The 70,811-nt window shown below is 44.2% G+C and overlaps 2 protein-coding genes and 1 long non-coding RNA gene across 6 annotated transcripts; all 3 read left to right on the top strand.

Moving 5' to 3' along the window:
* The first annotated feature begins 31,687 nt into the window (after window positions 1-31,687).
* On the top strand, window positions 31,688-43,550 carry LOC132335859 (uncharacterized). The gene is made up of 3 exons (XR_009488751.1): window positions 31,688-31,769; window positions 31,865-32,836; window positions 40,706-43,550. It is a non-coding gene; the product is annotated as an uncharacterized LOC132335859 (long non-coding RNA).
* An 873-nt stretch (window positions 43,551-44,423) lies between these two features.
* STX16 (syntaxin 16) lies at window positions 44,424-54,907 on the top strand. Of its 4 annotated transcripts, XR_009488712.1 has the most exons (9): window positions 44,424-44,751; window positions 48,085-48,192; window positions 49,105-49,245; window positions 49,786-49,948; window positions 50,848-50,939; window positions 51,089-51,232; window positions 51,740-51,820; window positions 52,929-53,125; window positions 54,297-54,907. XR_009488712.1 is itself a non-coding variant. In XM_059862396.1 (8 exons), exons 1-8 carry the CDS (start codon window positions 44,617-44,619, stop codon window positions 53,031-53,033), a joined length of 969 nt encoding a protein of 322 aa, XP_059718379.1. In that variant the 5' UTR covers window positions 44,424-44,616; the 3' UTR covers window positions 53,034-54,907. The 4 variants fall into 4 exon arrangements, 3 of the variants coding, with proteins under 3 accessions (XP_059718379.1, XP_059718380.1, XP_059718382.1); XM_059862396.1 differs by having other exon boundaries at window positions 52,929-54,907; XM_059862397.1 differs by having other exon boundaries at window positions 44,426-44,697; window positions 52,929-54,907.
* Window positions 54,908-57,267: 2,360 nt separating this feature from the next.
* Window positions 57,268-70,002, top strand: NPEPL1 (aminopeptidase like 1). The gene is made up of 12 exons (XM_059862562.1): window positions 57,268-57,451; window positions 58,305-58,490; window positions 59,638-59,808; window positions 62,366-62,455; window positions 63,116-63,197; window positions 63,371-63,513; window positions 64,068-64,145; window positions 66,637-66,737; window positions 67,340-67,463; window positions 67,806-67,982; window positions 68,265-68,375; window positions 69,106-70,002. The coding sequence occupies exons 1-12, from the start codon at window positions 57,302-57,304 to the stop codon at window positions 69,262-69,264; spliced, it is 1,572 nt and encodes a 523-aa protein (XP_059718545.1). The 5' UTR covers window positions 57,268-57,301; the 3' UTR covers window positions 69,265-70,002.
* Window positions 70,003-70,811: the final 809 nt, after the last annotated feature.

The raw sequence follows: 70,811 nt of genomic DNA, 5'->3' as shown, positions 1-70,811 counted from the left end.
GCTGTCACCCTCTCTTTATAATTAGTGTTTTAGAATTTCTTTTTTTTTTTTTTTTTTTTTAACTCTGGGTTTGGAGTCAAACCCATACTCGGTGCCCTTTCAGGAAATGCATTGAAGGTATTTTGCTTATCCCTTTCTCCCTCTATCCCAGCACCCTGTGGGTGAGCAGGGTAGGTGGGTGGCCAGATGGCACAGGCCCACAGTGTATCTGTGCTAAGGCTTCCCATGTCCTCTTTGTTTTATTGTGTTTTGGTGCATTTAGTGTTTCACTTACTGTCCAAATCTTGCAGACAATTGTGAGAGGATCTCTGCTCTCAGCCATAAAAAACAGCCTCATAACCCATACAATTACACTAAAAATCTTCAATACGTAACTGAGATGAACCTTTGGGTCGTAATGAACCTCAAGCATGCATTTAAACATACAAACAGATAAAAATAAAACAACGTGATGAGCTCTAAGCCAATTTCACAATTATGCTGCCTGAGTCACAAAATTAAATTGCTTGGAGTTGGCAGTAACATATGAGCTTTTATTTGGGCCTGTGCTCTATTCCATTCCTGTATTAGCTCCTTAAATAGCAAAATGAAGTATGACTTAGCATTCAGCAGTAAATCCTCTCCTTTTTTTGTGCCCTGTGCTGCAGTAGCATGGTTTAAGGGAAAGCATTTTTTGACGGTGACAATAAGCGCAAGATATTGCCTGACTGCAAAAGTGACTTGGTGTTCCAGTTAACTGTTTCTTCCTCAATGCAGAGCATTAAATGTCAAGCAGAGGCATTGAAGGAGCCTGTTGATGATTTTAAATATTCAGCTGGTGTTTTTCTGCCGTGTTTGTACAGTGCTGGGCAGCTGACAAGGAGTCCTGCAGAGCATAACGGCTGCACTGTATCACCCCAGAGCCGAGAGGGAGCCAGGCCCTGCGATAGGAGGGACAGGGGCTTCCAGCAGGCCAGCACTTCTTGCTCCAAGTGTGGAGGCTGAGTATTTATCACTAATCCATGTGTATTCTGGATGTGGAGCCTCCCCCCATGTCCCTGGCTGGCCCATTCCCCCAGCGCCCCCGTGCACGCCGTGCCATTCCGCCTCCAATGCCGCCTTTATCTGCCGGCTTGCCGAGGCTCGCTGCCCACCTCACAGCGTCTCTTTAATCTCTGTAAACCCAATTCCCAGCCAGAACAAACTCTGCCTGCCAGAACACATTTGGGAGGGATGGCAGGGATGAGAGGCTGCCTGGCAGAACAACGGGCAAAGGGGATTCATGGGTTAATTTCTGCTCAGGCACCTACTTTTACCAGGCACACCAGGTGGTAGAGAATAGTTAAAACCCCTTGGAGGTTTTTCCATTGATTCCAGCACTGCTCCAGCCTGTATTCTCAGGCTTAAATCACACACAAACCACCTCTAAATGACCTGAATGTCAGCCCTGAAATGTCTTTTTGTGCAGAGTTCTCTGCCAAGGGCTGGGTTTGGGTGTTATTTCAGGCAGGAGGGCAGGTTGCTCCAAAAGCTTTGCCTGGATGCAGGGAAAAACAGGCTTTCATGAAAAGCTTATTCTGAAAAAACCACTGTATACTGTATTTGGAAGCACATAGGGGGTTATCCACACAAGCAAAGTGTTATGTTTTCCAATTGTCCAATAAAATAGATTTACATAGAAGCAAGGAAGAAATAAGGCATTTTATAGGACTGTTCCTAACCTCCATGAACTAAGACGTCTTGATTTAAAACTGCTCTGTGCCCAGCAAGAGGAAATAGTTTAGACTATATGTGAGAAGAGAATAATGGCTCCATCAGGTAGTCTGTCAGCTCATGTAAATAGGGCCAGACTGGAGATCAGGGAGAATGATCTACTCTCCCAGGAAAGGGCATCAGTGAGGCATTTAATGAAACTGGAACAGATGGATTATTCCATGGGACTTGTACAGCAATTCCACTGGGCCCCTTTGAAAACTACAGGAAACACAACAGGAAAAATAGAGACTGTATTTCCAGGGGAAAAGTTGAATGCCAAAGCATTTACAAACTCAGTCTAAAGTCTTTCAGAAGTACAGGCTGAATCTGTATTCCTTAAATCCTATCACCTTCTCTACAGGAACTTCTCCTCATTCAGTAGAAACAGCACAAAAAGTACCATTTGACAGTAATGCTGCTCCCTGTGCAAAACTGGGTATTTATATTTCAGGATGTCTCTTTCCTGCTTTATTTCAGGCAAAGCTTCACATTGCCAAAAGACTTCAATGCAGAACAAAGTTTTATGAACCTAAAGACCAAGGTCGATTGAAAATCAGGAATCATTCATGGAAAATTAGCAAATGTGACACACGCAGAGTGAAATCTGCATTAAGAACTGCCTCCAACTGGCAAGGCCCTAACCTGTGGGACAGTTTTATTGGATCTCCCAGGATTACAGCATAATTTTCTTTGACAACTCGTTCACGATCCAAACCGAGCAGAAACCCTTTCTGGGGGCAGCTCTCAGGCTGCCTGCTGTGTCGGGATCTGTGAAAAAGATCAAACCAGAACAAGCAGGAGGAATTTTTCTGCTTTGTAGTGCATGAGGAAGAGCCAGGTGTGAGATGGTGAGAGCACCATGGCTTTGCTTCAGGCTCTGCCACTCTTCTGTCCAGACACACATGGGACCCCTCTCAACATCAGCTGGAGCTGATGCCAGGCAGGAGGAGCAGACACTAACACAGGACCAGGCCCATGTGTTTCCAGACTCCGTCATGCCTCAGGTACATCCGAGGCACGGCGTCAAGGCTGAGCTCTTCCCACACCTCCACCATCTCTCCAGCACTCCTCACTTTGTCTGACTGTTTAACCAAAATCCTGGCCAGAATAGGTCAGCAGAGCTGGCTAAGGGCCGATGAAAAGCCTGGGAGATTTCATTCACACTGTGGAGAAAGTTTGGGCTCTTAGGTATCACCTCTAGACCTTTGTGATCCCCTTCCCACAGCTGCTGAGTGGAGAAGCTGATGGAGAGCACCAGCCACACAGTTTAACAAAATCTCTGTGGATATTGGTGGGGGTTGGAACAATTCCCAAGCGACTGAACATCCCCAGGGTGCTTCATCCCCACTGTGGGTGCCAGTGGGGCCATTCACGTTTTGGGTTACTGGGCAGGAGTGGTCGCCAGGTAAATGAGGGGTATTTTCTGGAAGGAAAACACAGACAGGCTTATTGCAGTACTGTGGCAGCAGGAGTGTGGAAGGGAGGGTCTGGAGCAGCTGCATGGTGTGCAGGACAGAGCCTGGAGAGGATGCTGAAGTTGTGAACCATGGGATGGGGATGGGATGTGACCTGGAACGTGGGCAGCGATGCGTGGAAGGTGTGGCATGGGAAGCAGCCGCAGCCTGCACGCCCCGCTGAGATCCGCATATGGATTCAATGCCAAGAGATGAAAGGCCACACGTCTGGGGACAACCAATAAAAATGCAAAATATATTTTGGATGGAAATGTTCAGGAGGAAACCAAAGGGGAAACAGTCCTGCTGGCAGCAGTAGCTGCAAAGCAGTCGGCCAGGGCTGGGGATGGTGAGAGCTGGGGTTCCAAAGCAAAGGAGATAACTGCTCCCCTCATCTGGACACATCAGCAATTCTGTAATCAATGTGATGCAGTTTGATTTAAAAATTATGTGGGGAAAGATATTCCAAAGGAAAAAACCTGGTATTTGCAGGGACTGCAGTCTCAGAAAGGACCATCTTCTGCCTTTTTTCCCTCACATAAGCAGCAAATGGGTCATGGAATGGAAGTGCCAAAAGTAATCTTTCAATCTCTTGTTTTGTTAATATGAAAAATGTATTGCATTTTTCTAAAAGGAAAAAAAAAGATAAAGAAAAATTACTTTGTCTGGAACCAAAAAGTAAAAACCCCAAAGCCTTCCTTGCGAAGTGAGCTAGGAGGGACTTGGATAAACATATCTATTGACTTTAAAATGTAATGCTTTTCTTCAGAAGGAATGAAGGACATGGAGGGTGTGTGTGTATCAGAAAGCTATTTACATTGCCTTAACCTAGATTCACCTTTCTTTTTCTCTATCGTATTTATTTTCTTTGCATAATGTTCTTCTTCATGTTAGCCTTTCTGCCATAATTGCAGAAAAGGGTTTGCAAGAATTCACATTTCATTGAGTGCAGTTCTACTTTAATCTTGATGCAACTTTTGTTTCTAGCAGACTCTTTCTAATTTTCCACATTATTTCTCATTTCATCTTCTTTTCTTGACGACTCCTCTGCCCTTGCTGAATCCTTTTTTCTGTTGTTTTTCTATAGATAAAACCACTAGGACTGATTAGCAAAGTAATGTTGGCTTTTGCTCAGTATGAGCCGAAGCTCATACTCCAGAAGACTAAATTTGTGTCTTTTCTGTTTGTAAAACTTTGGTAATACAGCTTCTCACCATATGAACAAAGATCCACTTTAAAGAACCACATGGTGTTAATGTTCATGCATTTGATTTATTGGTACACCCATTGGAGGAGGCTTTGCTGTTACCAGGAGGCTGCCAATACTCAGTAATAACGGCAGGGCTGTTCCTCTCCCTCCAGCCTCAGCATGAAGAGGGATTATTACTCCTTTACAGTGTTTTCCTTCACTTCCCCAGTGTAAGGAGATGTGTGGGATGTGGGAAATGGCCTCATCACTCTGCAGAATAACTTGCTGAAATACATGATGGAGAGGAGCTCAAAGTGTATGGGCTTAGTTTGTAACCCCAAAGATGGCTGCAAAGAGGCTTGAGCACAGCTCTGCAATCCAGGGGAGGCCTGAGGAGGATTGTAAGGACACAGGCAGGCTCAGAACCAGTGTTTTTAAACCAACATGAGCCACAGAGCTGAGGAGGTCTGTGTGTGATGTCTCATATTGGGAAAACAATGTCCCACTGCAACCAACCACAGCAAAAATGAAGTGCGGTCAGAACTGATCCAAGGATGGTTTTTCCCATGTGAAACCTGATTAAAAGTACCAGAGGAAGCCTTTGTGGTTGAGAATTAAGCTTGTTCAGCAACAATATAGGATAATAAACTTGTCCAGAGCTATAATGGTTACTATTAAACCCTAGAAGTATTTTTAAACCTAATGCTTCTGAGCTGAAACCAGCTTTCACTCGTTACAGATTAAGAAGTGTCTAAAGCAGGCAAAACTCCCACACCAGCATCATAGGCATTTCATACCAGCACAGGCTGGAGACTGCTCAGGGACCAGGATAGGTTTTATCAGTAATGAGCATCTTGAAATGAGGATGCTTACATGAGTGCTAAACTCCTTTAAAGAGCTTGGCCCAGCCCAGAGAGAAAAAGGAAGGGTTCTCCGAGGTACGGTTATTTCTTGGGGCTGTGTTGGGCAGCTGCCAGCTTTATTCACAAAACTGCTGTTTTCCTCCCTCCATAATTGCAGTGGCACAGAGCCACCTCACAGAAAAGAACTGGCACATTCTTAAGGTCCTTCCTCCCGCCTCAGCAGAGTTCTTAGGATGAGCTGGCAGGTGCAGCCACTGTCTTCCCACAAAAAAATACATGTGACCTCTCTTTGCTCCTTCAAGCTCAGTGCCCACTCTCAGAGTCGAATTTTCCAGAGCTATGAATGTCAGCATTTGATTGTTCAGGTGCTTTTTCACATCAAAAGCTTTCAGTTTTGCTCCTCCAGCATGTGAAAATTGATTATTTATCCTTCCAGTGCTGAGGCTGATGCTGCCTTGTGTCAGGAGCACCATCAAACCAGTGGCAGTTCTATCCAAGCCACCAGCAAGTTTTCAGTGAATTGGGGTTTGTGTTGTTGGAAAATGGCAGTTAATTAGAAAGAAGGTTTTCTGTGCAAATGTATTTGTTCTGCTAAATTTAACTCCAGACAAGGTGTGAAACTGCCGAGCGAGGAGGCAGAGCAGGAGTGTACCCCTTTCTGTCTCTCCTGCCTTCATCACCAGGAGAGTATCTGGTGTCCAGGCCTCTCACCTGCACCGTGGAAAGTTATTTCAAGTCTTTTATATGGAATGGCACAAAATCTTTCACCTGGTACACCAAACAATGGGTGAGGGATGAGAGAAATCTCTGGTTTCTGCACCGAGAGATGGATGCTCTACCCTGGTGCCTCAGGCATTCATCCAGAATAAAACAATTACCTTATTTTTTTCCGGGGGAACAAAAAAACAACATCAGAGGTTTTCTATTTCATTCCATTGCAAAACAAAGCAAATGTTGACACCTGCCTGTTTCACAAAAGATAACTGTTGGTGTTTCTGTTGTCCCTGGCATTTGAGTGGTTTGGTGACCCTTTGGTGACCCACATTCGTACCCACCACCTTCTGCAGGCCCCTGACATGAGCTCTGGCACATTTGAAGCACCCAAGGTCATTTGCAAGGACAAGGCAAAATTTTCTTTTTAATAAACAGTTTCTCATAGTTAATTAATACCAGTTCAGGTAATTGGGAGACCTGGGTGAGGAGTGAAGATCAGCCCTATATGTCTTATTCTGACTTCCCTGAGCTTTTACTCCTTCAAAGCCAAGTGTGGACCACAGAGGAAAAAGCAGAACAGTGAACTGCAAAATCACATTCTTTTCCCTAAAACACGAAGGGACTTGTTTGCTGCAGCACGTTGGGTTTGGTAGGGACAGAGTGGAAGCAGGTTGGGGAAATAAACCTGTGTGCCCGTGGTTATCAGCTGCCTTTGTCCCTGTATTACTGTAACTGCACCAGAGAGCTGCTGCCTGCTGTGAGCTGCCAGCAAAGAGCCTACAGGAGGCCAAAGTCTTTGCTCCCCACTCGCCTGGGCAGTGTGGCTCATTTGGACGTGTGGAAGAAAGTTTGACACCTTTTTGTTTCTCGAGGAGTGAATGTGGGAGCAAGGGGATAGGAAAGGTGAGGCAGGAAATCTGGCTCCTTTTAAAGGTGCTTTGATAATCTCCTGCACAAAAAGCAAAAGCCCTCAGGTTTCTCACATTGTAACATGGAACATGGGCTGCTTGAGACCTACAGTTATAGCTCAGTTACCAGGAGTGAAATGCTTTACTTGCCTCAGGGGACATGTGAAAGGAGAGCTGCCCCCAGTGCACTGCTAGAAGCCATGCCAGCAGTTCAAATAATTTTTTTCCAAAATTTTATGATCTGATGCTTGGATTACATTTGTTTAGCTGTAGAGGTGTGAGGTCTGAAAAATTTGTCAGAGGAAAGAATAGCCCCAGCTCCAGACATGTGTGCATTTGGAGTTCAGCTGCAACCAGGACACTGTGGAAATCCTTGAGGAGGGATGAAGTCACAGGATGCCTTGTCTGAGAGGAGAGACACATCTGGTAGCAGAGTGGGAGAAGTGGCTGTGAGCCAGCTGGGGTGAATCCAGAACCAGGTGAAGCCACCTAAGGCTCACCTGGACATGTCCCACTGTGCAGTGAATGTGTTCCACCCCAGCCAGACATCCTGAGGAGCAGTAGGGGCTGGACATGAAACATCACTGCCTCAGACACCTGTACTGCTATGAAAAGAAAGACCTTCACTTCCAAATATAATTTCATTAAGCTATTTTATTCCCACAACTTTCCCCTCAAATTTAAGACTTCAGACATTTATTCTGTTGTTGGAAGGTGACTGTGGCACTCACCCTGCCATGCAGGAGGGGCCTTGAAACAGGGAAGTTTGTGACATTTCCAAGACCACAAGTAGAACCACCCTCTACTCCAGCCCAGGCAGGCACTGGCAGCACACAGGGGCAGAGAAGTTGACATGAAGCTTAGACAAGTGTGTGGGAATCCACCCTCAAAGTCCCAATTAAGGGTTAAATGGCAAGGCGATGACCCCAGGACTCCCACCCTAAATCCTTCTTTGCATCACAGAGCCTCCTATTCCAAAGAAATATTTTCTTACTTGTCCCTCCCTGACTGCCTTTTTCCTTCCTCATTTCCTCACTCCAAAATCCCCTTTTTTCCCCATCATCAGCCTTCCCAGCACAGGTCCTTCTGCCAGCCCAGGATACCCTGACCCTTCATCATCTCCCCATTCATCCACTGACATCCAACATCTTCCCACTGTGACAAACCAAATCCACACCTACACACACACACACACACACACGTGCACTTCAGGGTTTGGACATACCTGGGTGTGAGCTGCACCTTTCAGAAACCCAGTGGAAAAGATCTTGGGGGCAGAAAAATAAGACAAATGTAAGAAAAAAAGTGGACATATGGTAGCCCTGATAGGGCTGGAATGACTCCCACTTAATTACCAGAGCTTTGGACCAGACTCCAAAGCAGCTCCCTCTCCAAAGCTGAGATAAATCCTGGCTCCTATTTCCTGCTCTTGTGCTCAGTCTGCTCAACAGGGCCCATCCTCCTGCTTTTATTTATATTAGGGAGTCACTCATTGGTAATTCATCGGGGACTGAAGCTCACTTCCCGTGTCAGGACACAGATCATTTATAAAGCTAAGATAAGAGTCTATATTAACATTGGAACCTCGTGTTTGGAGATGCCCACATTCTCTCTCGAGATGTTTATCACCAATAAACACAGCAGAAAATCTGACTTCATTGACCTTTGCTTCACAGATAATTGTCTTTCTCACTGTACATAAAATGTGACATTTATTTAATGTAGTGCTGTGCTGGGTCCAGTGGAGTTCAGCACATAACACTGCAAATAGAAGCTGTTGGCACTCAGAATGTTTGAAAATATTCCTCTTACAAAACCTAATTAGGGGTTTTAATTGTCACATGTGCCGTTAGTATATTTTTACTTGATCATCAGGAATTTCCCCTACCACCCCAAACCCAAATTCATTTGTTTCCATTTGAAGAACAACAAAACATATAATTAGCAGGCACATGACAGGACTTCATGATGGATTAATAGCATTTCACAGCTGAAAAGAGACTTGTAGACAAAAGGCCAATGTTAACAGATATTCACTCAGTGAGCTCAAAATTTCCACCCTATCTCTAATTGTGCTGACATCATTTTGCTCACTGCATTTGTGGAAAGGAGTAAGGAGCATTCATCTTTTATCTTTGAAATATGTTTAAATGCCTTGTCCCCTTCATGACCTGTAAAAAAAAAGCACCTTTATATACTAGGCAGGTAAATATCAAAACAGTTTTTCATGTAAGATTGAAAGAACTAGTACAGGTGCCAGCAGCAAAGACTGGGCAAGGATAGGAAGTGCCTTGGGGACACCATTTGGTTCCTATTTTTAGGAGTCTCATTTGCAGGTGACAAGTTTGACTCCACCAACTGACAGTGAAGGGTGGAGAGGAAATTCAAATGGCATTGGGTGCATTCATAGTGGGTCAGGGGCTCAGTGGTCAGGGGCTCAGTGGGGCAGCCCTGTGCACAGCAGCACTGGGGAGCTTCTCCTGTGCTGGGATAACAGAACAAGGCACAGGGGGGTGACTCCATCACAGCCCTGATGATGATGACCTGTTACTTTGGAAATAACAGAGCAAGACTTGGGTGCCCAGCTCTGCAAGCTTGAAGGAATGTGATTTCCAGTAAGTGGTCAGCACTCACCTCTAAAAATAGAGGCACTGAAAATCACTGATGACTTTTGATAGTCTTGGCCAAAATCAACTATTTTTAGCCCATCTGTTCCCTCTGAGCTCAGTGCTCTCAGGAAGAATGTATATTTTGGGGGAAGGGGAGGAGGCAGAGGTTCGTGTCACTTTCACAAGAGTGGAAGTTGAAACACTTTCATATCAAGAGTACTAGAAAATGACAGAACCACTTAATTTCTTTAAATGGATTTGAGAATGTTGCCAAGTTTTGTGAGCAATTAAATTTAATGCAGGATAAGATGGCAGGGATGAAGGATAATTATATGCTCTCAAAAGCTTGGTTTTTTTGTAAATGAAATGGCCTTAGGGAGTTTTCCAGAAAAGTTTGGGCTCAGCCTTTTAGTTCCAGCAAAGCCAATTGCCAATCGTGGCTCTGCACTAGGTGTATGTGACATGGTTTTTAATGAATTCCCTCTCAGATTCCCATTCAGTTGCCCAACAAACTTGACAATAGTTTGTTTTTTCTTTGGCAGTTTTGTGCAATCAAACTTTGCCTGGTGTGTTCACTTCCCCACAACCCTGCACTCTCAGCAAGCAAATAATTCAATATACTGGACACTGGGAAATTTATCTGGGAGGTAAACACTGGAAGGTTTTGAGGTGATAGTGTAACAAATGCATCAATGGGAGCACTAATTATAGGCCCTGCTAATGAGCCCAGACCTGTGAAAGGCTTGATAGCTCCTAAGAGGTATTTAGTGCCACCATTCCCTTTGCTGAAAGTCAAGAGAATTAATTAGTTCTGAAGAGACAGGAACTGATCTGTTGGGCACATCAGTGAGAGTGTGTCCAGACAGCGTCTCGTGGCAGTCTGAGAAAGGAATCTTTAAGAAGATTAGAGGCTCTGCCACAAGGCTCTATCCTTCAGAATTTGAGCACTGACTCATCTTCTTTTCAAGTTATTTGTGGGTGTTACATGAAATTATTAATTTATCACTCTTCAGACAATGTTAGATGATCTATTCATGAAAACTTTTTCACTTTTCGGAAATGCTGTAAACCCATTAGTACTGATTCTCCAAGATCAGTTGTTTAAGAACCTGGGGGAGACAATAGAATGTTCTCTGTGTGATGCTCATTACTGTCTTGATTGGAAAGCCTCACTTAGCCAGACACGTAACAGAGACAAGACAACATGATTTAGGCTCTTTATTCAATATATCTGAGAGTTAATCTGAACAAATTCCCAGCAATGGAAATTTTAGGAGGGGATGGATTATTATAAAGGTCATGAATTATTAAAACATCATAAGAATGAAGGATTAGCCATTAAAAAGGAGTAAATCCCTTGGATCACTCATCTGATGTTTGCTATTCACTCTTGCAGGTTAAAGTCTGACAGGTTACAAAACACAACCTTAGGCCAGAAACCAACTCCTCGATTCTAAGAGAAGGAAAGAATATTTATGAGCAACTTGTCCAAACACGTGAAAATATTTTTTCCATTTTTATTTTATCTTTTTTCCGTTTACATCTTTTATTTAATAAATCTGTTTTGTGTTATTTTGGCAACACTGTCTCCATGTAAAACATATTTGATTTGCAGCTAGCTACAAAAATATTTCCCAAGCACATTCCAACCAGCTGCAAGGATGATAATCTTACAGACATTTTTCTTTTTATGGGTTAATTATATTTATTTTTAGTTGAATTGCTAGGCTTATCCTTGGGAGCCTGTTGGATCCTGAAGATGCTTGCATTTGCTGTTGGGAATATGGCACAAACAGCAGCACTGGATAACATTTATCAAGGCTCTAATAGCTTTGTTGTTGGGGAAGAGCTGGGAATGCCATTTTCCCCACCCCACCTACAGATTTCAGGACCTAACAAGCTCTGGAACAAATTTTGCATTTCAGTTTTGTGAAAATGATTTTATCTATTGCTGGAAACCCCTCCAGCATTTTAGAACAAAAAGAAGGGGAAGAGATAAATATGGTTTTATCTGATACATGCATTTGCTTCTCCAAATATGGTTGAGTATAAATCATCCTGACTGGTCCATGGCATTGCCCAACACTATATCTGTGCCCTGCAGTGTCACAGAGCTGCTGTGGCCATGCCACCCTCAGCCAGTACAGCAGCAGCTTGTATAAGTCAGGGGTCCATGTGAGCCTGGCTGCTCCAGGGAGATGCTCCGGTGGCTCAGTCCAGCTGGAGAATCCTTTCCTCAAGGACATGGATGGTGCCAATGGATCCTGATCAATGCAGCTGGAAGTGTTTCCTGAGATGGCTGTGCTGGATGGGACCTTTGTGGCACTGTAACATGGGTGACAGAAAACAGTTAATGGGAATTTCATCTCTCATGATTAAAGGCACCACGTTCTTTTCCGTAGGAAACACTTAACTTCAGATTGTGTAATTGCAATTTCCTCTCTAGTTTTCTGCTCTCTTTGATCATTTCCTATCCTCCTTTCTTGAGAGGAGATTCTGAATGTTATTAAGCAGCTTTTGTTTCAGATATTTACATTCAGTAACTGATGCCCAGTGCAGAGTTTGCTAATGGCTCATTCAGGAAGGAATATGCTAAGTGTGAGGTACAGTGAGGCTTATATTAATCTTATGTCTTCACAGCTAAAATTGATTTGATATTTTCAAAGATTTTGATGAATGGTGCCACATTTGAGAAAACAAAACTAAAAAAAACTTGAGTAAAGATTTCCTGATTAAACATTTTTCACAGGAACTAAACCTGAAATCAAAGCTGGCTCCAGGGATGTGGTTAACATGCCAGTAGCATGTTGCAGGTGAGGCTTCCTGTTTCCCCATTGTTTGTGATTATGGTGCTTTGAAAACCTAGTAATAGCAACAGCTTGATGTTTTAATATTTCATAGATGCCCTGTCCCTGAGCCTACCCCTGCAGCCAGTCTCTGAGGCCGAGATGGTTCTCATCCCTTGTGCCTCAAGGGCAGCAAAGTGTGTGAATCAAAAGTGTTTGTACTCATTGCCTGGAGGGGTCCTGTGCATTTATATTGGCCTAAATCACACCGGAATCCTGTTCCCTAAACCTTGAAAACAAATACTTTGGCTTCAGGAAAGAAAATGGATCCACAACAAATGGTGTAGCATTGCTTAATGGTTTCCTCACAAACGCCTGTCTCTGCTTTGGAGCTGTGAAAACAGACTTGGAGACTGCTCTCATTTCAGTCTCAGGAGGAACCTGACAGGTGCAGAGAGAGAGCTGGTCTGGATAATAAACCCAGAGGTTCAGGCACTGCTAAAAAGGCTTTCTGCACACTGAGCTCAGCTGAGGGCTGTCTGAGTGTCTCACTGCCATGAGAGGAGAGTCCTGCACTGCTGGAGTGTGCAGGGCTCACGTGTGCTCAGCCCCCTGCAAAAGGTGGAGAACAGGGAAGGAAGGCAGGTTCTCCACCACCTGGGACTCCCCAAGATCTCAGGGACACAGAACAGGGGCAAGTGAGATCAGAAGATGATATTACTTGTTCATTGAAAAGTCTGACAGAACTAAACAGACTCGATCCAACGACTTTAAAAATCCATGCATCCCCTCTTGCTCCAGCAGAGTGGCAGAGGTGAAAGGAAGTGCATAAATAAACCTTCTTTTCCTCCTCAACAAGACCACCTAGGTCCCTCTCCACAATTTGTCTAGCCTGCTCCTGGAGACAGCAGCCTGCACAGTCTGCAGCTGTGCTTCCCAACTCTCACCCCTGGGAAGCCTTTTCTGATGTTTTGCCTAAAACTCTCCAGCTTTAGTTTAAGCCTCTTGCTTTTTCCAATGCACTTGGGTGCAGAGGAAGGCTTTATTTGTAAAATACTTCATAAATCGATAGGAGGTAAGATGGAGTTTTTCTGCTTCCATTGTTACTTATTTACTTTTAACCAGAAATTTGGAGGATTTATTAACTTCCTCAGAGTGATTCAAATAAACCACACAGAAGAGCAATAGGTTTCTATGGAATGCTTCAGGGGAAAGCAGTTTCATGCACTACTTAAACCTGGTGTGCTGAAGTCATGGGAAGTTTTGCCATGGAGTAAAACAGAGCCTGGATTTCAGCCAGTGAGTGGCAGATTTCATATTCATGTATTTGTGAGGCTCCACTGGCTCATCCATCCTGAGAGAGACTCAGTGTTTTCCAGGTAAATACACATTAAAACTGTGGAGCCTCCAATAGGTCTCACTGAGCTGTGGCCCCTTCACCTCCATCCAGGGGAGAAACAAGAGGTCTCCTCAAAGCAGGCTTATTTGGGCCTTGATTGATTTGCCTGATCTTCACTTTAAATAGAGAAGAAAGCTCAGAGGGTAACTCTCTTACAATGAGAACACAGGCTTGGAGGAAGAAATAGAGAAATACAGATTGTAGAAGAGGTGAAGACTCGTGGCAGAGCACCAAAAGCCTCAGCCCCATCCACCTTCACCCCAGGCACAGACCAAAAGCCCATCAGTCACAGCAGTTTATTCCTGTCAAATGATTCCTGCTCCCAGCAGGAACCACAGGACCAGCTCCAAGCAGAGGAGGTTTGAATCATCTGAGCTTATCACACAGAGGTTTCACAAAGTTCACATTACAGAGCCCCAATGCATTTTACAGCTTACTTGAAGGAAAAGGACTGAAACATCCAATATATCTCCACAGCCTGACAACCCAGTAAACACTCCAGCAGGATAACCATGATCCTTAGAACAATGGAAACATTTTAGTTAGAAACTGTAGAAGTTACAAGGCAACGATTTATGTGCTGTGGGGCAAATAAATATTCAGTTCCCATTAATGTTAATGGGAGTTAAGTGGCTAATTCCCCACACATTATGCTGAAGATTTACTTCTTTGTGTTTTATGGAATAAATGAATTTATAGTCTTCCTGGAGGTTAGACCTGAGGAAAACAAAGAGCTCAGAGTTTACTCCATTTTTATGAGGTCATTTTTTTTAAAGCAGGTTTATTCCCTGAACAGAAGGAAAGGTTAGAAGAGCACCAAGTTAAAGCAATCCCCTCCATGGGATGCCAGGGAGATTTGTGGCAGGCATTTAATCCAAACTCACAGATGGAGAGACATGCAAAGATTCATATAAAATGTCTTAATAACAGAAGCCGGAAATTTGTAACAATAATAAAGGCTGACATTTATACAGAGCCTTTCATCCACACATCTCCAGCCCGGATTTTGCATTCAAAGGCACTCACAAAATTCTGCTGCAAACCACATGTGATTTCACACTAAGAGGGCAAAACTCATCAAATAGGCTGACTTTGACATTGGTGACACAGACAACATTGGGGTGGCTCTTTAATGCCCCAGGAAGGTACTTCAGCATGTTTCCATTTTGAAGCTTAGAGTATTCTCATTAAAATAAATTGATTTTTTCATGTGGTATAGACAGAAATGAGCCCCTGTACCTCGATGAACTCGTACCTACGCCAGCACTTTACAGTCACTCCCTGCATCTCCTTGAAAAAATCCCTTAGTATTTGTTTGCTTTTTTTAATGCTCCAGTCTCTAAGATGACCCCATACATTTTCATTTCTGGCTAAAACCCATTTAAAGGCAGTGTTGTGAACAAGTTAAAAGTCACAAGGATCCATTGCCCAAGATGTGAACAGTATGTCACAGTGTCTGTGCTCAGAGACAACCAAACATTCATTCCAAACAAGCACATTTTTCTCTTCCTCTTTTAAGGGCTGCTCCACATTTGTGCCGAAACTGAGATTAGAGATTATGTATGAGACAATTACACATTTGTTTCCCTTTTGCCTGATCTGAAAAAGAACAGCTTCAGAAAGAGGGAGAGAAAAATTCAGGGCAGTGTTTTCAATAGGGCACAGTAATCTGCCACAGATAAGCAGCAGTCTTTTTTTCCTTATTCAAATGTTAAGCTTTCCCAGGAAAATAATATTTTCCCCTGACTGGTCATTCACTCATCTATAACTCCATGCAAACAATTTCTTTTCATTTGCAGGGTCACTCTCACAGCTTCATTTTGGTCAGACATTGATTTTGTATTGTGTATATTGGTGTGGGTTTTTCCCTTTTGGCAGCCTCTCTCAAGACCTTTGACCGTGAGTTCACACACTCATCTTTCATTAGGACCAAGCTCTCTCAGATCACTTGGTATTTGCCAGGCCAAGAGCTGAGGAGGTAGAGCAGGATCACATGGGCTGGGCACCAAGCACCAGGCTCTCTGTCCCATTTTCTGTGAGTGCACAGAGGACAGCAGCAGCACGAGGCACTGGATGCTCCCTGCCCTACCCAGGACACTGCTGCTCTTTGGGGGCTTTTCAGTGCTCACTGACTGAGGAGGCTGATGGGAAACCCAAATCAGTCTCTCTCTTCCCATCTCCTCTCAAAGCCATGCAGGGAGCCTAAATTCTCATATGGAGAGGACTTCCCACAGCAAGAACAGATCCTGGAGGGAAAAAGCAGGGCTGGAATGTGATTTCCTTGCATATTTGAAATGTTATTTACTATCTAGTAAAGCTGTTTTATAGCACCCTGCATTTTATTTTCAAACACTTCTATCGGCACTCACTGTATATCAGTCACTATCTGATTAGAGAAGTTTTCACAACGGTTTCCGGGCAGCTTTAAAAAGCTGCCAAAGAATTCAGTGCAGCAGAGGTTTGAACTTATTTTCTGTTTTCCACAAAAAAAAAAAAAAGCTGAAGAACAAACAATAAAGATGGAAAAAATGAACTTCAGTGGCCTTTGTGAATGCAGTAAGGCCCAAATCATGAAAAAAAATGACCTTTACAGGGTTGTAGAGTTCAGACAACCTGCTCACAACTCTCTGCCAGGGAATCATGATATCTATAGCCCCTCTGGCTTCTTTATTAATTCTTGATGAAGAGCAATAAATAAATGTCCTGTCATTACCAAAAAAGCACGTATGAGACACAGAACAAATATTAATTGTACTCCAAGTAGTCCAGTCAGATGGTACATGTGCATCCTAGAGAGATGATGGACAGGTAAAGAACAAAATATCTTCATTTAAGGGAGGCAGCTGACTCAGCCCATTTGTTTTTGCTGGCCACACGAGAATAGCATTGTGCCTGCACAGATTTCTTTTACATTCTCTGCTTCTCCTCAGGGACAATACCTTGTCTTTTTAAGCCATTTAGTTGTGTTGATAATTTTTATTCTTTACACTAGGCTGTTAGCCAAGGCAAATGTTTGTGTTGTTTTAAAAACTTGAAGTGTATCACTGTGGGAAACTTAAAATATACAGATAACTTCAGAAAGCATTTTTGAAAAAAATTGTGATAATATCCCATGTTATTTCACTTTCCTTCTGTTAGCTTTACTTGTAGCAGTGCTCAGTGCCTTCACTGCCTGTTTTTCTGTCCTCCTCCCTTCCCATTCCAAATATATGAAAATACTGATATGGTGATAATTGAACCAAACCATCAACATTTCTGTAGCGACAAAAGTTACAGAAAAAATCAAAACCATGAAACGAAATGTTATTTTTGTCTTTGAAAGAATGTGTGAGATATGCAGCTGAAATAAATAAAACACTTAGAAATGCGTGTTTATTCAACATTGGGGCTAAACAGTGCTCAAAAGAGCAATGGAAGGACAGGCAAAGCTTAATTAAAAAAGACAAAATTAAATAATACACAGACTCTGAGTTCACACAGAGACCATTGGTCTTAGTCAAATGCTACCAGTGCTCTGCTGGGGCTGCTGAGCATACAGGGGCTGAAATTGGAAAGATTACAATTTTGTCTTGTGAAGGCTGCTCAGACTGAGTAAAACAAAATTAGATGGATGAGAAGATTCAAGGACTGCTCAGCACCCACTGAGAAACCTGGGGGAAGAAGCAGAGTGAGGAGGATGGTGTCAGGGATGAAAGCAGAGGGGGATCTTCTACCCTGGGGTTAATTTCTTCTGCCTGCTCTGTCCTGGAAGTAGATCCTGGAAGGATCCTCCAGCCAGCAGGACACAGTTCACTGTGAAAGCAGGTATTGATTAAGGGTGAACCTGACTGCAGAGCCTGGGGGACAGATCTGAACCAGCTTCACCCTGAGCTCCAGCATGAGGAACCACTCAGGCACTCCCTGCCACACCTGGAGAATAGAGCACGTGGCCCCAGACTGAGCAAGGGCGGGTTTAGATAAGTTAGTAGGAAAAATATCTTCACTGGAAGGGTGGTCAGGCATTGGGACCAGCTGCCCTTCACCGTCCCTGGAAGTGCTGGATGTGGCACTTGGGACTGTGCTTTAGTGGTGAACATGATGCTGCTGGCTTAGCAGTTGGACTCTGTGCTCCTAGAGGTATTTTCCAAGCGATTGATTCTCTGACTGTGTGCTTCTGCCTCAGTTTTCATGGTGAGGGCGTTGCTGTGTGTTTAGACAAGCCAGGGGCTGTCCTGTCACATGAAAGAACTACTGATGTGTGTGTTAATCAGGTGGTGATCAAGCCTCCAGGGTCCTTGAGCTAATGGTGGTCCTGTGGACCCAAATCTCTCCACCAGCTTGTCCTCACAAGTCACCAAAACCTCAGCCCTACCTCCCTTTTCCAAGACACACACGGAGGCACAAGTCCCCACAGGTTTGTTGTTTTAGGGATGGATGACATTGAAGTGGGATGGAGTTGTGTAATGCAGCTTTTCTAAGCATGTGCTTTCTATTTGTCACTGCTTAAGCTGTGCTTTCATACACCCAGCCCAGGAGTCCTGCTGAAATCTGCAAAACATTTCCAGCAGTGCAGATGAAGGTCCCGAACCCTCTGCAGTCCAGGAGAGCATCTGGCTGGGGAGGCTGTGCTGGGAAGAAGTCATTTTGATGGAATTAAAGGAAATAGTAATCAGGGTTGTAGTGAGAGCTCTCTTCCTCCCGTTAATGTATTTGGTGGAACAAAGCACAGGAAGCTTGAACAGAAAGCTCCTCTGTGCTCCAGAGGCTCACGGCGCCCGGCATCCTTCGGCTTAGCACAAATCCCCTTTGACTGGGGGCAAAGCAGAGATCCTCCCTCAGCAGCACACAATCCTGGCCATGCCCCATTCCATCCCCCCTTTGCCCACTCCAGGGATGCTTTTCCTCTTCCGTACACCTCCTTGAACAGATGATCTGTTGGTGGAATAAAAAGAGAAATGTCAGCTTTACCTCCTTTTCAGCAAATTCCATTGCTCCAGCTCTCCTGCTGTCTCTAAGGGTGCTTGGAGTGTCTGTTTTTCAGCAATAAGCATTCCCTAGCCAAGGTCACACACAGTCTAAGTGCCAGCAACCAGAAACTTTAAATTTCTTGCTGAAATAACTGTACAAATATCTTTTTCACAATCATCTGCTTGTTGTCTTTCATGTGTTTGCTAATGAGCTTTACCTCCTGTGGAAACTCAATGGGCTCTAGCTGCACAATTTTCCAGGATTTGAAAAATGTATCAGTTTTGCTGGAAGGGGAGCTGGTGTTTGTTTTTCTGTGGTGAATTTTGTTTTTATTGCTCTAACTGCAGCTTCACAAAATGAAATGTCTGTCAAAACAAATCAAGAGTAGGAATGCTCCAGACTTACATTTTTGGCACCGTACTGCAACATCAAGTGTTCATTGTCTCAACTCTTAAATGCTGAACATGGTTAAAATGAACTTCAAGATCAAGACTGAGTAGATGTCCCATTAATTATATTTCAATGTGTAGCAAGCTTCCAAAGTGGAACCCGGGGCCATACGGAGCTTTTCTGATGCCAAAGCCTGAGGGCTTCTCCAGCTCTGCTCTCGCTGCTTTAGTCACTCTCCACACATTCCATCCCAACTCACTAAGAGCAGAGGGGGCTGGAGGAATCCCAGTTTTGCAACATGTGCCACATTAATCATATTCTCAGTGCCAGTGCTCGCAGCACTTACACTGGGAAGGAAAACACTCATTACCATGGGGTTTTAGGTGTGCTGTGCAAGCATGAGGAATATTTGCAGGTCCCAACAAATGCTCTCGAGGCACCACAGTGCAGTGAACTGAAGTATCTTGGATTATGAGCCGATAATAAAAGCAGGGAAGTGAACGCAGAATGTGTTTTGTCTTTGAAAATGAAATTATGTCAACATTTAATTGAGCACAAGCAATTGGTGTGCATAGGAGTTGGTCTGGTACCTGTGTCCTTGCATGCATCCTCCTCAGCACAGCTCATTATCTGGGGCTAGAGCCTGCACTGGACACGATCTCTGTGGTAATGCCAAATATTCTGAGTGGAGAAAGTCTTCAGGTAATTAGTAAAGAAATGCTGAAATGAGTGAAAGCTTTAAGATTAAATAACATTGTCATGATATTAGGCTTCAATGCTGATAATGCTGAAAGCTGGTCATATTTATGATGTTACTTATTAATAATGAATTTCCTAGTGCATAATAATAATAATAACAATAATAATATCAATCAAATATCAGCCATGAGCTACTAGTTGTGCAAAGCCATGTGGGCCTAGTCTTGTGTGCCTCAGGACAGCCCATACAAATTTTAATGTGCAATTTCTGTGTCCACAGCTGAACAGGTGCCCTCAGAGAAGTGTTGGTAAATACTTTCCTAAACAAAAAATAAATAAAAGAAAGCACAGGTGGGTTGCCTTGTTTAATGTCTTCCACATGCAGAATCCCAAAGTCCAGAGATTAATAAGAGGAAAATTATTCTATGTCAACACTACTGCAAGTTTTAAAAGCCAAAATGCTCTTGAGTCTGAGCTCAGCCATGAGAATATTCCCTCCATAGAGAGCCACAGTTCTCTGGTAATAAAATAATGAGGAGGATAATGCCCAGGGCTGCCTGGGGAGTGGCAAACGAGGACATCTACAGTTGCATTGACAGAAAAACAAACTCCAGGCTGGGCTTCAGGCCAGCTCTGCTGCTCACCTGCATCTGAAAGCAAGCACAAGCATTTTGTAAGAAACATTTTATTGCTGCATGAAGAATTGAAATGTGAAGATTCCAGAATAATTTTTTTTTTTTGTAATTTTAATTCATCCCCCCGTGCATTTTTACCAGTACATCTTGCTTTTCCTCCATGCATTCCACATGTCAGTGTGGTGGTAGCTTATCCTTTTCACCCTGGTGCATTGCTGGCTGGCACCCTGAGCCAGCTCTGGGAGGAGCCCCCCAGCAGCTCCAGGGGGACACTTTGAACCACAGCTGCAGTGAATCTGGGGGCACAGCTCCACCCCAGCTCCACAGCTCCCCTGGGCCCCCTCTGCTGGGTGCTGGGGCCACGTCATCAGCACCATGCTGGGATTTAGGGGATATCCCAGGCCACACAGGTAAATTTTGAGGTGGCCACAGGCACCACCTCTGTCTAGATCTGCAGGATGGATCATGGTGGCCACTCTGGCCAGGTCCTGCCCTCCAGCAGCACAAGGAAGGAGTGTTAACACAAAGGTTTGCCCCTCACCATTCCTAACCACCACCCAGGCAGCTTGGCTAGGACACATGGAAGGAGAAGGGTGGCCAAAAGAGGCTCTGCTGGCCATGCTTCACCTCTGGCCACCACCCCTGAGAGTGCTCAGTCCCACAAACAGTCATCCTGAAAAATCAAGAGTAGCTATTTGCTGCTCCCTCCCCTCTCTGCACTGTGCTGAGCAAGTGTTTGGGCTGATACAATATGCTTAACCTTAGGAAGAGAAATATCTTTATGAGTTTGTGGCAACATTTTTCTTTCAACTTCCATTCACCAGATTTTGTGTGCCTTTAGATGGGTTTTATCATGATTTTTAGATGTTATTATAAATCCAGTTGATTAGCATTATAGCTTCACTGATCTTATTTCATTAATTCTTTGCTCCTGTGGATTTTATTAATTTCTATCAGTATATAATTAGATTTTTAAGAGCCACCATAAAATTTCTAGCATTTGAAATAGTCCTCAGAGAGTTGCCCTGTAAATGTGACTGTCTTCAAGCACTTTTCCCCCTTAATAAGGAGTGCTGTAAGATCTTTTGTTTTATTCATGAAATGTCACATTGTCTAATATCACAGCACTACATCACATAACACATCCAGCTCTGTAGTAGTAAATCCCTTTATGTTTCTACATTGGATTGCAATTTGCAATATTAATGCTGCAAGTAACCTATAGTGACAACTGAAACTTTCAAAAGAACATACAATTTCCATTCCAGACACCCACTATCATTCCCAGTAATGGCAATCCAGTCTGAATGTATGTCTCCAGCAGATTTAACAGCACAACTGTCAAAGCACCAGTGGTACTTGTGAAACCACAGCTATGCAGGTAATCTGTAAAGAGTGAAACATTTCCAGGAACTTTGACTTTTCCATTCCAAATCTTAATTTCTTGTTATTCCTCCAAAGTACACAATAATAACAACAATCATAATTATAGTAGCAGTAATGGTCAGTGGCAGAGTAACTGTGAAGTGTCTTGCAGTAATGCAGCAGTGCCCAACTACATTTCTGTACGTGGCACAGCAACTCCTCCTGCCTAAAATTACCAAAGATTTGATGACTAAACCATGGATGACATCAAAAAACAATTTTGATTTTAGCTCTTGGATGTCCCAGAGGTTTTCCCACTTCTTTCTGTGCCACCACTTGCTGCCTTCCCATCAAGTGACCCATCCACTGTATCCCTGGTAGAAATCCCTGCCTTCAAGGTTTCAAATCAGGTTTATCAGTCTCTTTTAACCTCACCAAAGTAGCTCAGGCAACTGCATATAAACTGCCTCAGCAGAGAAACAAACCTCCTACCTGGCCCAAAGTCCAAGGATTTAGCCCATAAATCTCAAGGCTTTGATTAATTCCTTTCCTTTGATTCTTTTTTTCCTTCGCAGATGTTAACATTTTCCAAGCAGTTACATGTTACTTTGGTGAAGTGCTAAGAAAATAGAAACCATGTCTGCAATGACACAAAGGATAAAGTAGAATAGCAGACATTGGTTTAATGCAGCAGTCAAGATTAGATAAGGAGCATATGCCCAAGGCTGGATCTGAGAAATTAGCAGGAATGCAAAAGACATCTTTAGCACGTGTTTCTGATATAAAGTCACTTTCACTCAGAGGGGAAATCTGTTGTGTGCTAATACCGATATTTTCTCCTCTGATCCATCAGGTGAAAACATATTGGAAGAGGCAGGATAATGGCATTTCACCAGCAGCACAGTTCTCTTCTTGCTAGAAATAGATTTATTGTGCCTTCTCAGTCAAAACTGATAGCATCCAGCATCCTCCCATTTACCTCTCGCTGCTCGTGTCATCTGGCATTTTTCTATAAACAGACAATGATTTAAGATTTCAGCAGAAATTAAATCATTTTGCCTGGTAGAGGATGGTAAGCTCTGAGGCTGTGCAATCTTGATTATACAGATTTAACATGAAAATACACATGCAGCTAAAACTTGCTTCCTTATTTTCCCAAGATTTAGTCATTCAGGAACACAGTTGTTTTTATGATCTATTATCAAAATAATGGTGATCAGGAAAAGACATATTAGCCGTGCTTAAGTTATTTGTTTGGAAAAGTATGTTTTTATATGGAAGTCCTATAATCAAATTTGGGAACACATAAATAAAGGTTTTCATGTTACACTCTGTAGCTGATATGTGAAAATGCAGATGTACCCAATAGTTCAGAGAAATCTGGGATTCTTATTGAGACCAGCAATCCCAGTCCCAGCTGCACTCAAATAAACAGTTTCCACTGGGAATCTTATGGCTTTGCCAGTGGAAATGAGATAAGGTTTATTTCCATTTTTGAGGGCTGTGCAGAAGGGATGGGGGTTGTTCAGAACACGCTGTGGGTGCTGTGATCCAGCAGGCAGGCACTGCTCTGTCCTCCTGACTCAGCCTGTGCAAGAGCCCCAGCCTCCCTCCGTGGGAGTCTGGCAAGATGAGCTGTCTATTTTAGGGACTCAAATTAAAGCTAAACAGGAGAGAATACTCCTACAGACACAGAAATCTCTTGCAAAAGAGTGGCTGAACAACTGGACCATTTCTGCAATTATTTCTGTGTATTTTTCAGCCAGACCTTGTAGAGCCTCAGTGGTTTTGCAGTGTGGTTAAACAAATACATGAGGCATCCATCCCACCTGGTCAGCCCTGAGCACTGCTCTCAGACCACTCCTATCTCTAAATTCCCAGTTTTATGTCTATATTTTTATTTTATGCAAGAATCAAATTCCATAGCACACTGACTTCCACAAGGCAGTCATTAACCTCAAATATCTGATGCTCACCTGATGCTGCTTCCAACAATATCAAAGTCCCAGGGCTGGAATTCTCCCTTCTCCCTTCCCACTAAAGGGCATCACAATCCATTATTTATAAGTTTGTATACTCCCACACAGCCAGGGCAAACGTGGTGCTCCTGTGGTGTGTGTGTATCTCATAAAAGAAATTCTTTTGCCAAAGAAGCCCCACAAATTATAGCCTGAGGCATAAAAAAGAGAGATCTAGATCCCAACTCAGATTTAGATGTGAACATACTGTGATCAAAGATTTTGGAACTAAAGATAATTACAGCCTACTGCAAACATCATTGCTGCTTTAAAAATAAATCAGGCTGGTTAGACTCTTTTCACTGAAAACATTTCCAAATCCAAAATGGGAGTTGGATCCAATACACTTTTGGGAAAATGCTGGGTTTCTAATATTAAAAAAAGATATTAGAAATCTGCAGATTTTTGTATTAATTGCATTTTCACTTGAAGCAGAGATAGTGTTGACATTTGGTTACCTTTAGAAATCACCCACCCAACATTTCAAGTGAAAAAAATTGTGAGCAGAAAAGGTTCAGTTAAAAATTTTAGAAGGAAAAGAACACAGCCTAAAAAATGGAAAAAAGGAGCATGATTGAAGAAAAACAAGCTTCTAAATCAATAACTATAGGATCACCTTTTATTTATAAAAGCACAGGTCTTAAGTAGGCATCAGCCTTTAAACGTGGGAGCCCATCATGTTGTCACCTGTACCACTGTAGCTCCATCACTGGTGACACTGTCTGGTGACACACTGGGGTTCTCAAGTGTGCATGTCTCACCACACCAGTTAAGGAAATTATTCCTGTCATGCACAATACCTGCATTTTATAAATTACATGGATGAAAATTGAAATTCTTGATTGCTCTAAGCACAAAATTACTGGGATAAATTTAGCAGCTCTTCAGATTTTCAGGGTTCCTACGCCATCAATCCCTCTCTTTCCTCCTGTTATTACCACATTAAGTTAATAAGGTCATAGCCAGGAGAACTATCACAAACATAGTCAGCTGGTAACTAATACAAATAATTTATTTCAGTTCTGAGATTAATCAATATATGACCTAATTTTTCTAGCTGTATTTTCCTCTATGTGCAGAAACTGCAGAGAATCTCAATGGCCACTTCAAAATCCTATTTAAAAATTGAACACTAGAGATCATATTTTCCAAACCTGCCCAGTCTGTCTCTCCTAATTAATGATGTGGTGCACTAAAATAGAGTATTCTGTGTATTCTGCAGAGTGTTGCTTGAAGTTTGACTTGTATGAGTGCCATTGGCTTTCACAGCTGTTGCCATGAAAACCCCAAATCGTTGTTAAAAAAAAAAAGAAAACCAGATGCCTGTGCAGCAGAATAAAGGCAGAAGTAGCACACTAAGAAATGAATCTGCCTAAGCCAGTGTGCCATCACTGCTGTGCACCAAAGACTGCTCCTCCAAACTGGGCTCCAGCCAACAAGAGAAGTGACAGTGATGAGGTTCCTGTGCCATTTCATCTTCAGCCCTGAGCTCAGCAGCAGAGTTAGCACCAGCACCTTTCAAATCAATTCAGCAGAAAGGACAGTGATGAGCCATTTTGCAGGAGAAGTCAAAAACCGATCAGCTGGGAACACTTGGGATCACAACTGCTTCTGTGACCCTTCCATGGCCACCTCAGTGTCCCCACAAGGAGGCCAATGGCCCACAGGAGCTGGCAGCTTCCCCAAGAGCAACTTGTGACCACAGATTCTTTTTTTGGTGGATCTTTTCATGACTGAGTTCTGTTTAAAACCGTCCAGCTGCAGAATCTTGGCAAGGGGGCTGCTCCAGAGCACAGGCACTAACTCAGCTGTCACTCTGGACCCAGGGCTTTTGCACAGTGTGACATTTGCACTGATGGATGATGTACCCAAACACCATGTCCATGTAATAAATGCATATGAATGAGTAAGCACATTTCAATCCCAAACAAAAATCCTGCCTAGGAGGAGGAGAAATCAACAAGAGCATTGGGGGAGAGAGGTCAGGGGAGGGAGCTTTTCTCATTAACCCTTTAACTTCTGAGAAGCTGAAAAGTGTAGTCAGTCAATACACAGAGAACTAAAAATCTGCATTGCCTCTTTCCTTCCCATCCATACCTGCACCTAACAATGCTGATCCTGCAAAAACCCGTTGTGACTTGGTGTAGGCAAGAATCACTGTGCTCAGTGCCCACAGATTCTGGCATATTCTGGCCTGTTGGTCCAGGTTTTGGCTCTAGCCCCTGAGCCATACTATGCCACAGAGCTGTGGCAGCATTGCACTTCTATCAGTCCATGCATGATTTAACTCAGCTGCTGCCTTGAGTGATGGTGAAACCTTGCCCACACATGACACAGTCAGCAGATCCTCCAGATCCCCTGGGGTTTGTTCCACCAACACAGCTCATCCACCTGTGTGCCACAGCTTAGCCACTTCTGTTCCATTTCAAAGGCTTCTTAGGGATAGGAAAATTCTCTCCCTTCTCTCCATCAGCACATTGTCTTCCTCTTCCCCATCCCACTGGCTGAGGCAAGAAGGGAGCAAGAGCCAAGTGAGCCCTGAGGCATATCTGGCACAGCAGCAGCCCTTTCTGCTGAGTGCTGTGCCCAGAAAGCTCTCTCTGGCCATCGGGTGGTCCAGGATCCATAAGTTGAGAACCACTGACAGGGAGAAACAGGCTTTCTCTGTTCTACTCCAACACCATTTGGTGTTTTCTCTTACAGGCTGTTCTCTCCACCTCACTGCACAGAGAAAACACCCCAGAGTATCCTGTTCAGAGCCACTTCCTCACCCTACATCCCAGTGGATGCAGCTTCTGAAAGGAAGCAGAGGCGGCAAGGATGGAGTACTTTTGGGAATCATTCCCAGCATATGGAGACTGCATTCTGCAGCAAGCAAGGGCAGTTCCCTCAGCAAGTGGAAAATGGGCTTCACCTCCCTGTGGTCTCCCTGTGGTTTGCTTCCCTTGCGATATTATTTTTGAACAGCAGGCAGGAGCTCTGTGCTTCTTGTTCTGTTTAGTAAATCCAATAACCAAACCTGGCCCACTTCTGGGTGGTCCTCCCAAAATACCCAAAATCCACGCCAAGACCATGTGATATAATAATCATAAGAAATACAGGGATTGCTTTGACAGACACCTCAAAATCAATTTTTCAGGAAATGGGATGTTTCAACCAACGTGTCCATTCCATATGGATTTTTTCCCCCCTATTTCTTTTACTTATTCAGTGCCTTTGTCCTTCATTCCAGTAAAGCCAGAATTACAAGCCTGGAAAATGAAGACCACTGGTGCACGATGCTTGACTTGGTCTTAGGCTGGTAGACGTTAGACTGCACAAAATGCCTCCCAGGTTAAGGAATTCAGATCTGGATTGCTGGGCAGCCCGACTGCTTTCATGACCAAGAAAAAGAAAGAGAGATGTAAAAAGCCATCCATAAAAAACCAGCCATGAAAACCCAAACGTAAGCATGGTTTCCTTTTATTTTCCTGAATACTTTGTGGGTACAGTCAGCGCTCATGGGCTGCCCGGGGCAGGCGGGGATGCGGAGCGCGGAGCTCTGCCCGGCCGCCGGGGCTGTGCCAGGGCTCGCTGGCAGCCCCGCTCCGTCCCCCCGCGGGGCCCCTGCGCTCCGCTCCGCTCCCCAGCCCCGTCCCGCTGCCTGCGCTCCTGCTCGGGCCCCGCTCAGCCGCCTCTGCCCCAGCCCCAACAGCATCGCTGCCCTCCTGCCCTGCAGCGGCTTCTGGAACCGATCGCCCTCCGCGTGGTGTGAGATGAGTTAAGGGAAAGCAAAATAATCCGAGTGCCTCCTGTGCTGAGCGGTGGGACCGGGAGCAGAGGCTGTTCACAGACTCTCTGTGCTGCCTGGACCCTTGCAGAGCAGGGTCAGATCACCAGCCAGCTCATCTCCCTGCACTTTGGGGATGTCCCTAAAAGTGTTTAACTCTGAGGGAAAAGAAACATTAAATTGCATCACTTATAAACTTCTTCCCAGCTACCAACTGGGAATGTTGTAACAGTTTTTCATTCACAGCTTTTTGCTAGTGTGTTGTATATACCCAGTCTTTTCTGGGAGGACAGGAACCCAAGCCTCTTGAGATGGAGAGGACAGGCTGGCCAGAGACGCTGTAGTAAATTCCTGTTCTGATAGCAATCAAATGAATAATTATTTGGAGCAGCAAGTCTATTCCTTCTTAAGGGCCTGATCCAAATCACATTACATCAGAAAAATTTCTTTATTTTCTCCATATGCCTGTGCAATAGCCCCTAATTGGATGTCTATGCTCTTATTAGTCACTGTCCTGATTTAATTAATTGCCACAGAATTAAAAATACTGGTTTAATTCATGCTCACATAAATATCAGTCATTCTTGTCTCTTTTCATAAACACAGGCCCTAATTCAAGTACCATAATTTTGCACTGCAAACATAGCCAAAAAGGTGATAAAGGAGAATTTCACGATCTGTATGTTGGCTGCTACAGAAACAGCAGAGCACAGGATCAAAGCAGAGCAGTGTGATTGATTTACTCCCAGCTGCTGCAATTTTTGTGAAATGTGTCTCGAGACATAGGATCCCATGAAGGGAGTAATTGGTGCCAGGAAGGAACATTCAGCTTTGCAGGAGCTATGTCCTTCCACTGCTCCTGGCATAGATATTCCTGTGGATAGTCAATCACTGGATGCCCTGTCGCCTCCTCCTGACCTGGGAGCCCAGCTGTTAAACGGTGCTTACTGAGGAGCTCGGGGCTCAACAGGCACACCCCGACCCCACAAAACCTTCCTCCCACTGTGGCACTTCACAATCCTGCTGCCCTTTCTTTGCCACGTTACATCCTCACAGAGCTGCCCCTGCTCTCCCAGCATGTAAATAATGTAAAAGAGGCTGTTCTTGTACTCAGTTACTGAGGGAAATGGTTTATGGTTAATGGACCAGGTGGGACTCGGGAGATGTGACTTCAGTTCCCAGCGCTGGCACACACTTCCTGCACAAGCTCGGCTTCCCACACAGCCTCGTCACATTCCCCAAGCCCAAAGGAGAGGATCAGAGCAGCTAGCGTGATTTCAAACATGCCCAAGGTGCCAAACGCCCTGGCACAGGGGACATCAACATGCCACTGCCCAGTGCCAGCGGGGTCACAGCCCGAGCAGAGACACCGCGGTCCCTCCCTGTCCCCAGCAAGGACACTGCTCGCAGAGCTCCGGCTGCGGTGATTTGGGATCTGCTCCCTGCAGCGCCTCGGAGCGAGCCCCCGGGCCGCGGGGAAGGCAAGGGCAGCTGCGATGGAGGGAGCACGGGCGTGAGCACAGAGAAGGGCTTGTGCAACTGCACAGGCTAAAGGTCAGAGCCTTTATTAAAAAAAACTGTAAACAATTAAAGTAGCCACTAATACAGGAGGTATGAGTGCAGCATTAATATTTAGGGGAGTGGAGGAAGGAAGACAGAGAGATGAAAGCTGAACACCTTTTTGAACCTCAGCCAAAGCTTTATCAACCATATAAATAAGAGAACATATCCTGCTCAGTGAGACACGTATTCACCCTGTTTCATTACATTCTGTTCTGTCCTCAGTCATGATGGATCCTGCTGAGGCTCGTGTTTAACAGTTCCTTCCTGGAGTGGCTCGAGCAACAACAAGAAAAAAAAATATTGTGAAAGTCACACCCCATTGAAATTGCATCCTAAAGGGACCTGGTGAGCACGGTAATTACCAGGATGACTGTGAGCACCAGGGCCACGCTTGGCTCAGCGGCTGCTGTACGTGTTAAAATTAAAAAGGACTTTAAGCAGATGCAAGGAAAGTGGAAATTAGGGACCAAAGTGTAGGCTCAAGAGCGATTCATCATCCCTGATAAGGAGCCATTAGGCTGGACTGTGATGGGAGCAGAACCTGGGGAAGCTGGCAATTTTAAGCTTACAAATGCAGAGTAATCCCCCTGTTTTCAGATAATGGAAAACTGCATTAACCTTGTGATGTTTCCCTGGTGGCTCCAGCACATCCCCCCTCTTACCTCTGCTACTTTTTTTTTGCACCCTCTGATTTGTACAGGTTCTGATTTCCACCCTCCATGGCCAATCCCAAAAGGTTTGGTAGGCGAGATCAGAATCCAGCCCCGTGTTATTTCAGCCGGAACAAGATTTCTGGCTTGTTTTAGCCATCAGGATAGCCTTGACATGCTTTGACTTGCTTGCACCAAAAATGTAAACAGCAGCCCTAAGCAGAACAATTAACATTGTGTCTCTGCAGATGTTTGTTTCCCTTGAAGGAGCTTGGAATTCGAGTGGGGAAAAGCAGGGTAGGCAGCGAACAGAGGCTAATGCAGTCTGGGGCAAATTTCCCAACTGGAGTTTTATAAACAGCTCAAGCTGCTTCCCTTTCTATCAGTGATGTCACTGCTAACCTTAGTTTGGGCTGCAGCCTTGCTATCCATCATCTGCCAGCTGCTATTCCTTCCCCACTGTATAGCAGCAGGAATATGTGAGGGCGACTGGAGACCCAAAGAGTTTCAGTTTCATGTGAATGGACGCCAATAAGCTCCAGATTCCCTGGATTTTTCATACAAATTATCTCACCCAAGTCTGCAGATAATGCTGTCTAACAGTTGTGGGTTATAATTTCCAAACAGGGAGATAACCTTCATCATGAAGCAAAAGCAAAAATGCCATTAGCAGATAGAGAGGTGATTTAACTCAACCTAGCCATTTGCTCACAAGTCTGAATTTGTGTCACCAGTTGTGATGAAATGAGTGTTTTCTTAGATAGATATGGACAACTAACACAGCGCAGAACTCAGCAATCTTCAAAGGACTCTGAGTTTTAAATTCCCTGGCTAAAGTCAAACATTTGTCTTTCTTATCACTTTCACTCAAAGGATGTGTTTTTGCAATATTACATCAGGTTCATTTGCCAACAGAAGAGGCCAAAAGGTGATGTCCAGGAGATGAATGCTGCCTTCACTTACATGACAGTAACCCATCAGCTGCACTGGAGTTACTCTGGGATTCCAGTGAAGGACTTGACAGCAGGACCATAACACCCTGCAAGAACATTTCTTATATCACCATTGCAAGAGCTCCATAAATCCAGCACTTTCCAGCTGAGACATTTCAGAGGAGAGCTCAAAGCTGAGGTGATCAAACAGCCAGCAAAGATGTGACCGAACAATGAACAGCAGTAGGACACTTGCCTTCCTTCCCCTGCCAAAAAAACCTGTTAGGTCAGAGTAATACCAAATGTAGAGTTATTCTGTGTCTGAACTTGTTCTGTCTGCAATTATACCCCTTTGCAGCATGAGACCTGGAGGCTTTGTGTGTAGGACATATTTTTTAACAGGTCACTTGCATTTTCTCTTTCTCCTCTCAAATGCCAGCGCCTGGGCTGCTCTTGTATCCTCCTTTAAACTGTTTCTGAGCCAATCCTGTATGCTTCCTAGCAGCACTGCTCTCATCCCTCGACAGGCCATGAAAATCAAAGCAGATTTCATTTGCTTTGGGAGCAGATGTCTTGAGAAAAAGCTTCTGTCTGTTTAGCAGCATGGCAGATTCATTCCTCCAACAGTCAAAAGGCTTTAATTTAGTGAGGCCACACAGTCAGAAATTGGCCAATTGAGCACTCACCAGAGAACCTCTGCTTAAGCCTGATGCAGGACAGAGAAGTACCTGCAGCATCAGGTAGAATACTAGAGCATCTCTCCTTACTCAGTCACAGTGAAGTGTTCTCACTGCTGAACGCCGTTATTGTTCCAAACAGCAAATGCTGCTGCATCAGTTTGACTTTCCTGCAGCCTCCCGTGGGGCTCACAGCAAAGGCAAATGAAGGGAGCAAAGAGGGAACAGGGGTCCAGACTGCCTCAGGCGCAGCAAGGGCTGAAGGTGAGCGACTGCCTTATGCAACACAGGACTGCAAATCCTGCTCTGGTCGTTTGCCACTTTCCTACCAAGATAAACAAAACATGTCCCTACTCAGTTTGTGCAATTTTCCACAATGCCCTGATCTCTGCAGGTGACAGCCTGGGCGAGGGAACAGAGACAGCTCTGCACACATGCTGATGGGATTGCAATACACAATTGTGACAGGTGGGGATAGTTTTCAAAAACTATCTCTGTACCAGAGGATTTGAAATGTTTCTTACCTGAGGCTACCTGCCAATAACTACTGCTATTCTTTGCAGCTGCAAGCACCTTCAAAATAAAGGCAAAGTTCCAGCTGAGTGTGATGTTCAGACTCCAGCTCCAGCATTAAGGTATGTGAAGAATTCATTCAACCTACTACTGCATCTTGTTGAACAAAGATGATTTGTTTTCATGCCCATAGTTCCTGGACAAACCTTTGGCTATACCTAACCAAAGACCTGCCTAAACCCAGATGCAACACTGTGGGAAGTCATGCCACAGTGACATTAAAGAAGGCATCACAAGGAGCCAGCTTTGTGGCTTCAGACAGATGGATCAACTGGGAATCCTAGGCAAGGATGACCAGAAGGCTTCTGCACAGAAGAAGCTAAAGGGAGGCACTCTAACACAGTGAATTTAGCCATCACTAACACTTATCGAGTGCATCACTAGGAAAAAACCCCAAAGGTAGCTGTAATTCCAGTCTCTGCACTCCCTGTCTTCTAAGAACTTCCAAAGGCAGCTTGAATTCTTCACCCTGATGCTGGCATGCTCAGAGTGACATTGGAAGCCACTGCTGGCAGTCGCTGCTATCTCAGCCCCAGCTCCCCACGCTGGCAGCAGCAGGAACGGCTGTAACTGGATCCGTCCCAGCCCGGAGAGCCCGGGCAGCCCCACTCCCAGCCCCACTGCACAGCGGATTTCTGCCCTGCACACTAACTATAGACTTGATGAAACATTATCATACATGAAGGACTAATTAGGTGTGCTGGGCCATTAGCCATCTCTGAACATTGACTGATGAAAAACGTAATTAATGGCAGCTTTCATAAACAGACTGCAGAATGGAGAATTGAATTAAAAGGAAAACAGCTGTTGCTAATGGAAATAAGGGCCATTTCTTGATTAAAATATCTGCCTGTCTTTCCGTGGGAGTTTTTCCAGAGTGGTGGGCTGGAAGAGTGTAACGAGATCTGGGAGCAGAGAATCTGCAAAGCTTCCTGCTGAAGAAAGTGCAACTTCTCTGGCTGGTGAGTCACAATGTTTTCCTTTTGCAGATTGGAGCAGGGGAAAGAACCATACAATTGCCTTGTTCATCTTGCTGCCAGTCTGAAGAGCTTTATAAACCTCGGGGATCAACCCTGACATGTAGGAATCCAGCTCAGCTTTAACATAATGTGATATTTCATTTTACATGAACCCACAGATATAGGAGGGTCTAGAATTCAAAAGCTACTTGCTCAGGCCCTACACAGTAGCACTGAGCTCTGAATCCAGGAGGCATCTCCACAAATCCCACTTAAGCACATCTATTGATTCTGACACCAAAGTGCAGCAGGAATACACAGCTGAGAGCATCCATCAAAGAGAGACTTCCACCCAGAGACAGCCACTAGGGACTCAGTAAGAGTTTGGTGACATGAGTGAAAAGGTTTGAATGATGGAAAATGTCAGAATCAAGATTTTTTTCAGGTCATGAGGCCTTTCCTTCATGCTGTGCTGACTCTGATTCCCACTGACAAGAAACACTGCAGGATAAACCTACAGTATGGAAGAGTTAACATCCAGATTTTCATAGGGACTGAGCAGCACAGCTTCATCTGCCTTCTGTGGCAGAAATCACACAGCAGTGGGGTGAAAGGCTGCTTTCTGAGTTTCTGAAGCCATTTACTTCTACATTTACTTCATTTAGCATAAAAATTTGCTGAGTTCTTCCAAGTGCCCCTGGGACCTGCATGTCAGTGGACGTGGCCTTCTCAGTTTTACCCTGTGTGTTTGAGTGTGTCCCCTCCAAGGCTCAAGGATGCTTTAGTGTCTCTTCATATAAAGTCTTGAATGACAGGGCTGATTCCTTGGGAGGGCACGTGCTGCAGATGAATTCTGGTGCTTCACTGTCGAGCTGCTCTCTGTGGATCTGCATCCCTCTGTGTACCTGGGGCAGGAGAGCTCTGCTCTGCTGCTCCAACTCCATCAGTCTTCTCTGCCTTGTTGAAAATGATAGATCTTTCCCATCAGTGATGCCTGAGAGCTAAGCCCTGCAAACCCCAAGCCCCACAGAGCCTGCTGACAAGGAAATCCATGCTCCATCCCACCCGTGCCCCGAGGAACGGAGGCGCATGAAAGGCTGCGCTCAGGCTGCATTATCAGATCCAAAGTGGAAACCAAAGAGAGAGAAAGGTCTGAAAGGTGAGCCAGATGGGAATGCCTCTTGCTTTCACCTTTGATCCACATGGTGCTTTGATGTGGTATTTCAGTCCTTCAGACGAGGTAACTTATCCCAGTCTGCAGCTCATGGCACCTCTGATGGATATAAATGAGGCAGCAAGCCGAGCTCCCGGGCTCTCGCTGAGGCACTGCCAGTCAGAGGCATAATTCAGTCCCAGCTCCTTTCCAGTGCCCATTTTTTTTCTCTGCCTGCAGAGTCTAAAAGGAAATTCCTTCAAATAAATACAAAAGCACTTGATGTTCATCTAATGGCATTTCAGGGAAAGGAAGCATGAAACCACACAAGTTATTCATCTCCATAAAATGGTTTTATCAGGACCCAGAACACAATTCCTTAGCCTGAGGTGGTCTGATCTTCTTTGTGAGACGTAAATACATGACATTATGTGCAGAATGGGTGCTGCTTAAGAACCCAGATAGACACAGAGCAGGCATGTGGGAATGATCAGCATAAAATATTTCCTTTTAATGATGTGCACACTTCTGTTCCTTTGAGGGAGAACAGTATGTGCAGGGAATACTTCAGCACATTTTTCTAGTGATATGGAGGTCTTGATCTGCTGGTGAGGGCTCAGACTCAAGTGTTATTTGTGTCACCCTCAGCCAAAGGTTTGCTTCTCCATTGCCCTGTGCATGGGAAACCCTGTGCCCAGGTTTGCCAACAGCAAAACAGAAACAAAGTCCACGTCCATGTGCTCACCATTTGGGCAATAACCCAACCTGGAAAAACAGGCTCCAAACATCCTGGGGTTTGCTCCTCTCTGCAGTCAACACCAGAAATCTGTCCCAAAGAACAGAAAGAGAGGTATTAGTTTAAACAAGAATCCCTCAATGTGCACATGAAACAAATCCTGGGAAGGGAGCAAAGCTGGAGCTGTTCTTACTTGCTTCCTCCTGTACAGGCTTTAATTGCACATTATTCATTAATCCTTTGCTCTTCTGAGCAAACAGATCTGTTTCAAGACACTTGTATTACATAAAAAGCCAGAAACCTTTCTGGATGAGTGTGTATGAACACATTCACCCAAAGGAGCACTGCTGGTCCTCATTTCCCTGTGCAAGTGTTGTGCTAGAGCTGACAGAAATTAGCATCTGTTGTGTGGCTTTGTTGGGCTGGTTTTGACATTGGTTTTACAAAATCCACACGGGAACCCCAAGATAATTGCCTGGAACACTCTCAGGAGTGGAACTTGGAGGGAGATGGATCTGCAGGACTGCTTGGAGCTACAGGAGCCATCTCACTGAGGAGATTCCTCCTGTCAACCCCCAGCATTTTGTGCCTGCTGTCACCCCCCTGTGTTTGCTCTGCTGTCAGACCTCATGAAGATTACATATTCAGTTCTGGCTCTACAACTGCACTGACCACAGTGATATGGTTTCGTGATCATTAATGGACAGCATCATTCTATCCTTGGGCCATGGAAACAGGAAGAGACTAACAACTGTGCTGCAGGAGATGGCAAATTCTCCTTGTCCAGGGGTTTGATCTCTGTAACACAGCTGCCATCATGCTTAAAATGGGAGAAAAGTTATCCAGAAATGAGGAAGAGAAAGGTGAAGAAGCAAATGCAGGGAGCACAGAAATGTGTTCATGGGTCCCTGTCACTCTCAGGCTGCATGCTCACGAGAATCAAACACAACTGTAGCTCTATTCTTCAGCAGCTCTGTTGTTTTCAATTCAATAGGAATGAATCCTGGTCCCACAGGGAGGAGAACAGGGTAACTGGTGCAGCAGGGAGACCTTCTGAGCTGGATCTGGAGCCAGACTAACAACTGGCCAAAGTTGTCTCTGATAGAACAGTGCCAAGACCAGCTCAGCGTTCTTCAGCTCCCCTGAGCTTCGGCAGGGACAAACCTGGCTGGGCTGTGCTCAGCCTGGCTAAGCCAGCTGTGGCAGGGCCCAAGCCCAGCAAACCCATCAGCCTGGCGGGCACTTGCCAGCCTGACACGTCTGAGTTCGTGAACTGCAGCTGGTGCTGGCGCTGGGTCCCATTTTCCCTCGACATCCTGAGCAAATCCAGTCAGGCCTCACCACAGAGCCTGGGAGACCGTGGGCAGGAAGGGATCAAATTTTCCAGTTTTGCCTCAAGTGTGTCACCACATCAGCACACAACTGCTTCGCCTCATGCCAGCGTGTTGTGTCACACCTCATATTTCACAGGATAAAACACAGCCCAGTGATGGGAGTCCCTTCTCTTGCAGGACTGCTGGTATTTATGGAGATAGCCATTAGCAGGAAGCCAGGGTTTAGGGCACGCAAGGGCTGGTGGTGGCACAGAGCCCTTGCTACTGGTGGGTGGGATTGCTTTACCTCTCCCTGAACTCCAGCCAGGCCACTCAGCACATCTCCAGCCACAAGAAGTTTCCAGCTGTTTTGGTTTGAAGCACCAGAGGAGGGGGAGAAGCGGGGGAGGCTCTATCAGCTCTTCCCAGGGAATGTGGTTCAGTTCCTCGCACCTCATCTTTGGTCAGGAAACTGAGATGGGGATAGGCAAAGCTGCTGAGCCTACTTAGACAGAATACCTCAAGAAAATATGCAGAGCCAAATTATGTCTCACTAACTTCTCCCAGCCCAACACCTTCCACAGTTCTGCTGCAGGGAAGTGAGGGCAGCACTGGGACCTTTTCCTTGGCCCTGCTACGGAACAGCTCCTGGGCTCTCACATGCTCTCAGTGGTGGGGAAAGCCACTGCTGGGAGCTGGGATACTGAAGCACCAAGAACAGCAGATTCAGGCAGATCCCAGATTCCACGGTCCTTGTGCCCAGTGTTTCCTGCTGCTGAGTGATTCTGACAGCCTCTTCTATGGATTTTAAGAGGGGCACAGTGGAGAGAAGCCAGGGTGAACATTCCCATGCAAGGAAAATGAGGTGGCTGTGTCAGAGTAACTGGCACAAACTGGATCCAGCCCTCCCTTGGGAGCAACAATTCAGCCACGGGTGTCTGGTTTTTTCCTGCAACTCAACTCAGGGTTTCAAGAACCCTGAGCACTCTGTGGTCAATGGTGGATGTACTCCAAGCATGGGAAGATGTGGCCACCTCTGAAAAGCACAGCCAACAGGCCCTGGACTACCTTTCCCAGCAGGGATACAACAAGGGCAGCACAGCACAGAGATGGGGGCACACACCCTGCAGAGCACAGAGCCTCCCAGATCAGCCTAAAAAACAGCAGCAAGGAGGTGTAGGGTCAAGATAACCCTCTGCCCACTCTGCCCACCGCTGACATCACCCACATCCTGACATCAGTCACATCCTGGTCCTCTCCCAGCAGTGGGGATGGCTGGGGAGCTCAGGGCAGGGTCATTGAAGGAGGCATTCACTGTCACTGCAGAGCAGCTGGAGCCACAGACAACAGCTGAGGGGTCCTGGCCCAAAGCCAGGCACGGGGACATCAGTGGGAGGTGAGCAGAGGAGTCTGGGCTGCATGAGCCATCCAAGATCAGGCATCCATGACTCCAGAGGGATAAAATGAGGGTAGCTTGCAGAAAAAACAATTGTAGTGTTTCAATCCACCAGGCAGCAAAACACCACCCAGCCCTCCTTCAATCCCCCACGGTGGGATGGGGAAGATGATTAGAAAAAAAGCAGAGTCATGGGTTGAGACAAAGAAAGTTTACTAGGACAGGAAAGGAAAGGAAAATAATAATAATAATGATAAGAAAATACACAAAACAAGTGGTGCACAGAGCAATTGCTTACCACTCACTGAGCAATGTCCAGTCAGTCCCCAAGCAGCACTCACCACCCCCTGGCTAACTCCTCCCATTTTTTGGTCCAGCATGCTGCCACATGGTCTGAAATATCCCTTAGGTCTGTGGGATCAGCTGTCCTGGCTGTGTCCCCTCCCAGTTTCTTGTGCCCCCTCCAGCCTCCTTGCTGGCAGGGCAGCATGAGAGGATGAAAAGTCCTTGGGCACTGCTCAGCAACAACTAAAACATCAATATTATTCTCATCCCAAATCTAAAACACAGCATTGTACCAGCTCCTAGGCAGGAAAAAAATAACCTTCCTCCAGCTGAAACCAGGACACAGTCAAATCAGCATCACAATCCCTTGCCTCAGTTTCTTCAAACTGGGGACAATAGGATGTGTTCCCATGAGGCTCTGGGGAGTGGAAGTTCTCAGATAGTGGAGACACTGTAATTCTTTTATCTGGGCAACAGGAAGAAAAGAGAAAGGAATAAAAACAGTTCATTTCTTGGAGCTGCTGTTCTGATGTTCCTTGCAATCCCTCTGTTTTGATTTCAGATGTATGGTCTGCTCTGGGTTTTTGGTCTTTTCCCCACTGTAATGCTATTTATGGCAGAAAGGGGATTTCATCATCTCCCCATGGCCATTCACAGCAGCTGCTCTTGCCCCCCTCCCTGCCCTGCTCTCCTTGGTCTAATAAACTTTTTTTGCTTGGTCCAGTTTCCTTCCTTGCACATCATCTCTTACATCACCTCTGTACTTATCTCAGGTTCTATCACTTCCTATTTCCAAGCACCCCTGAGAATAGCAATAAACACCACGAACAGCAGAGTCTTGGCACAACACAGCAGCTGCAGGCAGTGGTTCTAAGTGACAGAAAACCAGCCTGGAAATCCAACATTTCTTCACCACAGGACACCCACTTGGTAATAACTGGGCACCAGTTCATTAAGAGAATCAGTCTGTACAGTTCCTCACCCTACAGAAAGATCTAGGCCAAAAAAAGTGAAGATTTGTTAAGCAGGACCCCACTCTTACGTGCCCTCTGCTGCTCCCAACTGGCATTGAAATTCCCTCTTTTCAGAATGATTTATGGCTAAATGCTATCATTATAAAGCAGAACCAGACTACTTCTGTGCAAGATAACACTCATTAGGCAGACTTTCTGACTTGATTTTTTTCACTGTTTCATTGATTATTTTTACATTGTAATGTGCAGAAACCTATTCATGTCTTTATTAGCCTGACTTGTTTCCTACATTTATGGAAAAGATCTTTCTTTGATAACAGTTGTTATTGCTGGAATGAATGTCAGACCATGATCTGCTGTATTCATCTTTCTGAATTGCCTTCTCTAATTTTATTAGTTGAAAAAAAAAAACCTACCTAATTTAAAGAGATAAAACCTTCTGGAAGTGGAACATTGCCACTAATTAGGATAACAAGAACATAGGTATGAGTTGCTGGGGATACTGGAGTCAAAGCTTCTTTTTCTAACACAAGAAGAGACATATTTTTCTGGAACAGTCTTTCTTCTCCTACTGAAATTCTGCTGCTTTGAGGGAAATTATTGACATTAATCTCTTTATTCATGATTCCCTTAGGAAAAAATGCTGACCAGGATTCAGCAGCTCCAGATTCAGGTTCTGGATTTGCTACAAATACCCTGTACGACCTTGAGAAAGCCACTGCTGTCCTGTGACTTAGTTTTTCCATCTGTAAAATGGCAGCAATGATGAATCCTGTGTTTTATTGCCAGCTCCTACATTACACATATCTGCAGAGAACTGCTCACTGAATCTCCTCATGCCTTGGCGCCTCATCCCTAAAAGGGGAATAATAATATTTCTCTTGTCTACTTATTTTGACTACATTTTGTTCATGTTTGGATGTACTGGGAGTACTGTGGGAGTCTGCCCCAGGATGCAAACAGCACATTTCTCTTCTCTCTTACTGCAGGCAGGGAACTGTTTGACCCTTGAATGTCTGCTCTGTTGTCTGTGGTGGTTTGACCTCTCAGGGAAAGCTGCTCTGTCAGTGACTGAACTGACTGACTTGCACTGAAGCACGAGGGAGGCACTCACAGCGGGCACTGTGGTAGATAAATTGCAGGGTAACATCCTCACTATGGTCAGCAGCAAACATTTAAGGGACAGAACATCTTGAATCCACACTATGTCTGCACATGAACATCTAATTACTGCCATACCTCCAGCCCCACAACCTTTGCTCTACTAAAAACCACATGCATGATGCTAGGAGTCCCACCTGGATCTAAAATTATATACACCTTACAAGGAAGAGACCACTAACACATTTTTATATTTGATAGCTCAGTTTAAAACTAGAATATCCTCACATGACTACTGGAGAGAAAATGAGGGTAAGCAGAGATATAAATGTCTACAATGAGCAACCTTTTATCTTTGCTGCAGAGGTGACCTACACCATGGTGACACAGAAGATTTAATATAGTGCCCAGCTGAGGGAAGGAATTTTGCACAATATTAGATGACAGAGTTGTTCCATTGTTTAAGTACCACAGGCATTATTAGTCTGTCACGAGACTGGGGTACAAATTCACAGACTGTGCCTCTCACATCTGCCTTTGAACAAGGTTGCCTGTGTAATTATGTATGTGAAGTATGTCTGCCTGTAAACACCAAATTCATGCAGCTGAATTTTGATTAAAAAATTCCTCCCAACCCTCCAAGCAGACACATCAGTCTTCACTGCCTATCCAGCTTAAAGTAGGACCTGATTCCACCTGGATTGATTGCATTTCAGTAGCAGGGGAGGAGTACAGACACATTTGCAGGATCCATTCTACCATTTTTCAGTGTGCAGAAGAGCAGCTGAACTCAAGGCAACACTTGACATTGAGCAAAAAAGAACAGAGCCCCTCTAGAGATGTGAATTTCTTTCTCTTTATTAAACATCCATTATTTAGTGTCTCTGCATGACCAAATTATTACTCTTTTTCAGATGTTTTTCTGGAATTCCCTAGATTCCACAATCTGCTGTTAAAATGCTGGTACAGTCAGATCAATATGAAAAGCCAGTTTGTTCAAGAGCAGTTTTTCAGGCAGAGTTACAGAATATCAGCTGTTTGAACCCAGAGAAAATAACAGCTCTCCTCTGTTTATGTTTCCAATGGGTGCATTCAGATTATAGCTCATCAAAATGAAGATATTATGGGCAACTATGTCTCATTTTCTTGCGAGGAAGCTGGAATACCAAGAGCTGGTTGAGAAACCAAGGGACTGAATTTTAAAAGTAGCACAGGCAGTTCTTCTTCCCATCTCCCTGCCCTGCAGCACCATCTACAGAGATGCTGTCAGAATCACACTCACTGCAAACCTCGGGAAGCTCCGGTTCCCCGGACAAACAAACCTGGCTCAGTGATTAACCTGCTCAGGAAAGTGAGAGTTAGACAGCCCTAAAACCTGAAATCCTTCTGCAGCAAAATGAAGGCAAGAATATGATCAATTTTCCCAGGAGCTCCTCAGTCCCTGTGCAGAGAATGCACCTCCAGCAATGACAGAGGTAACCCAGACACTTTGCTGGTTTTTTTCTCCGGAAACTTTCCTGCAGAAGAACTTCTCTGGCAGAGAAGTGTTCAATCTGCAAAAGGATGGTGGGATTTTTCAGGGCAAAATGCACTTCACGGTCCATTAATCCTGAATTTGGCACAAGCTGATTGCTCAGGCTTCAAAAGAGTGCAATATTTCACCTCCTCCGTGTATCTACTCAATTACACAAGATAAAACAGGGGATTGACCTTCATCTGATCACTGGAGCAGAAGTTCTGCTTGCCCTTCACATGGCCTGGGCACCCAAACAGTGATACAAGGACAGGACCAGAGTGAAGGAGTTTCTAAGCACAAGCAAAGGAGTTTGCAATTTAAAAGCTGGAGTTTGAAATATGTCTCTGATTAACTTGCCATTAAAAAAAAAAAAAGTATGCTTATCTATTCACCTCGAAATAGAATGTTCTTCTGAATATGGAGTGTTTTTTTCCACCAGAAGCCAGATCCAAATGCCACAGTAGTAACTGGAAAGTTCCCCACCAGGCCCTGGCTGTGGGAGGAGGTGGGTGCAGGAATGTGCCAGTGCAGGCAGCATTGCTGTCTCCTGCCTCTCTGGGAGCAGCAGCAGAGAACAGGCATTAAAAAAGAGATAAAATGCAAAGGAAGACACAGGCTCCAAACCTAGAGCAGTGGGCTTAGGCACAGGCATGCAACAGCCCTGAACACTGCCAGGACACACTGAGGAGTTGTATTTAGGGATGTGTGCTGTCTTAGAGGGGAAAATATGATCTGGGTTTTTTATGATCAGATCAAGTCCAACAGTCTAATGTGGTTGTTTGCCTTTGCCATGTCTGTAGGGAGGACACACCAGGACCCAATTCCTCTGATGGTTGAGCATATTCTCTTATTTCCAGCCTATATTTATTGATTACCAGGCAGAGCAGAACTACCAGCTCTTATCTGTTATGAAAACCTTCCAGAGTCATCAGGTTAGTCCAGCACTGTCCACCTTCAGTAAGTAAATCCATGCTGCCTTTTTGGCCAGTTCTCCCTTCCATCATGTCTGCTATTATTATTTCTTGCTAAATTTATCCCAAAGTCTTGTATTTTATTTGGATCAGACTTCAATCATTTTTCCTCTTTTTAAAAGCTGGAAGAATTTTTCCAGTTCTCAAACTGTGTTGTGTTGCTCATGCAGGGATGCTGTTACAGAGCCAGATAGAAAGTGCTCTTGGATGTCTGAGTCAGAAATTAGAATATTCCAGCTGAAAGGTGCCTGTAACGATCATTTAGCCCAAATCATTGTCGCATTATGATCTTGATGATTTGTTCCACTTGCATGAGGTAATTTCTGTCTCCATGCATTCATTTCCTCTGTGTACATTTCCACTACATATTATACATTCATTTGTGTCCTGCCTCCCCCCCTTTCACCACCTCTCCCCCTCCTCTCCTTCCTCCCCTGCTACGTATGCCTGAAGAACATTTTGCTATTTGTTTTAATTTCCTTTGCTAGATCTACCTTAGCTTTCCTTCTGGCACCTTTCCCTTTATGCCCACACTTCCCAACTTCTAAGACGTAGTTTTCTTTGATTAATCCTTTTTTCCATTCCTTCCACTCCCTTTGCTTATTCCTAATATCCACTTTGAAGTGGTTATTCACCAAGTCTGGACCCATTCCTTGCAGAGTTTTATCCCTCTGTGTACAAGTCCCAAATACTTTTATAGCCCCTGCCTAAATTCCAAGCCTGCCCAACATCCAAAACTTCTTTTAAGTTGGCAAAATTCAGAAAGCAAAATATGCTAATTGCTGCTGTGTACCAACTTCCAGCACATTGGGGTTCCTACTGGGTTCATGTTCTCCATCCAAATGAGATATTCCAAAAGGTTTTTTCTAAAAGATCACGGTGAGACCACTAATGGCAGGAGAAATTTCTCTTGACCTCCAGCCACAGCAGCAGTGCCAAGAGAAGGCAGGAAGGTCATTAGCTGTTCTCATAGTATAAAAATTGTTACAGTAGATTAAAAATTAGCATGAAGAAATGAAGCACACACATATATTTTTAAAGGCTCTGTCAGGCAGCCAAAGTGAAAGCAGATTTCAGCAGACCACGAAGAATGAGCTGCGTGCGTTAGGCCTTGCGTGGCTGGAGTTTATTTCCTTGCTAAATTCCAAGTTTCAGGTCTCTCCCGCTGAGGCAGAAGGGCTGCTCAAGAAAACTCCCCAAATACCTTAAATTAGCAGAGGGAATTTTCCCCCCCTATTTTTCACGGTACAAGTTTGCCCAGGCTGTTCAATAAAGGAGATAACATTTCCAGAAAACGTGGTTGTGGTTACAGTCCCTGTTCCACCACTGTGTAAATCCTGCCTGCTTTGGGAGGCTCTTGGGAGGGTTTAAGCCAGGGAATGTCCTGCTGATCCATGGGCAGCAGCTCCCCTGGCTGTGCTGGGCAGTGGCCACTGCTGTTCCCATGGGGATCTGTCGGCTGTCCCCTGGAATAAAGGCATGGGATGCACTGGAGGGGGCCCAAGGCTCGTGTCACATCTGCCCCACACTGGGACTGACAGAGCAGCTGGGAAAAGTCATTTTAGTCACCAGGTTGAAAAGTCTCTTCTGAAAAGTCAACCACCATATTGTCGTTTTAAAGGGCTTGTTCACTTTCAGGGAACATCCTGGATTGTTGGGAATCAGGAAAAAAAAAAAAAGCCACTTGTCATTGTTTGAAAAACAAAAAATTGACTGGAAGTGGAGGGAATGGCAAGGAAGGGGTGGGAGGGACTCAGAAGGAAAAAACCAAATGGGATGTAGGCATGGACAGGGGATAGATGATGGGTAGGACTGGAGATGGACCTGAGGATGGATGGGACATGGACATGGGGAAGGACATGAAGATGGACATGGGAATGAGCATGGGGTTATTGTGGGGCTGGACATGGAGATGGCCGTGGGGATGGACATAGGGCTGGACAGGGGATGGATGTGGGGATGGACTGGAGAAGAATGTGAAGATGGCCGTGGGGATGGACACGGACACGGACACGGGGATGGACACGCACATAGGAGCACCGGAACTGTGTTGTCGCGGCCGCGGTCCCGGGCGGAGCGGCGCGGGCGGGCGGCCGGAAGGCGGCGGGCGCTGCACAACGCGGAAGTGCCGGTGCGGGCCGGGGCAATGGCGGCGCCCGGCGGCCGCGGGGGCCCGGGCTGGGGGGTCCCGGTCCCGCCCAGGGGCGTCCCGGCCCCGGCCCTCTGAGCGCTCCCGCTCACGGCCTTCTGACGGGTCTCCGCCCCGACCCTCTGAGGGGCGGCCGCCGCGTCTGCCGCGGGCCCCGGGCTGGGCTCGGGCCCGGCGGGGCGGGGGGCCATGGCCACCCGGCGTCTCACGGACGCGTTCTTGTTGTTGCGGAACAACGCGGTGCAGAGCCGGCAGCTGCTGGCCGAGCAAGTGAGTAGTTTCGGCTCCTCCAGCCCTCTGAATTCACGTAGCATGGCTGCTGCGGTGAGTCTCCTCCCTTCATCCTTCTGTACTCGCCGCGCCCCGGGCTGCCGGGCCGTGCCCGCCCTGCCCGGTTCCCCCTTCCTCCGAACCCTCTCCTCAAGCCCCTTCCCTCCCCGACCTTCCTCCCTCTGCCCGTCCCTCCCCTCCCCGGTGGTTCCTGTTTTCCCACTCCTTCACGTAAAAGGAATAGAAGAGATCTGCGTGTGCTGCTCGCTCCGTGCACAATAAATCAGTTACTGTTCTGACATCTTCGTGGTAGCATTGACAGGAGGGGTTTGATGCCTCCTTACCTCCAAAAATAAGTAAATTCATGCAGCAGAACTCTTCTATTCACCTCACTGTGGGCACTGGTAAATACACTCGTGTAGTTTAGTCCCATTGCTTAAATTTCTCCATAAGTTGCTCTGATGTTCATTGCCCTTTTTATTTATCCCTAAATACAAATAGTATTCAATCACATCTGTGAGAAAAGGGATTCTAGATTCTAGTGTAACTCCTCTGTACAGAAACTACCAAAGTGACTGCTTCAGAGGAGTTTCTGTAACTTTTTCTAGGTTTTGAGCTAGTCAGGCTGTGATGGACTGCTTGGCAGCTCAGCTCTGCTCAGGTTTTCACACTTTCTGTTTAAACTCATCATTTATTTGTCACAGCCACCAGTAAATATCTGCTGGCAGTCTCATCACTCTAAATAGCTTTACATTAATGATTTTTGTTGGGAAAAGCAGTGCTTCCTGTTGCTGGCAATGGTCTTTGTTCATTGCTAACTTTATTACACCTATGTCTAATAAGCTGTGTATTAAATTGCATTTGCAGAACAGGAAATGTCAACAGTAATTTGAATTTTTCATGTGTACTTTGCCTCTGCATTTAGTCCTTGTTCATTGTTTTAATGTCACTTCTGTAGATCCTTGGGTTTTTTAAAATATCACCTAGAAAAAGAGAATATTTTTAAAAAGTTTTATATTTAAAAAATATCACCTAGAAAAATATTCCAAAATATTTTGAACTCACTACTCCTGAGCAATGAAACTGCACTTTACTCAGCAGCCAGTGCAATAACATTGAGCACCTGCATTAAATATTTATTTGCAGTGTTTGTTAACATTTATTGAAGGTTTTTGCTGGGCTGCTCACTCAAGTGCAGTGGAGGCTCTCAGTGACTGGGAACTATCTGTGTGTGCAGGGGGTGAAAGGAGTCATTTCTGGCCCTGTGGGCATTTCAGAGTCCCACAGGTGATCTGCAGCCAGCAGTGTGGAGGTGTCTGTGGGCTGGTTGTCTCTCATGGGTTAGGTGCCTGCTGCTGTGTTTCCCTGGGGTGGTGCTCCCAGGCAGAGCTGCTGAGTGCCACCAGGCCAGGCTGGCAAATTCCAGCCCACAGCACTTCAGCTTCCCTGAGTTCATCTCCAGCTTTCCCCTTGAGAAATCCTTTGCTGTGAGAATTCTGTCAAGAACTGCATTCTCAAACTCAGACAATCAAAGCAGCATCTTAAACAGTGGAGTCCTGTTCCAAAAGCTTGGGGAATCTCCTAAGAGATCATCAGCTGCTGCTGCTTTGTAAGACCACAAGGATTCTGTCCAATTTTAGGTCTGACTTTGTTAATCTTGGAGTGAAATATCCTTTTGGTCACACATCCCCTCCCCAGGGCAAGGACTGATGAACAGAAGGTGCAGATTCGTGTCCTTGTGTATTTTTTCAGGTCCCTGCAGGGTTAATGTTCCCTGAAAGCAGAGCACAGCTCGAGTGTGTGCAGAAGTGACTGAACATTTGCTTTTGCTTTTTGTCCTTTGCTGTCTTTGATCCAGTGAGAACTGGGGTGCTTGTCAATAAATGTCCTACAAAAGCTCCTCTGTGCCCCCTCAATCATAACCAAACCCAGTGGATGCTGAGTGCTGCAGTCAGACTGCCCTTGCTGTCATTCTTCACTGGATTCTATTGCAGCTTTTCTGCCTGACATTTCAGCATTTAGAAACTTCACTGTGCAATTACTTTGTAAAACAAACCAAGCTCTGCACTTGATCTCTTATGTTCTTGTTGTTTACCAAGGAACTGAAATGTTTTTTTTAAAGTTGGTGTATTAAGCAAAATGCTGACTTAAAATGCAATATCATGATGTATTTATTGATTAACCATGTCTTAAAAGCCAGTTTGTTTGTTCTTGGTAAACCATCATGCTTTAAAAAGAAATCAGTATTTTCTCAACTGACCATGCCCTATATCTGTCCTATGTCTCTTTTTTCCCTTTTATCTTTTGCTGTCTCTAACTGGATGGGGCTGCTGGGATCCACAAATCACTTCAGGAGCTGGATGAGGTATTGTTTTTCACATTTCATTCTGCCATGGTGCATCAAGCCTTCATCACTGAGCTAAAATAGTCTTTCTTTATTCTGCTAGTTTGTAGAATTTCATTGTATAGGATGAAGTGTCTTTGCATAGAGAAACCAGGCATTTTGTGATGTTATATTATAAACAGATAAATGTATGAACCAGTCTGACTTATTGTGGGCATGTGGGGTGAAGTGACTTTGCACAGTGAAGCCATAAACTATTCTTCATGCTGTGCATAAATTATGCAAACTTTATTGATCAGGAAATAAGGTCAGGGATAAAGAAATTATCAAGAAAGAGTTGCTCAGGAAGAAAGGGGGATTGTTTTTTAAAAAGGGATGTTGTAGGGAACCACAAAACTTTCCAGGCCTGATAAAGGAAAATTACAAATTTGGGAGAATCTAGGAGGGGAAGTGTTTGTATGAAAGCTTTCCCAAGTAATTAGTTAATGTTGTAAGTGGTATTATTGATGATCATCTGCAATACTGCCTTGGCTTTTTGTGTTTAGCACAATTTAATTATCACTAAATAAGTAATTTAACCATTTGAGTTGCATGTCAGTTTGCAGGAGTGTTTGTTCTTCAGAATAACATTGTTTGAGAACAAGCAGTTATAATAAATGTTTTTTATGAGATTTTCCCAAATGCAGTTTTCAAACTTGCCAAGCCCAATATAAACTGTGCTGCAGCATTGGCTGTGAATTGTTGTCTGATAGAAATGCACCAACATGAGAATTACTTGAATTCTCACTGCAATACCACCTTTCCTCCTGGGAAATTTGCTAAGAATTTATTCTAAGAGTAACTCTAAGCTTTCAGATGCTGCAGAAGAGGGAGGGTGTGGGTCATTCGCACAGAGAGCCAAACCAGGAGACGAGATGTTTGACCATGAGCAAACACATCTCTGAGGTTAATTTCTATGGGAAGGCACAGATGCACTTTTTCTGGTGCTCAAGGGTTGGGATGTAATTAGCACCAGCTAATTGGCTGTCTCCTTTCCCCTGCAGCTGGCTGATGACCGCATGGCCCTGGTGTCAGGGATCAGCCTGGATCCCGAGGCTGCCATCGGCGTCACCAAGCGCCTCCCTCCCAAATGGGTGGATGGGGCAGACGAGGTGGGTGCTGTGCCCTGGCACATCCAGCTGACTTCCCATCCAAGGATTTGTTACTGTTGTCACTCCCATTCTGTCAGTGTCATAGCAGAAATAGAATTGGAAGAAAGATTCAAATAAGAATTTTAGTTGGAATTTTTGTTTGAAGCTGGTGAGGGGTGTAGTTGAACAGACCCTAAAATGGTGGAGATGAGCAGTTCAGTGTTTGAAAACAGGAAATGTTAGTGTTTTCTAGCAGGAGAATTTTTCTGTCTCTTCAGTCTAGATACTTTGCAAGTTTTGGAAATATTTGGACAAATGCAAGGGAATGATTCTGGAAGCATCTAATTAAAAACCTTTTCCAGTATTTGGAATGTGAAGCTATTCTTGACTTCCAGAAAATACTTTTTTTAAAATGTACACTCAGAACACATGTTGGCTCATCAGTTTGTGTGGACAGAACCCATTGTGCAGAAAGATGCTTAGTTTCCTTTTACAGCATAATCATCCTTACAGATTTATTTTTAATTACTTGGTTGAAAGCATGGCATTTAACTTCTCCTGTTGAGTTGAGGCTATTCCATTTCTGACAGAGTTGAAGGTGTGACCTGAATTTCCATTTATTTTTTGGAAGTTGGCTAAATCTTCTAGCTGTGATGCTGTATAATTATAAAAATGTTATTCTAACTTAATGAAGCACATTTGAAAGCAGCATTTTTGTCTAAGATTAATGAGTAGGTTTAAAAGAGTAGCAAACTCAATGTCTATTAAAAGTATCAGTTTCTTAGTCAGCTTTTTATGTGGCTTTTAATAATATTTGATCTGCCTTTTATGTTACAGATTCCTCTCAATGATTTTTGTCTAAGATTTGTCAGAACCTTTTCCCCTGAAGCATGAATTAATTCCCTTTCTTCCTGTTGGGCTTTCTTCTTTTAGATTCAGTATGATATTGCCAGGGTTAAACAGAAGATGAAAGAATTAGCCAGTCTTCATGATAAACATCTAAACAGACCCACACTGGATGACAGCAGTGAGGAGGAACGGGCAATAGAAATAACAACCCAGGAGATCACACAGGTACAGAGGGCTTTGGGTCCTAAACCTCCAGTCTGGCACATCTTTAATGCTTTAGGATGAGGCAGTGGTTTGTTCTGAGCAAAGGATTTATTTTGTGATCAGTTTTGGAGCGAGCCAGAAGTCCTGGGTTCTGCTCTGGACTTCCCAACAAGTCACTTAAACCTCCCTGTTCTTTCCCTTACCTGTTTGATTTTCTTCTTGGAACAGGATTGGGAGATTATCAAATCAAATTTACAGTTATCTCAGAGAAACCTGTATCTGCAGATGTCTATTCTGAGGCTTGCAGTCCAGCTAATTATAATGAAGCAAGTGTCTTTGGTCAGAGGGAGTTGTGTTACTCTGCTGCCTTGTTAGCTCTAAGTTATTTGTTCATTTGTGTTCTGTTTCCACGTCTTTTCAAACATTGCATGGGGCAAATTAAAAAAATTACTTTAAAAAATATAGAAATCAAAATATTAGTCTTCAATGGGGCATTTTGCAAAGTGCTGTTTACAGTGTGTGCTGCTGCATGATTTTGCACTGATGGAATTGTTCTCTCAGTTATTCCACAGGTGTCAGAGAGCAGTGCAGGTGTTGCAGAGCAGGTCCCGTACTTGTACCGAGCAAGAAGCACGTGTTCTCAGGAATGTGGTGTCTTCCTTAGCACAGGCCCTTCAGGACCTCTCCACCAACTTTAGGCATGCACAGTCTGACTATCTCAAACGTAAGCATAAGAGGGGAACAGTAATGCATGGGCCCCTTCTGTGGAAAGCACTCACTGAGCTGTGCTTGTTCTCTAGGTTGGGGAAACTGAAGCACAAGGGTTAAGTGATGCACACAGGACTAACTAGAGGCTGGAATTGGAGAGTTTGTGGTTCACAGCCCATGTTCAAACTTTGTTCTAATTCGTTTTCTTGTTGCAAAAGAAGAAATGTCATAGTTGAACATATCAACAAAACCATAGTTCATCCATCCACAATTTTAATGCATTTTGTTTCTCAAATTGGGGTTTGCAGAGCTGCATCTGTCACCCTGGTGAAGCAGCCATGATACCTGCTGCAGATGGCAGGCTGTGATAGATCTTAAGAGCTAGTCTGTGATAAATTAAAATTCTGCATCCATAAACAGATTGGAAGTGGAATAATTTCTGTGTAAAAGTAAAATTTTGTTCTATTCTGTTTTAAGCTGAGACAGATTTTTTAAATCTTGAAAGAAACCCACAAAAACTGTATTTTTAAATTTAACATTGATATTTCTTCCCCCTGTGGTATAAATGGCACAGGTGGAACTGAAGATCACAGTTCAGACAAGGATTGTTCCCAAGAGAATTTGTTACAAAATAGCCTGGAGTGATCACGCTTCAAGGCTCTTAACCTTCCTTAAGTTTTTTAACTTCATGGAACATAACAACTTAAAAATCACTGATTTAATCAGTCTTGCAAATCTGGTTGAATTTGTTATGCTTTTCTTAAATAGTAAGCCTGAGAGTTAAAATGTAAATATTTGATTGATGTAATTTACTACCCAGATTTTCTTTTTTGTGCCTTTCTGTCTGGTGCTTCAGACCTTACCCTGATTATAGTGTGCTTAATATCATGCTTAAACATAGTTTGTCTTTTACAGGTATGAAGAATAGAGAAGAAAGGTCCAAACACTTCTTTGACACCTCAGTCCCACTGATGGATGATGGGGAGGATGATACCCTTTATGATAGAGTAAGTTAAGATGTTATTACACAAATTCAATATTAATTGCATTTTCACTTCTCAGATTCTAAATATCTGAGTTATGAAATCTTTTTATGCTTTTGATTATTTCCATGTCATTAATATTAGTTCAGCATGTAAATCTTCTGTTTCAACAGGGTTTTACAGATGACCAGCTGGCATTGGTGGAGCAAAACACGCTGATGGTGGAAGAGAGGGAACGAGAAATCCGTCAGATTGTGCAGTCAATCTCTGATCTCAACGAGATATTTAGGGACCTGGGAGCAATGATAGTAGAACAGGTACATGGACAGCACAGTGTTAGTGAGAAATGGGACATGCCATGTAGTGTGAAGGCTTCCAGACTCACTTGTCCTAAGTTACTTCTTCATGCTCAGGTTTCCTCTGCTTGAAATCTGCCACAAGTGGAGTTAATGAAAATAAATTAATAGAAATTCAACTCATAATGTGGGTTAGACTTAAAAACCAAAAAACATAGAAAGCCAAAGTTTACTTGGTTATTTCTCCCAGAGATCAGTTTATATTGAATTTGTCAGCCAAAAGCAGCTGGTCTGGAATTAAGATGATTGTAAGGGATGTGATGTGAGATGGTGGCAGAGCTGCTGTTAGGAACTGGGCAAGGAATTTGCTAAATGAAGTCTCAACTAGTTCTGCAAAAGTTCACTGTTTACATAGCTCATGAGCTGTTTGCTGTGAGTGTTGTTAATTACTCTGCTGCTTATGATAACATTTGCTTTATGAAGTTCATTTAGGTTCAATTTGGTGCTTGTTTTCTCCATTTTATTTAGGGAACAGTTCTAGATAGAATTGACTATAATATTGAACAGTCATGTATGAAAACTGAAGAGGGTCTAAAACAACTGCATAAGGTAAGCTGATGGAATACTTAAGCCACTTTGCACATCTAACAAGCTTTTCTAATTAAATAGCTGTTAAGTTATTCAGTCAATTTTCAGTTGGACATTGTCCCTTTTAGAAATTCCTTCTGTACAGTATGAACTGTCCAGCTGTACTGTAAGAGGAGCTGCCCCTGTAACTTCTGGTAATGTCATGCTTGATGCCTCGAGTTGATTTCTTCAAAGACTTTCTGGGCATCCAACCAATGTGCTTTGATATTTATATTGCTGACCTGGTGGGACCTGTCTGCAATTCCTGCTCTCTTTGAAAAGCCAGGCACTTGGGAATAGGGCTGGTTATTGGGTACCTCACTGCAGATTTTAGTTTGAAAACATTATCTCAATCAGATGAGCAGAAAGAATAATTATTAATGTTTTCTCTTACCATCTGACACTTGTTAGATGTTAAGTCCAACCTTTTGCTGTAATGTGAAGTTTTGCTATGAACACCTGAAAAGTTTTAAAAGCATTTATCTCAACAGGATAAGAGTTTTGTGATCATTTTGTTTTGGTTTTATTTTGAAGGCTTATTAATTAAAAACAAAATGCAAGCTTTGTTTTGTTTAGCTTCTATTAATAGATTTTAATTTGGCTTTTGGAGAGTTTCCTCTATGTTGTATCCTATTAATTCTCCTGCAAAAAGGAGGAGGGGGATGAGAAAATATGGTTAGAAGAAAGAAGGAATGAAGTAGAAAACTTGAGAACCAATTAAAAAATAAAGCTTTCAGTTATAATTGAAATTAAATGAAAATGCACAGCTGACCAAGTACAACAAATGTGCCTATTAAAAAAGGAATTTTGCTTTCAATTTTAATGTCCTTCAAACATGATACAGGAATCTTACCTCAGCAGACATGTCTTTAACATGGGTGGATGTGACTTCAGTGTGCATTTACCTTCCCTGGAGCTTCTGGTGCAGATCAGAGTTACTGTGTGGGAGTTGCCTGTAATATACATTGTATGAGAAGTCAGGTTACCAAAGAACAATTTGAAATATGTGGACTTCACTAACACTAAACAGGAGTCTGTACTTCAGCCTTGCAGAGACCTAATTATTAACTCTTTCCTCTCTGTTTTACAGGCAGAGCAATATCAAAAGAAGAATCGGAAGATGCTCGTTATTTTAATTTTGTTTGTTATAGTAATTGTCCTTATTGTTGTTCTTATTGGTGTAAAGTCACACTAGGTTTCGCTTCTTTTTCTCATTTTTGGAGTTTCTGTGAACTTTTTTCCCAATGTGAATGGATGGACCTGCACTCCAGAAAGCTGCCTTTGAATGTACGAGCCCTTGTGGTGCAACGTCTGTGCAATGTTTCTGTAGAATTCTTCAAAGTACAAGTTTGGTGGTCTGTGAGGTGTTTGTAAGGATTATATGGAAAATGTCAGGAAATTTGATGCTCCCACACAAAAAAATTTCGTGCTCTATGCAGAGGTATTTTGAAACACAGTACTTAAGAATAATTAAAAATTGAAGTTTACCAGTGACTACAGTAATTAGTGTGTTACTGTGAACAAAAATGTGTTGTCTTCTATATTCTTATGTCATTATTGTTACAGGCTTCAAATTTAAACTATGTTACTGGTTCAGTGGGACTGGATGTCAAAAATTGATCTTAATGTAAAATTTGTTGAGACGCAAAATTGTTTGATTGAATGCCCATTCTTCCAGACTCAAAAACTCCACAGAACTGGATAGGCAGCTAAAAAAGAAGGCTTTTAGCAATCAGAACATGATCCAACCCCTGTGATCTTAATTTAGATACTGCACCATTACTAAGAATCAGTGGTACTTGATCTTGTAAATAACAAGATGTAATCACTGGCATAATTTAACATGTTTAGTTAATTAAAAAATTGTCTGAGCTTGAGTAATCATGGGAATGATTTTCCTTCACTGGGATGATCATACATTTTTTTCATGCATTATTTTTTTAGTTAAAGTGCAGACATTACATTAAAGTAGTGAGGTTAAGCTGAAAAAATGGAGTAGAAACCCAAAAAGAGAATCTCTCTGGCCTGCTGCAGCGGGTCTTGGATGTTTCAAACTGTAGCTGCTGTATAAGTTGTTTATTTTACAATGCATTTGTCCATATGGGTTTGTATAAGGAGTGGCTTCACTACAGTAGATACTACATCCATTCTCCCTGACAGAAAATTCTCTTTCAAATGTCTTCCTGGGAGAGGACATGTTTGTGGTCTTTTACTGACCATGAGAGGTGTCATGCAAGTGACATGTTACAAGGCCTTCAGTGGAGAATTTGGGGTTTTCACTGCTTTTTTCAGTGGAGAACTTTGCTGCAGGCCGTACAACAGAAATTAAGGCACCATATAAGTAATAGAATACATTAATTTAATTCAGGCCTGAAGTGATGTGCAATTATAGAGGCCTTGTCTTAATATTTTTAATATTGCTTTTTATATGTTTGGTTGTTTTTTTATTTCCCCAAAGGGACTGTAACTTCCTTCGTTTTCTGACTGATACAAGTGCTCCCCACAGACCTGCTCTGCTCCAAGCCCCAGAAGTGCAGGTTCACAACATTATGATACTGAAGTTGCATCTGTTGCCTGCCCTGAGTTTCTTTACTCTGTGCTCAAGAGGACTTGAGACGTGGCTTTAAACTGACCATTTTCAGGGATGGACCTGAAAGCAAAGACTGCAAAAACATGAAAGCCTTGGCTTTTTGTGGGGCTTATGAAAAGCTTTGTACCACTCTTGTTACCTCTAGAGAAAGGGGATGTTGAACCACCAAAACTGCCAGTTCGAACTCTTCGTGGAATTCATGAAGTAAATTGGTGAAAGGAAGAATGAGGCTTGTGTTGGGTGTGCAGATCCCCTGTTCTGGTGATAGATCTTTCAATGATCGTGAGTAAAACTACTGTCTCCCTCGTGCTGGCTGCATCACTTGGTGTGAAGCAGCAAATGGCTATAATTTAATATACTGTATTTGCAACTTTCTCTCTAACATGAGATCGTGTTATTTATTTCTGTCTTGACCGGTGCTTTTGACATTTTATCATGGCAGATGGTTTCAAAGAAGTAATAAAACACTTCCAACCTAATTGGGCAAGAATTCTTTTTTTATTTAAATTATAAACTGAAACATACTTACGTGATGTTAACATGTTTCTGTTCTTCATAATAAATGAAAGTGGCAGTGATGTGAAGTATCTTTTTTTAAAAAGTAACTTTCTGTAGCACAATGTCATTTGCATTGTCAAGAGTTATTTCCCATGAGTTATGCCCACTGTCTACCCAAACTCTGTATGAGGAAATGCATTTTTAATGAGGTTAAACTCAGATGTCAAGTGTCCTATGTAACTTGAGCTGGAATTTATTGAAGCTTGAATCTTTTGAGGAAGAAAACTCGGGACGGGCTGGATTCTAAATAATTGCTGGTGTGTGGCTTATTCTGAGTCAGTCTGAATAACTGTCAGCAGTTCAGCCAAACCTGATGCTGTTCTTTGTGGGAGTGTCCCCACGAAAGAGGATCTGTCCGTGCCTCTGGGCAATGAAAGCCCAGAAAAGCCACAGCAGCTGCTGCCTCCTCAGGTGTTCCAGGAGCTGCCTGGGCCTCCTGCCTTTGCTTCTGCCCAGCCCTGGAAATCTCTGTGTGCTGCTGCAGCCAAAGTTGGGACCCTCTCTCAGCCTGGGGCTTCTTCATGAGTACTGGATTCTTCTCAGCCTGTATGGAAGCTCAGATTCCCTACAAAAGAACAGAACAGCATTGCTAAAGCAACTCCCAAGGATTTGTGTCTCCTCACCTGGTGGGAATGGCCTGTAAAGCTGTTGCTAGTACACAGTTTCTCCATTAAAATGCATGTGAGTGTGCAAAAAAATGAGCTGCAACTTGTTAACAGAAATTAATTACATGCCAAAAGGACAGTATTAAAAGCACTGTAATAGCAAATTTATTTTTACTGCAAGTTTTCTCTAGAAAAGTAATGTGGAAGAATTGGTTTTTCTCTTGCTGATTTTTGGAATGTGCTAAAAATTGGATATCTATCCTTAATGCTGTGGTCACTGCCTAGATTGCATTGATTTAAGGTTTGCTCTTATGAACCACAACACAAAGGAGTCTTAATTCTAGCTTAACTGTTTGGAAACTGCTTTTGGTACAGCCTTGCAAAACTTAAGTTCTTGGACAGGTTACAATGAAACTGATTTTATTGGAAAAAAAATTATGCTTACTATTTTAAAAAACCCAAACCAAACATCCACCTTAAACAAAACTCATTAAAGCAGGGAATTCATTATAATTTTGCAGATTAATTACAATGGATCATGTAAGATTCTATTTTACTGGCTTAATTCCATGGATACTTGTAGAGGATCAATAACTGGAAGACAGGTCCTTGCTGCAGCTTCTGCTGAAGCTCAGACAAATAGAAATGTTTGCAGCTGCTGTTGGTGGGATGTTCTCAGGGCGTTTCTGTAGATAAAATTGATTTCCTCAGCCCATTCCCTTCACAAGGACCCTCCTCTGCTGTCCTTAACTGCAGCAAAGGATCGTGGCTTAGGTGAGCGTTTCCTACTGTTTTATTTGCTTTTCAGATGCTGTGGATTCAGGGAATGTGCTGGTTTTGGACTCTCAGATTTTGAACTCAATGATTGGGAGCTTACTGCCTGGAGGAATCTTTGGAATGTCTCAATCCTGAGGTAGTTGCTGTGTGTCCTCTCACTCCCACGCTGATCTTACGCGTTGGCATAACAGTGGACCCTGAGCAGTGTATTTTCTATGGCTCAGGGAAGAGACTCGTTAAAGTCGGAGCCTGTGTATTGAGTTACTCTCCCATCTGTGAGGATGCACAACCGACCTCTGCAACAGATGTTCCTACAACTTTTATTTTCAATAAAGTTTCTGTGATGTCCCTTCAAAGACCTTACTTTAGGGAAGAGGTTTTTTTCTGGAATTCAGCCTGGGTTTTGGTTGTTTTGGGTTTTTTTGTTTTGTTTTTCTTTTAGGTATATTTCCATTATATGCATCAGAATTCACTTTTCCCGCGTAGGTGTAAGATTGCACAGACCTTCCCGGCTTTCCTGGCTGCAGATCAATGAGCATCAGCTTCCCCACGCACCAACCCTGTCTGAGCCCCAGCAGGGTTCGGACAACGCTCCCAGGGACAGGCTGGGATTGTCGGGGTGTCTGTGCAGGGCAGGAGTTAGACTCAATGATCTCTGTCCTTCCAAATCAGCATATTCTGATAATTGTCCGCTGACCAAACATTTATAGAGGCGCTTGGCAACTACTAAAAGATCAGAATAAACACCTTCTTCTACTCCAACCCACCATGTAAGTGCACTATGAAAAGGCACTCGAAAGCCCCGCTCGCTGAGCGCTGTGCCCGGAGCCTGCCCGGGCCGTGCCCGGCGCTGCCGCGACACCGGCGCGTCCCCGCCCCGCGGAGCCGGGGCCGGGCCCGGGGCGGGGCGGCGCGGCCGGGCCGGGCAGGAAGATGGCGAACGTGCAGCTGGAGTTCCAGGCCAGCGCGGGCGAGGCGGACCCGCAGAGCCGCCCGCTGCTCGTGCTGGGGCAGCTGCACAACCTGCACCGCCTGCCCTGGGCGCAGCTGCGGGGGAAGCTGCAGCCGCGGGTCACCGAGGAGGTGAGGCCGCGCCGCGGGTCCGCGCCCCCTCAGAGCCCGGCAGCGCCCGCGGGGCTCCCGCTCCGCGTGTGCGCCCGGCCCAGCGGCCTCGCGGGGCTGCGCGGCCCCGGCCCTGGGCCCGGCTCTGAGCGCCGCTGTGCCCCGGGGACCCCCCGGGCCGGGCCGGGCCGAGCCTGTTGCTGCGGCGGGGCCGCCCGGGCAGCCGCTCCCGCAGCCCTTGTGCCCACCCCGGCGGGGGAAAGGCGTTTTGCCCTCTCTGAGGGATCAGGGGGCGGCTGCAGTGAGCGCTGAGAGCCCCCTCCCCGCCCGCAGCCACTGCGGTGGGGGCTGCGGACCTGTTTGTTTAGTGGCGGTGATGGCTTGTGGTAGAATGATAAACGTTTTGCATTGCGGCTTTTAGGTCGCTAGATGTTTGGCAGGGGTTTTTATACAGGGCTCCCCAGTGTCTTAAGACAATATTTACCCTTCTTGGTTTTATTTGTTTTTAATTAAATTGCTATGTGAAATAATAATTCGGAGCTAGTAAATCATTCCTCGTATTTATCACTAGGAAAACTGTCTCAAGTTAAGAGAGCTCTGAACCAGCCTGTGCACTAAACAGTGTGGTTTTAGATTGTAATTCATATGGCTTAAAGCAGATGCTTGTAATGGAAAGTACGTTTATATTTTCTGGTTAATGAACAGGTTTGTCAAATTTCCTGTTTCTCTTCACTCCAGAGGTTGTTGTGCACAATTTCTTTGTTTCCAACACCTAAACCCCTGTCATTAAAAAGTGCCTAAATACAGCAGGAGTGAGGTGGGAAGGAAAGTCTGGCTCAGTTCTTTGTCTTTATATCCTCCTTTTTCTCCCCAGATCTGGCAGTCTGCTCTGAGCACGCTGAACCCCAACCCCACGGACAGCTGCCCGCTGTACCTGAACTATGCCACGGTGGCCGCGCTGCCGTCCAGGGTCAGCCGGCACAACAGCCCGTCCGCAGCGCAGTTCGTCACCCGCCTGGTCAGGAACTGCCTGCCCGGGGGGGTCCACAGATGCATTGTTGTAAGTGGCTCTTGAAATGCTGCTGGTGAAATGTCTGGCGAGTGTTTTCTCGACTTTTCCGGGTTGTAGCTGTCTCCAAGGAGACTGGAGGTGGACAGGTTTGACTGATATAATTACCCTGACATGAGTGGTTTTGCACTGGCATGTAGGCAAGACCTGACTGTAATGGCTTGTGCATGCTCAAGCACATTAGGAGGAGGAAATTAAGGCTGGATTCGTATGGAACATCTTCAACCAGGAATGCCCATGCAAAATGAACTATTAGTGGCTTTTTCCAAACTAGGATTTGGGATGTCAGCACATGCTTCAGGAGGTTGATGTAGCCTAAGTGGAGGGTGTTATGTCTGTATCACAGAACCCATGAGAGATGCCTTGCTTGTGTTGTTCAGTGAGTTTTAAAAGTCTTGATGCAAATAATGCTCCAGTGTGAGTCTTTTTCAGCACTGGCTCTTGGACTTCTTTGGTCATCTTCTATACAAGCCTGATGAATTTATTTGTTTCTGTGGATTCTCTAATTAATATCAGATTTGTGGGTTATTGGAGAAGACTCATACAGCCAGTGTCAGTGACAAAATTTAGTAGTACTCTTCACTTGGAAAACTTATTTGCAAGAGTAATAACTCTACTTAATTTTTACCCTTTGAAAATGTTTAACTGAAACTGCTTTCCATTGGTAATTTCTATAATGAACTTCTGAAAAATAATCTACCTGTTACCAAACTTCTGGGTCAATACTAACCACATTCTCGTACAATTTCTGCCTTCACATTCTCATATAATTTCTGTCTTTGTTACTTCTGGTTTGAGCACATTTTGGTGCTTCCTGTGCTTTTTTTGGTCTTGATCTGTAGGCTAACCTGTGTTAATTGCACTGGTATAATTACAGCAGTCCAGCTCCCTTATAAGGATGAACTAATTGCAGCAGTGTAATTCATTTCCATATGGGAAATGAACTGGACCAGTTCACTGGGGCGCTTTCACACTGCCTCTCTGTCCATGCAGAACACCATGAATGAGCTTGTCTTGGGCAGTGTTATTTCCCACCCAGCTCCTTTTCCCCCTCTTCCCCAGTAGCACCCCAGATCCTTTAAGTGCAGCCTTGCCCGTGGGTGCAGTGTGACATGTTTTGTGCTGGCTGCTGTTGCAGATGGTGTGTGAGCGCTCCGAGGTCTTCGCCTCCGCCTGTGCCCTGGCCAGGGCCTTCCCCCTGTTCACACATCGCTCCAGCGCCTCCAGACGCACAGAGAAGAAAACTGTGACAGTGGAATTCTTCCTGGTTGGCCAAAACAACGGACCAATGGAAGTGGCAACACTTAAAGTAAGATTTTGGGGGGGTTTTGTCACCTTTTCCTTCAGTTTGTTGCGTGTGCAAACACCTGTCTCAAGCTGCCTCTGGAATAGGTGTTGTACAATTATCTTAGCTCAGGGTTCCTTGGAGCTGATCAGTTCACAGCGTCTGTGAGTAGAAATACTGAACAGATTATTGCAGCAGATTCTGAGGATGTCAGAATATCAGAATTTACATTTTAGCGGTGGGAAACACCAAACAAACAGCACAGATAAAATGTCTCCTCTCTCACGTGTATCACAGATACAAACTCTGGTTTTAGCCTTAATACAACACTGTTTTTGCTGTGTGGGCTCTCACTTTTTTCTACCCAGGCAAAAACTCTGTGTGACTGTGCAGGTGAATATCACAGTGAAGTCACTGAAAGTCACTTAACAGGGATCACACATGGCCTCTGCTATTTCTGTCTGATGTACCTCTTTGGCTGAGTTTTTCTGGCAGAACTGTGGCCAGAAACAAGACCCTAAGAAACAAAACACCTTGGAGATGAGCTGTCCATGACAGTGAAATATGTCCAAGTCATCTTTCAATGGCAGAAAATCAAAGACTGTTTCCCTTGTTTGACTGTTCCAGAGAGGAAATGCCACATCAGGTAACTGTTGGCATGCCAGGTCATTCCTCCTCAAGATCCATAAACTTAAAAGCTATTCCAAGATTTGCAGTTAATCTGTTAAGGAACTCCCTGTTCAGTGCTCCAGGTTCTGGGCTCTAGTACAGATGGATACTTCCTTGGCTGATCAGTCAAGTGAGGTTACAGAAATCCCTCAAAAGTTTTGGCAATGGATTTGACAAAGGGTGTGGTGTTGCTGCATTTGAATTCACAGAATTACAGCTTTAGGGTTTTGGGGTTTTGCAGTATCTTTTTCTCTGTGCTTGGTCTTTATTCCGTGAACTGCTTTGGCCCTAGAAAGTGGTGCCAGCCCAGTTTTCAGCAAGGTGACAAAGACAGGCGTGCTGAGAGTACAACTCTTGATCACTCCATTTTTCCATGCCCCAAATCAGAAAAAGCATAGCTGTTGTCAAAAATAGTTCCTTCAGATAGGTAGATTCCAAACCACTTGGGTTATTTTTAACTTAAAAACAAAGCTGCAATTATTTCTACCTCTTGTTTTTCCCCTTGATGTCAATGCCAAAAATATTACTGGCTTCCTCTTAGCTGAGTTTGCACCCCTTAAATTCAACCAGCACCAGACAGCTAATGCAGAGCATGGAAGAAGCATGTGGTAAGACATTTTTATCTAAACCTCTCCTTTGGCATGTTGTATTTTACACCTAGTGCATTGTACAGGGTATTTTATGGTGAGGACTAGCAGGGATTGTCAGAGCTTTGCAAGATTAAAGGCTGCCATTATCCAGGTTCTCTGGAGCACTCTGGAAACACAAACACAGGCACAGCTTATTTCTGGAAGTCATGCTGCTCCCCTGGGTCTTGGCCTTGGGGTTAGAGCACCTCGTTCTACCTGCATGGCCCTAACAGGGAATCACTCCAGACAGAGCTTGGCTCCTGAGGAGGTCCCTACCCCTTTAGGGACAGTAAAGCAATCAGAAGTAATTGCAGGGACTTGGGCACCATTCCAAAGCAAGCCAAGGTTTAGGAGTGTGCTGGGATACAAATGTATGGAGTCCTTAGGCTGGTCTGGCCAAGCCAAACTTCAGATACCTCAGCATGAGTGAGTGAGTGTCCAACACCTCAGATTCCTGTGAAAGCCATCTTGACTCACCCTTGTGCTGTGTGTGGTCCTCAGTGTAGTGTGGCTACTGGAAAGCTTGCACAAAGTTTCCTTCCTCCAGGTCTTAGGGCTTCAAGTTGTTAGTTCATGGGAGTTAAAAGTTTGAAGCTTGGTATCTGGTGTCTTCATGGTCCTTCTTTTGCCAGGAGGATCCTTCTGTAAGGAAACAGCCTTGGCTGCTTGACCATTTTGATTCTGTCCACTCTTGCTTAGATCAGTTTTTGCTCAGTCCAGGTGAGGGTCGGTCCATTTTGCTACAGAAATCAGGGAACAGTACATGTTTTACACAAACATGGAATATCCCAGTTTCCCCATCGGCCTGCCATATAGAATGTCTCACAGCAGTGATCTTTATTTCCCTCAGCCACTCTGCCTGCCCTGTACAAACTCTGCAGTTTCCCATGTTGCAGATTACACAATCTCTGCAGGTTTCCAACCCCAGCAGCCCATAAGCTCATTGTGACTTCCTGAATTAGCTGCCTCTTATCTTTCTTTCCTCCATTTCACATTGCCTTCTTCGTCTCCCTTTGGTAATGGAGAAGGATACTAATTTTCAACACCAGTTTGCTCAGCAAAAGAATACAGTTGCTTAGAAATTAAAGCACATAGTAAAATAAGCTGGACACATACAAGAAATAATGGTTAGCTTGGCTGACATTGTTTAACTGCCTGTGGTGGTGGCAGTTAAGCATTAACATGCTCCAGAGGAACCACACATGTGGTGTTGGCTGCAGAGGGATAAATGCAAAGCTGTGCCAGAGCCCAGCCCCTCTCAGTGTCCTCCCTTGTGTTTGCAGTGCCTGGCCAGTGCCACCGAGGGGGTCCGGCTGGCCGCGCGCATCGTGGACACCCCGTGCAGCGAGATGAACACTGACAACTTCCTGGAGGTTGGTCCTGCCCCTGATGAGTGACAGTTGCTAATTGGAACTCTAGACTGCTGTAATCAAGCCCTGGTGTTGCTGTCTCTCAGTGCAAGCTGTGTGTCAGCAGGGGGAAGAGAATTCAACCAGGGGTGCTCAGGCTCTTCCTTTGGCCTTTCAAGTTTCATAGAACTGTGCAGAGTTGGAAGGAGGCAGAGTTTACAGCTTGGAGTAAGGCACTGGGAAGCTGAAAATATTAGTTCCTCATTTGGTCACAGCACTGGATTCTTGTCTTAAACCTGATGGTGACCAGTGATACTGAAATCATGGGACAGCAGACGGATTTCCAAATGAGTTTTATCATCAAGATCTGGAAAGCTGTTAAGAATGAAATTATTCCTGTCCTATTACATCATGATCCAATCGAGTGAACGGTTGTCCTTTACCTCAGATTTCTTTTAATGGCAGAGTCTAAAGGTCAAATTTATATTTTATGCCATAGTAAGTCAAGGATGTGTCAGTGGAATTGGGCCATTGGAAAAGGAGCACCAGTCCCAAAATTGTGAATGCTTGTATGTGTATGCATGCAAAATCACAAAACCCCATAACTGAGTACCCATTTGTGTGGAAAGGCACAAATGTGTCCTGATGATTGACTGACAATGTCCTTTTTTCTGAATTACTAAGGAAATCAAAAAAGTTGGCAAAGATCTTGGGATTACTCCTACCATTATCCGAGATGAGGAGCTGAAAGAGAGAGGCTTTGGAGGTACATCTTGTTGAGTATTACACTTTTTTCCTAGCAGATGACTGGAATGTTCTGCCATTGTGATGTTTCATTTGCACATTTTTCAAACTGTTTTATTGCCGTAGTATTCCAAGAAAATACCCAGAGGGGCTGCCTACAATCTTTCTTCCTCACAGGTTTAATTCTGTTTTCAGGTATCTATGGAGTTGGAAAGGCAGCTCTGCATCCTCCAGCCCTGGCAGTTCTCAGCCACACTCCAGATGGTGCCACACAGACCATTGCCTGGGTGGGCAAAGGTATTGTGTATGACACTGGAGGACTCAGCATCAAGGGAAAGGTACAGAAACCCTTGTTCTGCCACTGCCTTTGCTTACACTGCTGTTTGCTGACGGAAGCAGTTCAGATAATGTCTGTAGGAAACAAAAGTACCTTTTTATTGAGTTAAATGCTTGCTCTCTTGTCATCCATATGGACACAAACTATCAGGGGAGAAGACCAAATAGGATTCAAGGACCACTGCAGAACAATTCAATAGCAACATGATATTTTGCCCTTTAAATATTGCCTGCTGAAAGGCAGAAAGTAGGAACAAAGATGTTTAATTTCTGGTTTCAAAGTTAGAAGCAAAACCCGTTGGAGTTGGCCTCAGTGTGAAACTTGTAAACGATGTTTTCTTTTTACTTTCCTAACAGTTTAGCAGCCCAGGTTTAGTATTTTTCAGTTCTAAGACCACCAATAAGCAGAGGCACATGTTGCTTGTTTGTGTTGATGACAGCTGAGCACTGTCAAAACCAGAGTCTCAGAAGCATCAGAAACACTGGTTCTAGCAGGCATTACTGTGAAATTCTCTTTCAAAGACAAAAAAAAAATTCTGTGGTTCTGTTTAAACAGACTACTATGCCTGGAATGAAGCGAGACTGTGGTGGAGCAGCTGCTATTTTGGGTGCCTTCAAAGCCACTGTAAAGCAAGTAAGTAAAATGTGTTAATTGATATCATGTATCCCAGCACTGCCAAGGAGCTTGGATATATTCCCAGAGACAGAGGCCTGTCTAATCCTGAAGTTCTGACCTGCCACTGCTCTTAGTGAGCTTGAGCCACTCTGCTCTTTCTGCTATTCCAGGAAAATATTTCACATCTTTACTGGGATCTTGAGATTTGTGAGAAATTCCTTGAGTGCTGGTTTTTTTTTAAGGGTCTTCCTTGAATTTCAGAGTTTGTTTTGTGGACTGAGTGGTTTCTGGTTCCTTGAATCAGGTCTGTACTTGAGTTATCCAGTGCTGATTTTGTTTAAGCTGTGGGATTTGGGGCAGCTGTTGTCACCTTAGCAAAGAAGGGGATGAGTGACTCTGGGATATGAAGTCTTTCTATATTCCAAATCCTGTGCCAGGTCTAATATTAACCTAGTGGGTAAATAGCAGCTCTAGTGTCATCAGGAGCTGCTTGTTGGTTTGCTTCTGTGGTCAGAAAGTAGTGGGGGAGCTGAGAAGAAGCCAGGTATTGAAATATGAAGAATTACAAATATTCCTATTGCACTTTAACAATGCAAGCTGGGGAAAAGTGGCTGCTGCCAACAAAACTCTGCCCTCTCCACAAATCCAGTGACTGAGTCTTGCTGACAGAGCAGCTATTGCCTCCAAGGAGTATCCAAAGTTCAAAAAATATTTACTGCTGCAGATTAATGCATAGATCTGATGGATGCTTTGTCCAGGGGCTGATCAGTGCCAAATTCCCATTTCTCAATAGTCTAGCTCTGTGCCTTGGCCCTGACAGCATGCTTGATGTGGAAAGATTGTAAACTTCACAGTTATCTGCTGAGAATTAAAATTGAAAACAGATTTGTGAGCTGCATCTCAGGCAGAATAACTACCTTGCATAACTAAATCCTTCAGAAAGTTATGTCAGAGGTCTGCAAGGGACAGGAGCTGGAATGTAGAGCTTTGGGATAGCCATGGCTGGGGGACATTGTTTCAGAGGCTCAGTCCTTGTTTCCAGAGTAGTTTTGTGTGTGATTGCCTGCACTGAGAGAAGTTCCATTCAGTCACAGTAGATGTGAGCACCAGTGATCTGTCAGTTCATACACAATTACTGCAGCAGTGAATAAACTGCCAGTGATGTGTTTGGACTAACTGAGCCTGGAGAAATCTTTATATGTAAAAACAAAAGAATGAACTCAGTGCCTCATTTTACAGTCTCGTGTGAGAAGACCTGTAAATGACATCCCAGCTGAAGAAATGGTCAGAGAGGCAGTGGGAAGAATTTGTTGTTACTATTTCAAGTCTTTTTTTTTTTTTTAATGCTTTTAAGAATAAAAGAAAGGGGGAAGAGGTTTCACTGAGCTATGCTTTGTCACAGAGACTGAAGTGGGAAATGTGTGTTGGATAGAAAGCTCAGTGGGAAGAGGGGCAGAGGTTATTTTCCATCTTCATAAAATATCTGCCTGCATGCTGTTCAGCAGTTATACAACATGATTTTAAAGGCTTTGGATGTCAAAATTAAACAAGTGATTTTTCCTAGAAAGATGCATTTCCTCTATTGTGAGCTTTCCAACACAAAAGAGAAGAGAAAAAGATTGACTTAAATTTTTGATTTCTTTATTGTTAACGTGATCCTGCATGCTAGCATAGTGAATCCTGCTTTTGAGGAGCTGCAGGCAGAATGAGCTTTAGGAAAAGGCAGCTGATACTGGAAATAGATTTTCACTGTTTGACAGTAGATTAACAACATGTCTCCCTTGGAGGAGAAAAATGCAGTGCAGTGCAGTGAGGCTGTGAATAGTTGGGTCATGGAGGGAAGGTCCATCTCCAGCAATGCTGCTTGCCCACCTGCTGGGCTAGAAACTGGAATTACTTTCTGGCTTCTAAATGCTGCCCATTATTTTGAAAGGTTTTGATTGATGCCTTTGCCCTTTAGACTTCAGAATATGAGCTGATTCAGCAAGCCCAGATTTCTTTAGCCACAGACTTTTATCAAGAGATTAAGAGCCAGGTTTTCCCCCAGAATTTGATGTTGTTAAGGTTAACTGTCTAGTTAAGGAGAAACAATGTTTTCATTTTTTAAATGCTGCTGACTCCCTGTCTGTTCCTAGAATCTCTCCACACAATACAACTGCTGTATAAATAACAGAATCATCATCCATTTTAAAATACCATCCATAACCACATAAGCATTTGACTTTAAACCAAAATTAAAACATTATGAGATAAACTAGAAGAGAGGAGGCTAACGAAAAAAGAAAAAAACCCACAACAAAACAGGTTAAAAATGCTCTGTGCCTCCCATCAAGAATGGCACATTTTAAAAAACTCAACTAACACCCACCCACCTGTCCAAAAACCCCACCAGATTTCCTTTGAAAATTATAGCATTGCTGTCAAGGAGTCTTAATCCCTCACTGATTTCAGTCCCAATAAGTCAGCTTGATGGGAATCAAAAGCCTTTTCTCCCCTCTGGTTGTTACAGGGGTTTAAGGACAATCTTCATGCTGTTTTTTGTCTGGCTGAGAATGCAGTGGGACCACGTGCAACGAGACCTGATGACATTCATGTCCTTTACTCTGGAAAGTAAGATTGTGTCTGTCCCTTTCCCATAAACAGAACAAAAATCATTTTTCTGTTAAGCTGAGAGCCATGCAGATTGTGAAGCTGTCTATAAACCAGCTTCCCTAAATATTGGTAATTGCATTTCAGACATCCATAGCAGTGAGTTTTAAGTGTGCTTAGATTTTCCTGTGGGGTATGTAAATATACATCAAAATACATGGATTTCATGAGCTGCACTTCCCTTAAAGCACTCAGAATTTAGGTGGTTTTTGAAGTAGAACCAGTTTTCTGGGTCCATCTGCAGCTGCACTGTGTGACAGAGCAGCAAAGACAGGCCACCATTGGTTCAGAATTTGTTTTAAGAACAGATGTTACTTCTTTGGCAGTGATTTGTAGAATCCCAGCATCACACAGGCCCAACAGGTTGAGCCTGCCACGAGGGCAGCACTGTCACTTCCCCTTTCCTCGTGTGCTCTGTCTGTATGCTTGGAGCTGGGGAGTAGCAGCCCTACAGACTTGCAGAGTCAAATAAGAGAAGCACGTGAGGTCTGAGGCTGCTCTCTGAAGAGTCCTGACCTCCAGCCTGAAGCAGTGCAGTGTGACATGCCCTCTCTTCCTCCCAGAACTGTGGAAATCAATAACACTGATGCAGAAGGGCGCCTGATCCTGGCTGATGGAGTCGCTTACGCCTGCAAAGACCTTGGGGCTGATATCATTCTGGATATGGCCACTCTCACTGGAGCTCAGGTACAGCACTGCACATTCATAACTCAGCTTCTCTTCTGTTCTTTATGCAACTTTTTTGCTTTTGCATACTTAAATTAAAAGTGGTGTTCTGATGACATCAGCAGCTGATGTAAGCAGTCCAGTACTTCACGTTTGCAGTTCAATTTATAATTACCAGAACTGATTTGTTAATAGTGATCAGGATTTTCTTGTCCATGAAATGGCTTCCATTTCAAGTCATACACAGGCGATACAAATTTAACACCATTATTTTCTAGCACCTGTTCCTGTTTTATACAAGGTTATATTGATGAGCAGTGGTGGAAGGTGACTTCTTCCTGATTTTGTCCTTTACCTCACCAGGGAATTGCTACAGGAAAATACCATGCTGCTGTCCTTACCAATAATGAAGAGTGGGAAAAGGCTTGTGTTAAAGCTGGCAGGAACTGTGGAGACTTGGTCCATCCTCTGGTGTACTGCCCTGAGCTTCACTTCAGTGAATTTACCTCTGCTGTAGCTGATATGAAGAACTCTGTAGCAGTAAGATTTCTTTCTTTTTTTTTTTTTAATTTCTCTATTACATAAAAATATGTGTTTTGTAGATAGACAGTGCCCTGTGTGGGCAGGAGAGGAATTGAGCAGGGCAACCCTGCTGCTGGGGACTAAGTCAAGGATTTCCAGTGAAGTTGGTTTGTAAGACTCTTCTAGGGCCACTCGTTAAGCTTTGAATGAAATGTGTGGAACTGTCTTTCCTCTAGGCAGAGTGAACCATTTACATTTTCTCTGCTGGTGAGACCAACTCTGTTTTTATTGCTCCCACAGGACAGAGACAACACCCCCAGCTCCTGTGCTGGGCTCTTCATTGCCTCCCACATCGGCTTCGACTGGCCGGGGGTGTGGGTGCACATCGACATCGCTGCTCCCGTGCACGCCGTGAGTGTCCTGCCCCTCCTGGGACACACCTGGGGAGCACAGCTGGGGAACACAGCTGGGAAACACAGCTACTGCCTCTCTTGGGTCCATCCAGTCCAGAGGGACAGGAATAGGTGGAGAAGGGTCCTTTAGAAAAGCACTGGCTCGTCTCTGTTGCGAGTTTCTTGGTTGGGTGGTTTCGTCTGTTCGTATTTTTTGTTTTGGTTTTAAGATATTCTAACAGCCACTTTAATCAGTGACATCTTTATCATTGTGAGCATTGACAACTTGCCTGGTCTCTGTTCATGGCAATAATCCCAGCCTTCCATTTTCAACCATGTTGTTTTAAGATGATTGACCAGAATTGATCATCTTTCCAAAAATATGTTCCCTTTGGTGGAACTTGTATTTTTTTTTTCCTAAAAGCCAAGCCAATTCACTCCACTTGCTTCTTTTTTTTTTTTAAACCCAGTTTACTCAGCTCATATTCCAAATCCAGGCTCAGGCTGGGTGGGAGATCCCCTGCCCTGAACAATGCTGGACTCTCTCCACCCACAAGTCAGTGGGAGCTCTGTTCCCATGTGTTAGTTTAATCCAGCTGGGACAGATTCCAGCGGTGGTGAGGATCCAGCAGCACAGAGCAGGGGCTGGCAGTGCTGCTGACCACCACAGCTCTCGTTGGATCAGCAGCCAAATTAAAACTAATGCAACTCCTCCAAGTGTGAACTCTGTGGTTTTGGTTTTGTTCTAGGGGGAACGAGCTACTGGCTATGGCGTGGCTTTGTTGCTGTCCCTGTTTGGAGGGGCCTCTGAGGACCCTTTGCTGAACCTGGTGTCCCCCCTGGGCTGCAATGGGGACTCTCCCCCTGAGGAGATGGAGAGGGACTCCAAGAGACGGCGCCTGGTTTGACACGGCCCAGCCCTGCCGGGCTCTGGCCTTACCTCACTTTGCACTGATCTGCTCTCAAGCAATGAAATGTCACACATCAGAAATTTCCTTTTTTTTTTTTTTATTATCATGATAAGATTTATTACTTGTTTCTGATGAAAACAGCCTGATGTATTGTTTAGTTTGGTTTTTTTTTAAATTATTGGTGCACACAGTTGCTGAACAATATCAGTGGTGCAGAGTCCAGGCTCAACTAACCATATCAGGAAGAGGCCATGTCCTCCTCTGAGCTCCTCACAAAACTTAACTAAGTGCATTAATGCATGAGAAGCTCTCTCTAGTCTGAAGAAGCAACTGCAGCTATTGCTTACAAAGCCTTCTGAATTAATTATTATATGTGAGGTTTTATCAGACATTTCTGCAGGGCCCACTACATCTCAGAACACAGGACAAGGAAAAAACTCTGTAGACTTGGCTTATTCAGAAACAGTTTAGCTTAGCAGCAAAGGAGATGTAATGAGAAAAGGCCTATAGGTGCTGTTTCTGCATGTTTTAATGTTCTTCTGACCAGTAAAATCAGCAAGAAGGGTTCAGAACCTATGCCTGTGTAATTGTTTCACATACAAATTACAGAATGTATTCATATTAAATGAGGAAAACAATAGAGGGACTGTGATTGAGTAAAATCAGTTTACAAAAGCAGAGTGGCTTCTTGCCACTTAATAAATTTATTATTATTAAAGAAGCTTACATATCCCATGTGGTGTTTGTGGTGTTATTTACATTTCTGGGAACACTGAGTGCTCCAAAACTTTGTGCACAACATCATCACCCTGCTCACATTCCTTTTCCCAGCACTCAGAGCTGAGAGAGGAACAGCTTGCAGCAAGTGCTTTGGGGCAGTCCTGCAGAACTTTCTGATTCACTTCATTTGATTCAGCAGCACTTGGGGTGCTCAGTGAGTTTCTGTACAAGCCCCAGGGAGCTTCCAGGCCCTGGTTTGGCTGGGACACCCACAGGAAGTGACTGGTCCCAGTTGATGTCATGGCAGTGACAGGGCTGGAACAGAGAGACCAAGTCCCTGTCCTGGGGCTCAGATCAGCCTCTGGAAGCATTTCCTGGCTCCAGCAGAGTCAGTGGTGAGAAATCCCCCCCAGCACCCCTTGGCTGCTCTGCAGATGAAGTCAGGCTGAGCTGTGAGGGATTGTCCCTTTCCCTGTTGGGATCTCTGGAGAACTGCTGTTGGCTTTAGCTGGAGTTCCAACACTGAGGGCCACCAAGAGCCTTTTTGATTAAAGCCTTCTTGGAAAGCTTAATGCAGAAGGGAGCAGGATGTGTTTCGTTCTGGTTGTGTGGCTCTATTTGATTGACAAAATGTAACAAAAAAAAAACCTGCTAGCCCAGAACTCCCTTACTTCCTGTATTTGTTTTTCCCTTGCTGGTCTGGCTCCCTGGTCCACCTGGGTTTTAAGAAATCTGTATCTGAATGAGTTCTGCCCTTGGTAATTCTTAACACTTGGTGTAAAGCACTACCTGGTGCCAGAAACTGCTGTGGGAAGTGTGTTGAT

This window comes from Haemorhous mexicanus, chromosome 18 (genome assembly GCF_027477595.1).
Source record: "Haemorhous mexicanus isolate bHaeMex1 chromosome 18, bHaeMex1.pri, whole genome shotgun sequence".
Lineage (NCBI taxonomy): Eukaryota > Metazoa > Chordata > Aves > Passeriformes > Fringillidae > Haemorhous > Haemorhous mexicanus.
This window is presented reverse-complemented; position numbering and strand designations above follow the sequence as displayed.

Coding starts and splice junctions, on each gene's coding strand:
- STX16 (XM_059862396.1), top strand. CDS start 44,617: ATGGCCACCCGGCGTCTCACGGACGCGTTCTTGTTGTTGCGGAACAAC. Junction 48,193..49,104: donor GGGTGGATGGGGCAGACGAG/GTGGGTGCTGTG, acceptor TTCTTCTTTTAG/ATTCAGTATGATATTGCCAG. Junction 51,821..52,928: donor GTCTAAAACAACTGCATAAG/GTAAGCTGATGG, acceptor TCTGTTTTACAG/GCAGAGCAATATCAAAAGAA.
- NPEPL1 (XM_059862562.1), top strand. CDS start 57,302: ATGGCGAACGTGCAGCTGGAGTTCCAGGCCAGCGCGGGCGAGGCGGAC. Junction 64,146..66,636: donor TCAAAGCCACTGTAAAGCAA/GTAAGTAAAATG, acceptor TGGTTGTTACAG/GGGTTTAAGGACAATCTTCA. Junction 66,738..67,339: donor CATGTCCTTTACTCTGGAAA/GTAAGATTGTGT, acceptor TCTTCCTCCCAG/AACTGTGGAAATCAATAACA.